Below are 72,089 nucleotides of genomic sequence, written 5' to 3' on the forward strand. Positions count from 1 at the left end.
TTTTTCACCCCTCTACTCCCATTTCCATTCTTTTCCTTTTCCTTCTCATCCCCTCTCCTTCCCTATTCTCCCCCCAACTGTTGCTCCATTCTCCCTTTTCTCTCCCCTTCTATATTTCTCTTTTCCATTTTTCTCTCTTTTCCCTAACCCCCCTTTCCTTTCTCCTCTGTCTTTCTGTCTCTCTTAACTTCTCTTCTCCTTTTCTATTCTCCCCCAACTGTTTGGCCTTACTCTCCCCATCCTCCCTTTTCTCTCCCCTTTAATATTTCTCCTCTCCATGTTTCTCTCTATTCCATAACCCACTTTTCCTTCTCCTCTCTCCTGTGTCTCATGCCATCTCCTTTCCTATTCTCCGCCCAACTGTTTGGCCTTACTCTCCCCCATCCTCCCCTTTCTCTCCCCTTCTCTATTTCTCCTCTCCATTTTTCTCTATATTCCCTAACCCCCCTTCCTTTCTCCCCTCTCTTTCTGTCTCTCATCCCCTCTCTTCTCCTTTTCTATTCTCCCCAACTGTTTGGCCTTACTCTCCCCCCATACTCCCTCTTCTCTCCCCTTCTATATTTCACCCCTCTACTCCCATTTCCCTTCTTCTTTCCTTTCTGCCCTTCATTCATCCTTTACCCTGTGCCTTTTCTCTTGCTCTCTGTCTTCTGCACCCAATATTATTCTACACACCTCCTTAGTTTTGCCCCCCACGTGCATAACTTCCTTAGGAGAAACAGTCATGATGGGGTACAGGGGGTGCTACTGTCAAAAGTCATGGATATTTTTTATAAAATCTGAACAAAATGGATCTGAGCAGGAGAGTAAAATAAAGTTACTTAGGAGTTAAATCCAATGGCATCTCTATGTTCCCTGTAGAAGTCAAGAGATCGACAATCAGTATTGTTTAAATGGGGTGTCAAACGAAATCAGCATCAATTCAATCTCAGGTCTGTTGTATTGATGCTTCTGCAAGTGGTTAAGGGTGAATTTCTTCACATCTCGATTTGGAACAAAACTAGTCCCATGTATTTTAAAACCATCTATCACCATTTTTAGATTGTAAGCTTTTTTGGTAAGGCTCCTCTCTAGTGTGTAGGTTATTGGTTCTTTTTTGTATGTGATATGTTGTGCTGAATATATACACCCATTTATTGTACAGAGCTGCAGACTATTGGGTTTTATTAATGTGTTATTATTATTTAATAATAATAATAATGGTAAGGAATGTCTGCCTAAACCATGCAAAGGTGAAATTCAGTGCTCTGGCTGTTGCACAATTACTCCTGAGCTCCTCTGCCAAGTGATCCTAATCCCTAGGATTTGTCCTCAGGTTTTACAATTGTACAATTTCTGGCAGGGCTTTATATCTTGCAACAATCACAATGGGTTCAATTTCTTTCATTATTATGATCATCCTTTATTTATAGAGCTCAGGCGTCTGAAGAGAGATTGTTTCTTATTCCCTGCACCAGTGGAGCTTACGATCTAATATCATTGTCAGATGCACACAAAGTGATGACTGGATGAATAGGAGAGGGCCGGAATAGAACAATAAGCAATAAAAAGTAACAATAAAATGACATTTTTTTAGCGGCCGTGGTTAATGTCAGTGCTGTGTTGCTTACACTCTCATACAAATGTCAATTTTGCTGACGGCCCAGTCTGCAGCGGTTCTGCTTTCGTTGATGAAACCGAATGTGCAGGGCTGGTCAGATGAAATACAAGCACTGGAAGCAGGTCTGGGTGACTTGGGAACTCTGGGGTGTTCTGGTTAGAAAAGTAAACCTGAAAAGTCCAATGTAATGATTCCCGGGCGCCATCTAGTGGCTGAAGCCGGCAGCTTAAAGGGGTTGTTCATCTTTGACTTGAATTAACTTTTAGTATGATGTAGAGACAATTTGCATTAGGTTTTAATTTTTTATTATTTGTGGCTTTTGAGTTGTTCAGCAGCTCTTCAGCAATGTGGTTACTAGCGTCCAAATTACCCTAGCAACCACACATTGATTTAAATATATATAGAAAGTTGAGTAAGGGTCAGGGCACACAGGCAGATTCGGGGAGACTAGTTGCCCGATGACAAATTTCCCGTTGACTAGTCTCCCCGAACTGCCTCTTCTGACTTCCCGCCGGCTAAAATGTAAATCGACGGCGGGATGGCACCCAGAGCGATTTGTTTTGCCTCACGAGGAAACTTCGGGCGACTTTGAAGTGCTGGGAGCAGTTCGGGGAGATTTGTCGCTGGGCGACTAATCTCCCTGAATCTGCCTGTGTGCCCTGACCCTTACTCAACTTTCTTTTTGTTTTAAAGATGGGGTCAGTGACCCCCATTTGAAAGCTAGAAAGCATCAAAAGAAAAAAAGGCGTATAATTAAAAACTATAAAAAATAAATAATGATGACCAATTGAAAAGATTCTTAGAACTGGCCATTCTATAACATAGTAAAAGACAACTTAAACTGTGAAGTACCCGGGGCAGCAGGTGTTGCATAAGACAAGGGTTCTGGGACCTAAGAAGGTTACTGCAGAAGAAAATACTTTGTAACAGGCAGGACTCCAACTCTGGTAGAGGATAAGGCTGGTGGGAACATAAGGATTTCGGGAAAACTGCAGCACCGTGTGTCTTTAACTGCTTCCCTGCTCAAGATTTATAGCAACACGTAGCAGGTAACTTGCAACAGATTCTTGTGTTTTCTATGTAGACAGTTTGTTGCCCTTGTGGTTTGTCCCATAGAAAACAATGATACCGGTTTTTCACCTGCAACAATTAGAGTAGATAACGTAGCCGCAATAAAGCTGATCTGCCCATCAGCTGGGTTGATTGTACCAATCGGCTCATTCATTCCACAGATGAATCAACTGGACCTGACCAGTTTTACATGCACTTTGCAGAACTGGACCTTTTAGGGTAGGACTTCACGGATGATTGCCACACGATCCGACGCGTTGCGCAAAAACACAGGCGTCACGTCGGATGCAACAGAAATAAGGTAAGTAATGGAAATGTCGGATGAAGTCACATGAAGCATGCAGCGTCTGCATCCGACAGTCGTGTCGCATCGGATCAGCGATGCAACTCCATCCGACAATGCATTCACTTACCTTATTTCCGTCGTATCCGATTTTGACGCCTGCGTTTTTGCGTCGGATCGCTCCAAAATCGTCCGTAGAGTTCCTCCCTTACAAGTTGATCTTTGATCAGCCCGACTGCAGCTGTTGTTTATTCGGGTCTCATTAACCCTTGTCGGTACAAATAGGTAGAATAACATGGAGCCTGTGAACTCAGTGCTTGAACCGGTGGCAGAAGAATGGAAGCAAATCCCGTTCATATGAGCCCCACATGCTGTACTTGCCTTTTATAAGAACATTACCTTTTTACTTAAAGTTACGTAACCTCAAACTGAAACCATTGCTCATTGTGATTCAGAATAACTTTCCTTATGCTGAATGGCTGATTATAGTAATATAGTATAGTAGTAGAATGCTGAATGGGTGATCAGTAAAGGGGTTGTTGACCTTTAAATTAACCTTTAGTATGATGTAGAGAGGGTTATTCTGAGACAATTTGCAATTGGTTTTCATTTTTTTTTTATTTGTGGTTTTTGAGTGATTTAGCTTTTTATTCAGCAGCTCTCCAGTTTGTAATTTCAGCACTCTGGTTACTAGGTTTCAATTCCCCTAGCAACCATGCATTGATTTGAATGAGAAACTGGAATATGAATAGGAGAGGCCTGAATAGAAAGACGAGGAATAAAAAGTAATAGCAATAACAATACATTTGTATTTTAGATGGGGGTCAGTGCCCCTCCATTTGAAAAAGAAAGTAAATAATTCAAAAGCTATAAAAAATAAATAATGAAGACCAAATGAAATGTTGCTTAGAATTAACCATTCTATAACATACTTTAAGTTGACTTAAAGGTGAACTACCCCTTAAACATGGACATAACTGCAGGGCTGGACTGATTTCTCTGCAGTCTGCAGCAGGCATGCTTATTGCCATTTAGCACACAGGAAAGTATATGTATCCCGTTTTTAACTTTAACATAAAAAGCAGTGTATTCTGCATCAGAATAATAATACTAATTATACATTCTGTTTAATATGTCATTGTATTAATCTTCTTATTCTGCATACTATTTTTTATCATATTGATTTTTATGGTTTATTGTGAAACCCAAATAAAATATTTCAAACCAAAAAGAATAATACCCAGCCCTGTAGCATTAACTTCTATGGCACATAAACCTTATTTTCTGCTTGATGATTTCTGACAGCCCCTAAGCGTAGCTTCTCAGCAGAAGCAGCCCAGAGCACACTGAGCATGTGCAGTGCCACAGACACACAAGTGATGTCTAACAAGATGGCGCAAAATATGAAAGCCGAGATCATTACTCTTCTAAGGCTGCTGAGCCTCTAGGCTGGTACTGTAAAATCAGTATATAACATACTATATAGGTTTGGGACCTGTCATCCAGAATGCTTGGGACCTGGAGTCTTCCAGATCAGGGATCTTTCTGTACTTTGGATCTTCATACCTTAAGTCTGCTAGAAAATCATTTAAACATGAAATAAACCCAATATGATGGTTTTGCTCCCAATTGGGATCAAGTACAGGTATGGAACCTGTTTTCCAGAATGCTCGAGACCTGGGTTTTTCTGGATAATGGATCTTTCTGTAATTTAGATCTTCATACCTTAAGGCTACTAGAACATCATGTAAACATTAAATAAACCCAATAGGCTGGTTTTGCTTCCAATAAGGATTAATTATATCTTAGTTGGGATCAAGTACAAGCTACTGTTTTATTATTACACAGAAAAAGGAAATCATTTTTAAACATTTGGATAAAATGGAGTCCACGGGTGACTGTCTTACCGTAATTCGGAGCTTTAAGAATAGCAAGTTTCCGGATAACGGATTACAGGTTTCCGGGTAACGGATCCCATACCTGTACAAATTACAGTTTTTTTTATTACAGAAAAAAAGAAAATCATTTTTAAAATGATAAAATTTGGATAAAATGGTATCTATGGGAGTAAACAAGTGATGGGTGAATTTGTCCCGTTTCGATTCGCCGTGAAATTCGCAAAACAACGGAAAATTTGTGAAATGTGAATTTTGCCACCGGCATCAATTTGCGGGCATCAAATTCCAACGCTGGTGACAATTTGCCGCTCACCTATTTTATCCAATTGCATAAAGTTAATGGGCCTGCATTAAATTGTCACCGGCGTTGATTTTCATGCCCGCGAATTTTTAGCGAGTTTAGCGAATTTTGCAGGAAATTTGTGAATTTTCGGCGAAGTGAAATAGGACAAATTTGCCCATGACTAGTTTTCTCCCATAGATGTCATTTTCCCAAAAAACTTTGACAATGGCGAATATTCACGGGCGAATCTTCACGGCAGATTCGCAAATTTATTCCAAACGTGGATATGCATTGCGAATACGCGTCTGACGAATAAATTCACCCATCATTAGAGACAACCTTCCTGTATTTCAAATAATGGGTTTCCAGATAACTGATCCAATACCTGTACTAATTAATAAGAACCAAAACACCAAACTGCATAAAGTCATTTTTAATTTCCTGCTGCGAATCCCTTTTCCGATCGTCCGACAGGCTGGATATGTTACAGCACAGGACAATAAATAAGCAAAATTCATATCAGCATCCAATATATATATATATATATAAATATACACATCATCATCATCATCATCGTCACCTACACAATACAGAGCAGAAAGCAGAATTTGTATCCAAGTCGCAATGACTTTCAGTCCGTTATTATATGGAGAAAATGTTTCATGCCTCCGGTTTATTATTGGAACGAATCGAGGGCGAATGCCAAGGGCTTCTGTATTACAGAAATAACATCCCACCTTCCCTTTCCACAATCAGAACCAAAAGTCCACAATAAACAACATCGCTTTCCATACGTGAATTTGGACAATGTCACCCCCCTCCCAATCATTTCCTTTTTTCTGATTTATTAAATGGACATAAAACACACGGAGCGGAAGATGGAAACAGTCCCGTGACTTGTTATTGAAGAACGCGGCGGCCATCGAGACGTAACAGACGAATCAATAAAAGCAGAGTTTTATCTTACTGTAATAAGCCCTGTTACAAAGGAAGGCTTTGTTTAAATTGATTTAAGGACAGCAGGAAATTGGCACGAATATTGACCAAATTTTAAAATATATATTAAAAAAAAAATTTGACCCATGCTCTAAGTCTGGGAGGTTGATTTTGGCAGCTCACAATGCAGTTTTAAATAATTTATTGCGAATTAAGTAGAGACAAATAAAGAGACAATTTCACATAAATAGTGCAGAGCCGGTTCCCTTAGTGCCCAAAGAGGGAAGGGTAGCACATAAAATCTCATTTATATACAGAGAGTGGTATAGTTCTGCTACTTCCCTGCTGCAACTGACAGACACAAGCCAATGACTCATGCCGTCTATCCCCTGCCAATGACTAGACACACCGGGGAGATACATGAGTCATCCGGTTGCACCAGGGATACATTTTACAGCGGAGGGAGCACAGTAACGAACATTCATTTCTTAAAACAAAGGCAAGTTATGGAAACGATGTTATTAATGATTTAGCATCGATGTGCAGATGCAAAGGGTTAGGCTATAAAATGAATTTCCAGATTTATATCCAATTCGCAGCCAATTTGATTTGGATTTAATACCCAGTGAAGCTTCAATAAACATTTAAAGCAAACAAAGTTTGCCTTTAGCCTGAAGAAATAGAAAGCAATGGGTGCACAGTTTACTAAGGGTTTAATAACCCATTGCAACCAATCAGCACTGAGGATTTGCTGGGTAGCTGAAGGCAAACCTCTGATTGGTCGCTGTAGATCGAGAGACCCGAGCAAAGCCAATGGAATTACTATCTTCTCTCATATTCCAGCCTTGATGACTAGAAATTGATTTTAAAATGAATAATTAGTAGGTTGCATTCTAAGACAACATGGTGGTTGCCATTAAGCTCTTTAAAGGCCAAATAGCCTCGTCAGTCTACTGACAAACTCACTGTAATATGGAAAGTAAAAACCCGGACAGGACAAAGTATAAATGTTGGATTCGGGTGCCATGCCTGAAAGTGTCCCACTATAAAAGGATGAACATGAATTGGCTTTTCAAGTTAGACAGCCTATGATTAAGGTGCTCCAGGCCATGAAACACATGTGCCCTTTTATGTTAATCGAGTAAAAACGTATGTACTTCTATCCTGTGGTCTGTTCATTGGAATTCTTGGAGCTCCAGTCCAGTGCTCGGCTCTCCTTGGCTGAAGGTAGGGTTGCCACCTTTTCTGGAAAAAAAACACTGGCCTTCCTTCATATTAATCTTTTTTCCATATTAATAACATTGGGATCAGCCATCATTTTTACGGCCAGGCCAGGCCTAGCTGAAGGCTTTGTGCTTGTCACCAAAGCTGGCCGTTTCTGCTGGAGAGTTGGCCTGCTTTCATAAGGAGTTTGTTTTCTAGGTGTGTTTTACCGACAAGCTTACATCTGACAGATATGAGAGGATTTTCCTTTTACGGCTGCTGCTATAAGGAGTCCACGATCCCCTGCACTGAGCTGGGCAGTTTATTGTCCTGGAGCCACTGGGCTTTACCAGACTGTCCATAGCCAGGGTTGGATTTCCAGTTCATGCACTCCTAGGCTGGCTACTCAAGAACCCTCACCACCACCACTCACATACTTGATCAGCCACATATCCACCACCTTGCTTTATTCATTCACATGGACCCCCTCTTGACTGTCCAATCCAACTGCTCCTACCATTGTTGATTCAGTTGGGCAGCAGGCCACCCATAATATCATCTAATATCTCTAGTTCCTTCTAAACAACCATTGTCAATGATAAATTAGCTGATGGAGCTCCATATTTATTAAGTCTAAAAAAATTTCACCCAACCCATAATCGTGACTCTCTAACTTTCAGTGTATCATCTCCACAGCCTGGGGGCAGATTTAAGTATGCACCGTCTCTACTCTTAATCCCATTAAAACCCCATAGTTACAAAGGAAAATCAAGCCACTGACATCTACAAACCTCTCCTCATTCTAACTGCTCATTGGTTGCTATGGGTTACTAGACCAAGTTTAACAGTTGGCATTGATTTACATATAGATTCAATAAAATGACAAATTCTTTAAAGCCAACATACACCAACAAGAAAGTTTGGATCATTCATATCACTATAAGATCAATTCTTACTCCTGGCCCTTTATTGCTGAATAATCAGACGACAGCACGGCCATGTTGTCTACTGCCCAGTAAAAGCTGCTATCCCTAAACACTTGTGAGATCTATATCGGTTTAATCAAGTGGCATATTGATCGCCAAAGTAATAAATTAAATTACTGCACATTAATATCATTGATAAACAACAAAAAAAGTTATTATTTGCTGAATTGCTGTAAACATAATGTTCCCTTCTTCACATTTAAGCTCTGGTGGCCTATGGAAACCCCAGGGAAATTTGGCTCTATAAGGCCTCCATGTATTTCAGTGGACCATGGTCTTTAACTTGTGAGATTTCAAAGGGGTTACGGGGGGATGGGGGGCTGTCAAATGTAATAAACCTGGTTAAGCGTTTATCTTGTTCTATTTTTCACAAATAATCCCCTTCTCAGACACAAAGTATCACAGGGAGAATGGACACCAGAAACAGCAAGGTAATGCTAACAAGTCATGCCTCCAATGCATCGACGGGCCATAGAGTCTGGAGACTTTGAATGAGCTCCACAGACAAATCCCCTGGAACCTCTTGTTTCTTCTGAGTAGGAATGATTGTTCATCACTGATTGACCTTCTGCTCCAATGCCCCATATCCCTTTTGTTCAGAAAAGCAGCATAGAATATCGGCTAACGGCACAATCCACATGACGGTCCAACAAGGTTGGCAAATTATTCTTGACATTTTCAGTGTCCGTCCATTAGAGTTTCGGAAAGTTAAGAGTCTAGGATGTCAGCTTGGAGTAATTTGGAGGAGAGAATTTCCTTCTCAGGTACTTGAGGACGTAGAGGGGCAGACAACTCACCAACGTAATGGAGGTCACTTTCCAGAGGAACGACAAAGTAGCAATGAAGTAGACATCTATGAGCAACAAAATGAAACGTTTAGTTGAAGACACTTTGTGTACATTTTGATCAGGGGAAATCTATAGCTATATATAGAAACATTGGGGTAACAGTCACACTGCTATAGTTCTAAGGGTACCCAGGGCACAAATAAGCACTCACCCCAAATCTCACCCTAACTGGCCTTCGGGCGGGGCCCCCTTAGCTCATAACAAGGTTACAGATATATAGAAACATTGGGGTAACAGTCACCCTGCTATAGTTCCAGGGGTACCGAGGGCACAAATAAGCACTCACCCCAAATCTCCCCCTAACTGGCCTTCAGGCTGGGCCCCCTTAGCTCATAACAAGGTTACAGATATATAGAAACATTGGGGTAACAGTTGTCTGCAATGTAAACACCTAAATATAACAAACTTTTAAATGACATATATAAATATGGAATTTACCCCGTTTCTGTCATTGAAGACAACACTATAATGAATATATCAGTATATATATATATACTATATATATATAAAGTGGAAAGGCCACAGGCTATGGGAAGTACTGGTAAGTATATGTAGGGAGGATGGCCTTTTCCCATTGCCTTTGATGTCAGGAAGAGAGAGAACATCCCCTTTTCCCTAGCAGGATACACAGTATGAATTGTGTTGGGTCCCTTCCTCTGGGCTGAAAACCTATCTATCCTGACAGCCTCTCAGTATCAAAGGGCTAGAATGATGAAGGGGTGACAGTTGAATGAAGATAAAAAGTTATTGTACAAAAAATATATACAGGAGATTTCCTCAATGAAGAAGAGTAGATATATTCCTTTTCTATTTAACCAAGAATTATATGAGAAAGGTTAAAGGAAATCTATTCTACATTGAACCATTTGTATTGAAGAAAATGTATTTTTCCCTGTGCAGCAGACTGTCCATATACCACGGCAGCAATGTGTATTAAATATAAATAACATACTTTGATAGCTGAGACTAGGCTTTTATTAGGACATCAGTAATTAGCGGGAAGAAGAACAGAATATGCTTATCGACACCCCTTAAGATTTCCATTCAACCAGAAACCATGAAATTTTAACGCATCAGAACATCCAATGCACTTATGTGTCAATTAAAATAAATTTTTCACCATCCTAAAACGGGTCCCTGGCTGACATCTTGGTCCTGGTGTCCACAATGCCCACTTACCTATGAATTCATGTAAGAAGACCAAAGAGGCCACGTAGCAGGACAGGCTGAGGAGCTCGGCAACGATCACTAACCAGTGCCACGTCTGGATGGTCAGGGCCACCATGAGAAGCTCGGTCAGAATTAGAGATGTGAAGGAAATTGCCACTATGTGGACAAACTCTGACTCGAATAGAAGTAATGCCCCGTACATGATGATACTTCCTGCAAAGAAATAGATGCAGTACTGTAAATAGCCAATGGTGTGTTCTTCTATCAATCATCATACTCAACACATTACTGTATAGAAGGAAAAGTCTCTTGGGTATCTATAGCAGGACGTCCAGCTGTAGACTAAACATTACCCTCCAGGTGATTTATATGGTCCCAGGCCTGAAAGCTCCATAGGTTTCCCTATACAATATAATTTTATTAAAATCTATTCAATGAACAGAAGGCTTGGTGGCCCTCTACAGTAGATGTTTCCAAAGGATAGAGAATTGTCAGATTTAGAGTATTTAATGGACTATATATGTGCTTCTCAACCATGCTTGCTTTACCATTAATTAGCATCTAGATCCCTAATGAAGGATGTCAACAAGTCAACTGGAAGTGCCATAGAACTTAGACCTAAATGCCAGCTATAGTAGGACCGTCCCAACTGCCAACTGTGGGCCAAACATTACCCTCCATGTGATTTATATGGTCCCAGGCCTGATGGCTCTAAAGGTTTCACTGTGCAATATAATTGTATTATAATTTATTCCATGAACATAAGGTTTGGTGGCCCTCTACAGTAGATGTTTCCAAAGGATAGAGAAACATCCGATTTAGTGTATTCAATGGACTACTTCCCATATGTACTACTCAATCATGATCGCTTCACCACTAATTAGCATTTGGATCACTAATGGAGGATGTCAACAAGTCAACTGGAAGTGCCATAGCCCTTAGACATAAATGCCAGCTTACCTTGATAGATACTGATCAAAACCCAAATGAGAAACGTTTTATATGACAAAGGTCGGCCCTGGAAAAGAGTTCGAAAAAAAAAAAGAAATGTCAACAATAGGAATCACAGGTTCGGTTCTCTTATTTGCAGACTGTGGCCTTGGACGACTATGTGTATTACTGAAATCATTTCAGTATTTGTTTGTTTACATGTTTACAGACTGTTAAGTCCAGGGGTTGAGAATATATATTAGTACAAGAGAGGAACACACTTACTTTGAGCAGGTCCTTATAGAGTTCCGGATACAACATTGCGACTTCTGATTTCACATCTTTATCCAAGACCAGAGAAAAAACTGGGAACATTGTATAGATTGTAGAATATCTACGGGAATGCAAACGATATAGTCTTAAATGTCACAGAGCGCAAGTGACAAAATACTTTTTTGAAACCTTTTTGGTAATGAAAGAAACGGAAGATACAACAAGCCTAAAGTCAACCGAGTCAGAGATCAACATAACCATCTACATGAAAAAAAAATCCAGTGCTCATAGAAGTATCTGCTCTAGGTCCTCATCCCAAAAACTGGGGATACTCGATACTGAGCTGGCTGCTCTCTTCGCTAGTGGTGACCTACCATAGCTCACAGATCTTTTGTAATACACTTTGACAGGCACCATGAACTCATTAGGAATAAAGGACTACAGTCAATTTATAAACTTGATTGTGTTGACTGTGCACTGAATGATTCACTTTGAAGTGAACTTTAAATATGTTATAGAATGGCCAATTCTAAGCAACTTTTAAATTGGTCTTCATTATTAATTTTTATAGTATTTGCCTACTTCTTGTAATAACTTACCCCAGTAGGGGTGGTGGAGTTCGACGGGGACACCCGCAGCACTCCATGCGGGGACGCCCGCAAGGATCTTCTGCGCCTAGGGCGAGCGCGCCGCTTCCGTCCGTATGACGTCAGCGCGCAATGGCACAAATTTGTATTTAAAGGGACAGTTTGTAATTGTATATTGCCTGTGATAGGATTGATATCCTGGTGCTTCCTTGCCTTGTGTTTCTGTTCCTGAGCCTAGATCTTGTTTGTTAATCCGTGTTTGACCCTGCCTGTATATTGACTACTCTGAATTCTGAATATTGACCCAGCCTGAACTTTGACCACTCTTTGCCTGATCCCTTGTGCCTGTTTGATAACCGGTTTTGACCCTTGCCTGCCTGACGATTCTGTTATCTGCCTGCCTCGACCCAGCCTGTCTGACCATCCGCTTGCCTTGACCTTTGTACTGTGACCTTCGGCCTAAAGACTCTGCTAAACAGCCGTGCCCCTTTGCCAGCCAGAACATCTCGCTTTGCACCCCTCGTTAAGTCCAGATGGCACCCAAGTAAGCTGAGGGCTCCTCCCGAAGCCCAACGGTGGTCACACTACTGGTGAAGCCGAGCCGAGACCAGGGTGCTTGGCACTTGTTCTGGTATTGGGTGCTGGCCGTGACACTTCTTCTGACTCTTTCCAGCTTCCAAATGGGGGTCACTGACCCCATAAAACAAAAAAAAAATGCTCTGTACAGCTAAACATGTATTGTTATTGCTACTTTTTATTATTCATGGTTCTATTCAGACTTTCTCCTATTCCTATTCTAGTCTTTTATTCAAATAAATCCATGGTTGCTAGGGTCATTTGGAGGATAGCAACCAGATTACAAGATGGTGAGCTGCAGAATAAAAAGCGAAATAACTAAAAAAAAAAACACAAATAATAAAAAATAAAAAAAAATGCAAATTGTCTCCAAATATCACTCGCTATATCATACTAAAAGTTAACTTGAAGGTTACGTTTTGGGTTTTATTTCTAGTAATGGGGATAGTCATGGCTATAAACTTTAAAAACAGAATGTTGACTCAGGGATGAATCATAAGATTGGTATCAAGTCATGTTGGATTTCAGCCCCAACTTTAACCACTTTTTGGACAAAATAAGCCAAGGTATCCACCTTAAAGGGAGTTGTTCATCTTTGAGTTAAATTTTAAGTATGATGTAGAGAGTGATATTCTGAGACAATCTGCAGTTGGTTTTATTTTTTTTTCATTATTTGCGGTTTTTGAATTATTTAGCTTTTTATTCAGCAGCTCTTCAGTTTGCAATTTCAGCCATCTGGTTGCTAGGGTCCAAATTACCCGAGCAACAAAGCATTGGCTTGAATAGAGAGTGGATTATGAATTGAAGAGACCTGAATAGAAAGAGGAGTAATAAAAAATAATAATACATTGGTAGCCTTAAAGAGCATTTGTTTCTTAGATGGGGTCAGTGACACCCATTTGTAAGCTGGAAAGAGTCAGAAGAAAAAGGCAAATAATTAACTTTTTTTTTTTTAAATTTTAAATTTTTAAAATTTTTAAAAAACTATAAAAATAAATAAATAATGAAGACCAGTTGAAATTTTGCTTAGAATTGGCCATTCTATAACATACTTAATTACAGAAAGGTGAACCACCTCTTTCATTCTCCCTTTTGTGTGCGTCCACAGCAACAGAACCTAAATTAACTTAGCTACTCTGTCAAGAACCAACGTGGTCAAGTGCAAGATTGAGAAGCTACTCTCTACAGTCAAGTTCTAGGTCTAGTTCTAGACTACCAACAGAATCATGGTAGGTAGATAGATCTGAACTCACAGGACACCAAGTCATTCCTGGCGACCATGTCTAACACATTGAAAAGAAATAATAGTCCCAATTTCAGGCAATAGACTAGTTCTTCTTGAGTCAGTTCCCACAGTGCAGGAATCATGCCTAACTCAGACAGAGGAGTTGTTGGCCACGCACCAATTCTCCATCCGTTTTGCATCACACAAGGCCCCCAGGAGGCCACAGATTTACAGAACTGCGCTGTGACCGCATTAAGTTGGGTGGCCTTACTCTGAACCAAGCTAACATAAAGGGTCGGCGAGGAAGGGTGGAATAAAGGAATATGAAAATAGTATGTAATTAATCTTCTCACTGCTTCCTTAATGCTTCCCTGTAAAACAAATGAAAATAGCAGAATGGGGATATGGGAATTCTTTGCACTTAGGTTTCCACAAACTTCTCACAAAGTCTTTGAAGCCGGAAAAAAAGGCCAATGTTATCTTTGCCCTTTAAGGATCCTACAAAGAGAAGTAACGAAAGTAACAGTTGGCCTTTACATAGTTACATAGTTACATAGTTAAATTGGGTTGAAAAAAGACAAAGTCCATCAAGTTCAACCCCTCCAAATGAAAACCCAGCATCCCTACACACACCCCTCCTTTAGGCTGATTTCCAGGTCAGTGCCCTGACTGTGAGAATAAGGACCAACTGCCTGCCCGTAATCTGCAGGCTGCACCTGCTCCATTCACACCATTTTGTTTCTTGGCTTATAGGCTTAAAGGAGAAGGAAATTCCTCGTGCACTTGGGGAATAAAGAGGAAGATGGAAGTGGATCACTCCGTGGTGCTCACTGGTATAACCCCGGGCCGGTGCAGTTTTCTGCTGATAGGAGCACCAGCCCGGGGTTTCAGGTAAGTCAATACAATCACTTGGAGGTGCCTAACATTTGGCACCCCAAGTGTAAGAAGACTTCTTCCTTCTCCTTTATGGTACATGGGACAACTACTGCTATTTCTTAAAGCCTAAAAATACATTGTTAACCCCCCCTAAACTGTACCCTGTCTTCCTTCCTATTGCATTCAATGAGAATCACATTTAAGGGGTCGTTCATCTTTAATTTAACTTTCAGTATCTTATAAATACGAAGCAACTTTCCAATTGGCCTTCGTTATTTATATTTTATAGTTAGTAAATGATCTGCCTTCGCTTCTAACACTTTCCAGCTTCCATATGGGGGTCTCTGACCCCATCTAAAAAACAAATGCTCTGTAAGCCTACAATTATATTGTTATTGCTACTTTTTATTCCTCATCTTTCTATTCAGGCCTCTCCTATTCATATGCCAGTCTCTTATGCAAATCAATGCAGGGTTGCTAGGGTACTTTAGACTCTAGCAACGAGATTGCTGAAATAGCAAACTGAAGCTAAATAACTCAATAACCACAGATAATAAAAAATTTAAATCAATTGCAAATTGCCTTGGAATATCACCCATGTACTAGAAGTTAACTCAAAGGTGACCCACCCCTGCTAATATTGGTGTAGAAGAGATTCTTCTATGAGGAACTGGAAGCAGAATCAATACCACTGGCAAATGGAATCATACTGGAACTCACAGTACACACAAAGGAACCGACAGAAAATTAAAATACTCACCCAATAATAAGGAATCCTTGGTACAATGGAACGGAGGCAAAGTAAAATACCGACGAGAAGACAGCCTGAGAAAAATAACACATGAACCATTATTTCATCACTCATGTATTATATAGTGAATAAAGTACCCCCTTTTGTAAAATATAGGGATATTATAAGTTACCGAGGAGTTTCATGACCATTATTATAATACACAAATTTCAATGAGTCATGTGACAGAAATGACATCAGAACTCACCGTTTATAACTGATGACATCAGAACTCACCGTTTATAAGAATATAATTTACAGGATATTCATGGCTTTTGTGTATTATAAAGGGATAATGTACCCCCTATTGTAAATGATAAAGATATTAGAAGTAACTGAGGGGTTCTGTGACCATATAAAGGCACAAGGCTGCAGGCTGAGTTATACAGGGAACTCTGAGTATCACTCATGTATTATAAGAGATAATGTACCCCCTACTGTAAATGATAAGGATATTAGAAGTCACTGAGGGGTTCTGTGACCATATAAAGGCACAAGGCTGCAGGCTGAGTTATACAGAGAACTCTGAGTATCACTCATGTATTATAAGGGATAATGTACCCCCTACTGTAAATGATAAGGATATTAGAAGTCACTGAGGGGTTGTTCTGTGGCCATATAAAGGCACAAGGCTGCAGGCTGAGTTATACAGAGAACTCTGAGTATCACTCATGTATTATAAGGGATAATGTACCCCCTACTGTAAATGATAAGGATATTAGAAGTCACTGAGGGGTTGTTCTGTGGCCATATAAAGGCACAAGGCTGCAGGCTGAGTTATACAGAGAACTCTGAGTATCACTCATGTATTATAAGGGATAATGTACCCCCTACTGTAAATGATAAGGATATTAGAAGTCACTGAGGGGTTGTTCTGTGGCCATATAAAGGCACAAGGCTGCAGGCTGAGTTATACAGGGAACTCTGAGTATCACTCATGTATTATAAGGGATAATGTACCCCCTACTGTAAATGATAAGGATATTAGAAGTCACTGAGGGGTTCTGTGACCATATAAAGGCACAAGGCTGCAGGCTGAGTTATACAGGGAACTCTGAGTATCACTCATGTATTATAAGGGATAATGTACCCCCTACTGTAAATAATAAGGATATTAGAAGTCACTGAGGGGTTCTGTGACCATATAAAGGCACAAGGCTGCAGGCTGAGTTATACAGAGAACTCTGAGTATCACTCATGTATTATAAGGGATAATGTACCCCCTACTGTAAATGATAAGGATATTAGAAGTCACTGAGGGGTTGTTCTGTGGCCATATAAAGGCACAAGGCTGCAGGCTGAGTTATACAGGGAACTCTGAGTATCACTCATTTATTATAAGGAATAATGTACCCCTACTGTAAATGATAAGGATATTAGAAGTAATTGAGGGGTTCTGTGACCATATAAAGGCACAAGGCTGCAGGCTGAGTTATACAGGTTGTAGGACCCTGAGGTACCTTATAATACATTTAATTTTAAGCTACTGTACATAAATTCTTATTTTGTGAATACTATTTCCTATGGTGAAACCAATGACACATGCATCGAAGTGGCAAAATTAGTTTTCTTAATTAATTAACCTCTATCCACCATGAGATCTCTTATTCCAGTCCTAAAAATCCTGACAGAGCATAAGCTTTAGGCAGGAAAAGAAGCAGACGGTTGCCTGTGCTGTATATAGGACAGCAGTGAGTTTAAATGAGGTGACGGGGCCTGGCGTAGTACAACAATGACCCGGGGTTACTGTTTACCCTCCAGAGAGGAAATATAAGATGGAAGTGTAAAGTATTGTATAGTACCAGTAATTCTGGATATCCTGCGTTGAATAATATGTCATAATTCATGGGCTGGAAAATTTCGCATTCGGCTTTTCAAACAAGACATTCAAAGCAGAGTAGAACAATTACACAAAGGATGAAATTTCTAAGTGTAAAGATGATGTATGGGGCAGCAGTTATATAACGGAATAGAGACCCTAATATGTTTGGCTACATGTTTAAAGTGACCCTGCTTAAAGGGGTGCTTCACCTTTGAGTTAACTGTTAGTATGATGTAGGGAATGATATTCTGAAACAATTTGTAATTAGTTTTCTTTTTTTGTTATTTATGGTTTTTGAGATATTTTTGAGTTAGCTTTTTATTCAGCAGCTCTCCAGTTTGCAATTTCAGCAGTCAGGTTGCTAGGGCCCAAATTAGCCTAGCAACCATGCACTGGTTTGAAATATGAATAGGAGAGTAGAAATAGGAATATTAAAAAGTAGCATCAACAATACAGTTGTAGCTTTACAAATCATTTGCTTTTAGATGGGGTCGGTGATCCTTATTTTATACTTAAAAAAAAACAAATAATAAGGACCAATTGAAAAGTTGCTTAGAACTGGCCATTCTATAACATACAGAAAGTAAATTTAACGGTGAACCACCGCTTTAAAGGGAGAATTCACCTATTTAATATCTGTAAACCTTAGCACTATTGCATTTGGTACTTTTTAATTTTTAAATTATCTATCATTTAAGTCAGACCTAGAATTTAAGAAGTATAAAATAAAGTATTTTTATCTGCCTGACTATCATGAGTTTCTGTAACTCAAAACAAGGCTTTTAGTCAGTTATGAATCCTACTATTTAACACTAGGAAGGAAAAAAGATCTTACGCCATAAAGGACATCACTGATAGAACTACATTGCCCTCTACTGGCACTTAATAATCTCTATGTGGGTCAAAGAGCAGTATATCTATTTGCCAGATTTAGAATTTGGTTTTATTTTACTGGCAAATAGTAATAATATTAAGGCTCAAGAAATGTTAATTTCTAAGGCCTAGATATAAAGAATACCCAATTCTACTAAATTTAAAACAAAGCCTTTTTAAAAAAACAAAAAAACAGCTCTACATGGAGCATATTTTGAATGTGCAGCACCGGTGGGTTTGTTTAGCTCGTACGGCATTGTTTGAAGAAGAAAGTTATTTCCTTCTATTAAACTCTATGAGTCACCGCATAAAGCTTCTGTCACCACTTCAATTGTGCCGTTTCCTTCTGTTTACAAACTTGGCCATTTGGAGAATATTTGCAAAGTGCTTACACCCACAAAATGTCCTCATTTCTATTCTTTTTCTTGATCTTAAATGTCCCCACAAGAGAAAAAAAAGGAGGATAATCACATAGGTTGGCCCTTAAATCACTAGACTGTGACTCAGGGAATGACTGGGTTTCATTACGCATAACAGTAAGAGGAGACAGATTGATGTGTGCCCAGAACATTCAAATCTTTGTATATTTGTATTGATACATAAGGGAAGGAGGTGCCATATTGTTTCCCTTAGACAGTACAGTATGAGGGTATAGCTTATTGTGTGCCCAGAACATTCCTTCTCTGTATATTTGCATTTATACATATGGGAAGGAGGTGCCATATTGTTTCCCTTAGACAGTACAGTATGAGGGTATAGCTTATTGTGTGCCCAGAACATTCCTTCTCTGTATATTTGTATTTATACATATGGGAAGGAGGTGCCATATTGATTCCCTTAGACAGTACAGTATGAGGGTATAGCTTATTGTGTGCCCAGAACATTCCTTCTCTGTATATTTGTATTTTTACATATGGGAAGGAGGTGCCATATTGTTCCCTTAGACAGTACAGTATGAGGGTATAGCTTATTGTGTGCCCAGAACATTCCTTCTCTGTATATTTGTATTTACACATATGGGAAGGAGGTGCCATATTGGATTCCATTAGACAGTACAGTATGAGGGTATAGCTTATTGTGTGCCCAGAACATTCCTTCTCTGTATATTTGTATTTATACATATGGGAAGGAGGTGCCATATTGATTCCATTAGACAGTACAGTATGAGGGTATAGCTTATTGTGTGCCCAGAACATTCCTTCTCTGTATATTTGTATTTACACATATGGGAAGGAGGTGCCATATTGGATTCCATTAGACAGTACAGTATGAGGGTATAGCTTATTGTGTGCCCAGAACATTCCTTCTCTGTATATTTGTATTTATACATATGGGAAGGAGGTGCCATATTGATTCCATTAGACAGTACAGTATGAGGGTATAGCTTATTGTGTGCCCAGAACATTCCTTCTCTGTATATTTGTATTTACACATATGGGAAGGAGGTGCCATATTGGATTCCATTAGACAGTACAGTATGAGGGTATAACTTATTGTGTGCCCAGAACATTCCTTCTCTGTATATTTGTATTTATACATATGGGAAGGAGGTGCCATATTGTTTCCCTTAGACAGTACAGTATGAGGGTATAACTTATTGTGTGCCCAGAACATTCCTTCTCTGTATTTTTGTATTTACACATATGGGAGGTAGCTGCCATACCTGCATGGTGCTGATGCACAGGCTCCTGTGAATGACAAACTGGCTCAGTGCTGCTGATCTCTTGTAGCTGTTGCGTCCGTGCACCATGAGCAGCCTGCCCAAATGCTTAAACTGCGTGACAGAGAAGTCGGCAGCTAGAGATGCCTGCTTCCCTTCCTGAAACCCAAAGTAAACATATTCTGTTGAGAGGGTGAATATTCTGAGAGCTCCCATTGCTTCCTTCATACATACTATAATCCAAAAATCTTTAGTTTGGCAAAAAATTTTAAATTCTCACCTTTCCTTCAACTCCAACTCCACAGTCGGCCTCTTGGATCATGCTCACGTCATTACCTCCATCTCCTGCAATTCAGACAGAATAGGCCCTTAGTAATTACTTTCTATTTTCACTTGTGCTGCTGGGGGTCATTACGCTTATACTGTATAGGAGAGGCCTAATTGTGATCATTCACTAAAAACAGTTTTCCTAATTTCAGTCTACCAAGAATGAGGTCTTTCCTATCCATGAAACAGCCATTGGGATTGGCAGTTGCCTTTCTTACCAACAGCACATGTGAGTTTTCCTGTCCTTTCCTGTAACAGCCGAACAATTTGAGCCTTTTGGGTGGGGGCGCAGCGACAGCACACAACGGCGGGACACTGACACGCAAGCTCCATAAACTCGTACTCGTAATACTTTAGACACACCTAAAGTAACAGGTAACAAAGATCATGTTACAAGGCATAAACTCTGATTTGCAGAAGGTTTTATATGCCAACTCACAATCATAAATAAATATTTTTCATGGTAGAGTCTGAATTACTGGTCCCCCAAACACTGATAAAGATGATCTGTTAAAGGTCCCTAGGGCCAGAGTGCATAAATGAAAAAATCCTTATTAGTAGAGAAGCCATAGATTATACACGAGTCCTCACAGGTGGAGCCTATTTTAAAAGATCCATAGTGACATCATGGAGACGTATATACTAGCCCCACCCCTGCAAAGATCTTGTGGTTCCCTTTATATTCTATCAATATCTCTGGCCTCTAAATACCTCTAAGGAATCTCCAGATATAACTAAGGCGCAGTCGTGCTTTCTCCGAAATGCATTTAGTTCCAGATGGGCTTCTCCCCGATTTGTTACCTGTTTAAAAAAAAAAAGTATATGTTTTAACAGTAGAAAACAACAATAAAAATACACAACCAGTATATTATTTTGTTGTATTGTGGAATATTGGTATTTTTAGCTGCAGTCTAAACTGCTTAGATAGTTTGGGCAGTATGGATTTCATATGACCATGTAAGTTTTTCTATAGAATATATCTCAGACAATTACTCACAGGTCGGAAAATATGAATATCCTGGTTCCTTGTCACCAGATGTGCATTCTTTGCCGTACAAGTAGCGGTCTCTAGTTTGTCTCCAGTTAACATCCAGACCTGATTAGAGACAAAACACAAGCACCCTTGTGAAACAGCACTAACACACATGGTGAAAGCTTTGCCGCAAAGCAACACTGAACTGTTGAAGCTGAGCTGGTGCAGAGATTTACAAGGAGGAAATGAGGATGGAAGGAATATCAGGGAAGGATCAGGAAGAGGGGAGAAGAGGGCGTGGAGAGCAGAGAAGGAGTTATAGGAGAAAAAAACACAGAAAATGGACAAGGAGCAAAAAAAAAAAAAAAAAAAGACAGGGAGATCAGTGAAGGAAAAGTGGGTAGGGGACATGGGCATATAGACCAGGGATGGAAGAGGAGGAAGAGAAAGACAACATGGAGATCAGTGAAAGAGCTTGGGGAAGTAGACATGTAGACCATGGAAGAAGCGCCAAAAAGGGAAAAGGGCATGGATATCAAAGAAAGAGTGAAAAGAGGAGAGAGGGCAGGAAGAAATGGAGGTGAAGGGACAGAGATTTTTGAAGGAGCAGGAAGAAAGGCTACAGGTCAGTGAAGGGGTAGGGAAAAAGGTGTGTAGATCAAGGATGGAGCAGATGGGTGGGACATCAGTGATCAGTGGAGTAGAAGAGGCAGGGGAACAGGCAATGAAATATTAGGTTAGTAGTAGGTAGGAGGGGAATTTGGCATAAAGATCAGTGAAGAAGTGCGGTGGAGGAGAAGAAGACAAACTGAGGGAAGGAGCCAGCAAAGAAAGGAGCAAAGAGAGCATAGAAATCAAGGAAGGAAGTGAAGAATGCATATAAAGCCTAGTTTTTTGGAAGTGTTCAGGCCAGGTCATGTCACAAACCAAAGTATACATTTTTACAGTTCAACACAATCCTATTGGCACGTAACACAACTTTCCAGAAATTTCGGCTTTGTCTTAATAATACAATTAAATGCGACGTGACATGGTCATCACCCCAACCCATGATCATTGGCTGGCTTTGGTATGTCAGTGTTCTAGTTCAGAAACAGCTGTGGCACCACAAGTTGAAGATTACCGCTGAGGCGTATGAGATGATACTGTTACACTTTGCAATATAACAGATCATCGTACCTTCATGCCGGCATTCCTCAGTATCTCAAGGGTTGGCCGCACGTCCGCTTGCAATTGGTCTTCCACTCCGGTTAGACACAGTAGCTCCATCTCCATCTCCAAGCTCTCTATCACTGTTGCAACTTTGAGAGAACGGTCATGGACACTCAACTTTGCCTGAACATACCGGGCCTGGGAAAAGTTAGGGCAAAGATTAATCAGCTGTTCTCCAACTTCTATTGCTACTGTCTTCACAAAAGGTTCGGAACTCAATATTCTAAACCACTCATAGGTTCCTGTGGTCTAGTTTAACTCTAAGGCCTGCGATCCCCAATGGGAGTACTGGCCAAACTGGAACTGATTGGTATTTATAAGAAATATCTCCAATGTGTACATTACATGTTCCAAGGACATCTGCTGCTGAATAGAAATACTGTTGTAACCTTACAATACAATACAACTTATTACCTGTCTGTCTGATGACCAGACACAGTCCCCCATATTTAGGACCCTTATTTTTAACCTTCCTTAAAAAAGGTGAAATAAGGTTCATAGGACTTGAATTTATACTTGATGTTTGCCTGCGGGCTCCTTTTTAAAGACTGCACAGGCAGACTTCTGTGGCTCAACCTCAATAACCAGAATTCATTTTGCAATTAAAACTTCGATGGTATATAAAATATAAAATGTTAGGACTATTTGCTCTATAACCAATCGACAATTCTGTTGAAATTACTTGACTTTTAAATAAATACTATTATTTGGTGGAAAAAAACAAAACTTTTGGAAACTCACCTCAAAATCTTGATATTGCTCCTCAGTCAATGACTTTTTGGCCACGACGAGAACCCTTAAACCTTCTCGAGCCATATTCCCACACTGGAACCCAAAAAAGGGCGAGGGGTGGTTAATTTGAAGGTGGGTGTTTGATGAAAACAACAGCTTATTCCTTTCTGGCTAATGCACCTGAAAGGTTCCAGTGGGTGCTGACCTGCTTCTTGTCCCACTAGACTTGCCTCGTCCCCCCTCTCGTTCCCAAGGTTCTAACCTTCAAGGTCAAGTTTCACTCATTCACCAGCATTGGTCACTGCCCTAAAGATGGACATACAATGATCCCTTGTCCATATCGGTTGGTCTGTTGGTGGCCAGATCTTAATCCTTTTTCCCCTGAGCCCCAATGAAGATCCACACTTGCGGTCAAATCACCCACGATCCCCTTGTTCAACTTGAAGCCCATACGCACCGATTTCTAGTGAACTGTTGAGTGCGTTGCCAATTTTTCAAAGAGACCCTATATCTAAAAGTCTATTACATGCTCTGCTCGGGCTCTTCTATGCACGGAACTTACTGGTACAGGTATGGGATCTGTTATTCGGAAACCCATTATCCAGAAACTCCAAATTACAGAAAGGTCATCTCCCATGGAATCCATTTTATCAAAATAATCCAAATTCTTTCCTTTTTTTTCTGTAAGCAGTAGCTTGTACTTGATCCACACAATTAGTCCTTACGGGGAAGCAAAACCAGCCTTTTGGGTGTATTTCATGTTTACATGATTTTCTAATAGACTTAAGGTATGAAGATCCAAATTACAGAAAGATCAGTTATCGGGAAAACCCCAGGTCCCGAGCACTCTGGATAACAGGTCCCATACCTGTATTTGAAGGCCAGGATACAGACAGAATGTGTCTCCTTGATATACACAAGGATAACATGCATGAGAAACAGCCAATCAGAGACTGTAAGTACACATGTGGCTTGCCAGTACCAGTACTCACAGGTCTAATACGATAATTTCCATCCCACTGGTCCTTTAAGATGAGCAGTATAAGAAGGGCCTCTAGTATTTTAGTATTTCAGATGTCAGAGCTGCAACAGTCAGTACAAACATGTTACTCACCTCTTCCTCTAGCCAGTCGTTATACTGTACAATGCCCGCCATCACCACATCGGCTCCTTTCATGTAGAAAGTAATCTCCCCTGTAGAATCCTCCTGATAAAATAACAGAGCACATGGAATATGTTCATTTATACCATAACGCTATAATGAGGAGCTCCTAATTCCCCCATATCAGCTGGTAATGAGATAAGATATAGGAAGAATCCACTTACACAGTAGAATGGAGCTACAGAAACAGCTGCTAAGCAGTTGAATCTTCGGCATTGTCTCTTAAGGATGTGGTTCACCTTTCAGATAACTTTTAATATATATAAGATGGCCAAGTCTAAGCAACTTTTCAATTGGCCTTCATTTTTGTTTTGAATATTTTTTGAATTATTTGCCTTTTTTGAACTCTTTCCAGCTTTTAAATGGGATTCACTGATCCCATCTAACAAGCAAATGCTTTGTAAGGCTACAAGATTATGGTTAATGCAATTTTTTGTTTATATCTTATTCAAGTCAGTGCATAGTTGCTAGGGTAATTTGGACCCTAGCAACCAGATCACTGAATTTGCAAACTGAAGAGCTGCCAAATAAAAAACTAAATAAATAAAAACCCGCAAATAATAAAAAATGATAACCAATTGTAAATTGTCTCAGAATATCAGTCTCTACGTCATACTAAAAGTTAATTTAAAGGAGAACTAAACCCTAAAAATGAATAGGGCTCAAAATGCCATGTTTTATATAGTGAACTTATTGCACCAGCCTAAAGTTTCAGCATCTCAATAGCAGCAATGATCCAGGACTTGTCACAGGGGGTCACCATCTTGGAAAGTGTCTGTGACACTCACATGCTCGGTGGGCTTTGAGCAGCTGTTGAGACGCTAAGCTTAGGGGTCGTCGCAAATTATCCAGCAGAAAATGAGCTTCCCCTGTAATATAAGCTGATGCTACAGGTTTTCTGATTATTAAATTCTGATGCTAATTGCACTGGTTTCTGTGCTGCCATGTAGTAATTATCTGTATTAATTACTAATCAGCCTTATATTGTGACATTTCTATTCTATGTGTACTGTATATTGTGAGTGGGTCCCTAAGCTCAGTAAGTGACAGCAGCACAGAGCATGTGCAGTGAATCAGCAGAAAAGAAGATGGGGAGCTACTGGGGCATCTTTGAAGACACAGAAAGGGCTGTGGTTGCCTGGGGCTGGTACAGAAGCACAAAAATTAATGTACAATATTTCTAGCTACTTCTTTAGTTTAACATTCCTTGTCCTTTAAAGGTGAACAACCCCTTAAATCTAATCACTGGTTGGATGATCAGTTACATAACACCCATCTACAGCCCCTTTCACCCTTGGAAATCAAGTAGATCAGAGACCACAGTTCTGTGATACTTTGCTGATATCCATGGTCCACAAAAGGTTAAAAATAGCAGCCGTACAAAGGTGGGGCTATTCTGCCCTTTAATTAACGAATTGATTCAGTGCAATCAACCGAATCATTTGTTGTTAATATAAAAGGTGTTGGAAAGGCCCCAGCGCAGGAAACAGTGAGCAATTTCAGCTTCCCGTGTTATAATGTTAGCCTTGGCAACCGCACGCTCCCGCGTCCAACATAAATACTTCTATCAACTGTCTCTTTGCCTGACTCACTTCCTCCCCGCGGGTTCAGGGCGAGGTTAGAACTTTCTCATGTTCTGTTGCAGATGGTCCTGCTGCACACAAGCGCCCTGAAGATGGTTAACCACAAGTGTGCAGATAAGTGCAATACAGGGACCCAGGAAATGTGTTTAAAGGGGAAGTACACCCAGTTAATGAAAGAGAATGTCACTCCAACTATCTGGGACGGTTTGCAATGGAAAGTAGCATCTGCTTATAGTCTCTGCGCTGCTGGTTCTGACTCCTGACACAATGTGGCAGAAGCCAGCTTATTAAAAAATACCTGGAGCTGAACTACAACGTCTGAATCAACTATTTTGGATTCGGCCGAACCCCCGAATCCTTCGCGAATGATTCGTCTGAATACAAAACCAAATCCGAATCCTAATTTGCATATGCAAATTAGGGGTGGGAATGGGAAAACATTTTTTATTTCTTTATTTTGTGACAAAAAAATCAAGCAATTTTCCTCCCGCTATTAATTTGCATATGCAAAGTAGGATTCGGATTCGGTTCGACCAGGCAGAAGGAATCTGCTGAATCAGAATCCTGGCCAAATCCTGGATTCGGTGCATCCCTAGTTTCAAGAATCAGAATTAAAGAACAGAAAAGTGAAACAGACCCATAACTTTAAAACCATGGAAACGTGTAATTTGTTCACATAGCAAAGCTATTTGGGTAGCGCTCTCCACCAATTTTAGCTAATCTTACTATACATACTGTCCCACCCCTGACACCATCTTGCCTTAAAAGAACAATAATACCAAAAAGTGTATTAAAGGGATACTATCATGGAAAAACATGTTTTTTTGCAAAACGCATCAGTTAATAGTGCTGCTCCAGCAGAATTCTGCAATGAAATCCATTTCTCAAAAGAGCAAACAGATTTTTTAATATTCAATTTTGAAATCTGACATGGGGCTAGACATTTTGTCAGTTTCCCAGCTTCCCCAGTCATGTGACTTATGCCTGCACTTTAGGATGGAACTACTTTCTGGCAGGCTGATATTTCTCCTACTTAATGTAACTGAATCAGTCTCAGTGGGACTTGGCTTTTACTATTAAGCACTGTTCTTAGATCTTCCAGAGAGCTGCTTTCTTGTGTTAGGGAGTGGTTATTCCATTACCTTCCCTTTGTTCTGTTGTTAGGCTGCTGGGGGGGGGGAAGTAGGGGGGGAGTGTGGTATCACTCCAACTTGCAGTACAGCAGTAAAGAGTGATTGAAGTTTATCAGAGCACAAGTCACATGACTGGGGGCAGCTGGGAAATTGAAAATATGTCTAGCCCCATGTCAGATTTCAAAATTGAATATAACAAAATCTGTTTGCTCTTTTGAAAAATGGATTTCAGTGCAGAATTCTGCTGGAGCAGCACTATTAACTGATGCATTCTGAAAAAAACATGTTTTCCCATGACAGTATCCCTTTAAAGTAATAAAAATATAAAGTACTGATTGCTCTGCACTCGCACAACTGGTGTGTTTGTGGCAGAAACTCTACAATAGTTTATATAAACAAACTGTTGTGCAGCCATTCAAAGCTGAAAAGGGAGAAAAGGCACAGGATACTCAATAGACAACAGATAAGCCTTGAAGTATACAATTGGATTCTTCAGAACTTATCTGTGATCCATTGTGTATCCTGTGTTTGAATGGCTGCTGCCGTGGCTACACAGCAGCTTGTTTATATGAACTATAATAGGTTTTCTGAAGCAAACACACCAGTTTTACCATTGCAGGGCAACAATACATTATACTGTCATTCTTTTAAAACACTTTCATTTAATAACATTACTGTTCCTTTAATATACACATTATCCAACCATTAAAGCCTTGGCATTGCACTAGCTTGCCTTCCTATACATGGAATTACTTCCCATAATATTATCCTGCCTTACAGTTAGAGGCTTTCCCTGACACAGGTCTGCCTTAATACACAGTATTTTACAGTTAACGCTCCTTGCCCTTTACTTGAGACTTGTGAACACAGAATCTATTTACAAGTAGTGTCACCGTCAGTCACATGTATTAAATAAAGGGTCAGAAAGACTTACCCTCACAATAATGCCCATGCGTTTGCTTTCATAAGTAAATGGAAAGATCTGCAGGATCGTGAAATTCAGTATTTGCCCACTGGGTGTCCTCAGCTGCATAGAGGATTGATCTCGACCAACCAATGACAGTCCCACACTTTCAGTCCACTGTACCAGGGACACCTACCATGTAGAAGGGGGGGGAGGTCATATCAGCAGTTTCCAAGGTCAAGATAAGGAATAAATAAGTTGTATGTTAACTAAACAAATAGCATTTGTTGCATCTTTCATTATGAATTATTTGACTCTGCAGGTTAGATGTACAACCTCTGGAACAGGTCTATGGAGTAAATAACAGGGTAATACCTATGCTGCCATAGATTTGTGGTATCTCTCTATACAGACTATGAGTTAACTTAGGGGGCTGTTCCTGCTGAATTGTGCTTAGTACAGGAGAATACCTACACTGCCATAGTTTTATGGTATCTCTCTGTACAGACTATAAGCAAACTTAGGGGGCCGTTCCTGTTGAATTGTGCTTAGTACAGGGGAATACCTATGCTTCCATAGTTTTATGGGATCTCTCTGTACAAACTATGAGCCAACTTAGAGGCTGTTCCTGCTGAATTGTGCATAGGACAGGGAAATACCTTTTGCTGGTATTGTTTTATGACATTTCTCTGTACATACTTTGACCAAACTTAGGGGACTGTTCCTGCTGAATTCTGCTTAGTACAGGGGAATACCTATGCTGCCATAATTTTATGGGATCTCTCTGTACAGGCTATGAGCAAACTTAGGGGACTGTTCCTGCTGAATTCTGCTTAGTACAGGGGAATACCTATGCTGCCATAGTTTTATGGGATCTCTCTGTACAGGCTATGAGCAAACTTAGGGGACTGTTCCTGTGCTTAGTACAGGGGAATACCTATGTACAGACTTTGAGCAAACTTCACCAAAAGAAGAACGAACAACTAAGCATTTTACTAAATTTAATCCCTATTCTAATTTCCTCCCTAATGTATGGTTTCTAAGCATGAATTGGCCAAATGAATGCCACATGGCTTTAGCCAATACATAAAAATGCAGGAAACATTTCCAAAAGCCTCAATAAATGTCTCACCTAATTTTTAATACACTCCTCTTGTACATAGCCTATTGGAGGAGAATTCCCATTAAAGCATTTGCCTTTCTTTGAATTGAAGCTAATTAAAAACACATTTTTTTTTGGAAATCCGCGGTGTGCCCCATTTCCCAAAGATCTATTTTTTTCATTAAAGTAATAATGAGAATTAAAGTTAATGATTCCTGACTTTTGACCTTTCTGAAGAATAGAGCGTTATACCATTAGGCATGTATCGGAAAACACAAAGGCCACTAGAGGGCATTGTTACTAAACACGGTTACATTTGCAAAATGTTATCTTTTATAACTGACATTGCTCCAGTACCATAAGAAAATAATTTCCCCCTACTATATATATATATATATATATATATATATATATATATATATATATATATATATATATATATATATATATATATATATATATATATATATATATATATATATATATATATATATATATATATATATATATATATATATATATATACATACACATATACAAACTCCAACGGTTTAAGCACTCCCACGCAGTAGTATCTATCAACCCAGGTCCTAGTCCTTGCCGTTAGTATACAAGTCCTCACAAGTAGGAATGCACATTGGGATTTTAGTAAAATCTTCACTTTTTATTAAGTCATATATTAAAAGAAAACAGGTCAACGTTTCAGTCCCCTGCTTGGACGTCTTGATAAAGGTCCAAGCAGGGGACCGAAACGTTGACCTGTTTCTTTAAATATATGACTTAATAAAAAGTGAAGATTTTACTAAAATCCCAGTGTGCATTCCTACTTGTGAGGCATTATATATATATATATATATATATATATATATATATATATATATATATATATATATATATATATATATATATATATATCCTTATGAGGTGCACACAGAGTCTTGGACATACAAAGGAATTAGCACATAATACATTGGGATAATAGTCTCTGAGAAGGGAGTGTGACTGTGGGATAGCAGGTATAGTAGGGGATGGTGCCTATAGTAACAGTGGGATAATAGTTTCTGGGAAGGGAGTGTGTCTGTGGGATAGCAGGTATAGTAGGGAGAGATGGTGCCTATAGTAACAGTGGATAATAGTCTCTGGGAAGGGAGTGTGACTGTGAGATAGCAGGTATAGTAGGGAGAGATGGTGCCTATAGTAACAGTGGGATAATAGTCTCTGGGAAGGGAGTGTGACTGTGGGATAGCAGGTATAGTAGGGGATAGTGCCTATAGTAACAGTGGGATAATAGTTTCTGGGAAGGGAGTGTGACTGTGGGATAGCAGGTATAGTAGGGAGAGATGGTGCCTATAGTAACAGTGGGATAATAGTCTCTGGGAAGGGAGTGTGACTGTGGGATAGCAGGTATAGTAGGGGATGGTGCCTATAGTAACAGTGGGATAATAGTTTCTGGGAAGGGAGTTTGACTGTGGGATAGCAGGTATAGTAGGGAGAGATGGTGCCTATAGTAACAGTGGATAATATTCTCTGGGAAGGGAGTGTGACTGTGGGATAGCAGGTATAGTAGGGGATGGTGCCTATAGTAACAGTGGGATAATAGTTTCTGGGAAGGGAGTGTGACTGAGGGATAGCAGGTATTGTAGGGAGAGATGGTGCCTATAGTAACAGTGGATAATAGTCTCTGGGAAGGGAGTGTGACTGTGGGATAGCAGGTATAGTAGGGAGAGATGGTGCCTATAGTAACAGTGGGATAATAGTCTCTGGGAAGGGAGTGTGACTGTGGGATAGCAGGTATAGTAGGGGATGGTGCCTATAGTAACAGTGGGATAATAGTTTCTGGGAAGGGAATTTGACTGTGGGATAGCAGGTATAGTAGGGAGAGATGGTGCCTATAGTAACAGTGGATAATATTCTCTGGGAAGGGAGTGTGACTGTGGGATAGCAGGTATAGTAGGGGATGGTGCCTATAGTAACAGTGGGATAATAGTTTCTGGGAAGGGAGTGTGACTGAGGGATAGCAGGTATAGTAGGGAGAGATGGTGCCTATAGTAGCAGTGGAATAATTGTCTCTGGGAAGGGAGTGTGACTGTGGGATAGCAGGTATAGTAGGAGAGATGGTGTCTATAGTAACAGTGGGATAATAGTCTCTGGGAAGGGAGTGTGACTGTGGGATAACAGGTATAGTAGGGAGAGATGGTGCCTATAGTAACAGTGGGATAATAGTCTCTGGGAAGGGAGTGTGACTGTGGGATAGCAGGTATAGTAGGGAGAGATGGTGCCTATAGTAACAGTGGATAATAGTCTCTGGGAAGGGAGAGTGACTGTGGGATAGCAGGTATAGTAGGGAGAGATGGTGGCTATAGTGATAGTGGTATAATAGTTTCTGGGAAGGGACTATGGCTGTGGGACAGTAGGGAGAAGTAGTGCCTTTACTAATAGTAGCAGTAGTAGTTGCGATATGGGAAAAGACTGTGGCATAGGAAAATGCTGGCTGCAAATACAGTTATATTTAATAGATACTGAAGTTTATCTCCAATCTTGCTGTATCCATTTAATCCACCACCCCCTGCTATTTACTGTAGGGCCGGACAGCTTTGGCTTGGGGCTGTAACTGATATCTCAATAAGAAGGCTTCTGAGACGGGACAAAGTATTCACAGGAAACAAGTTTAGGAAATCCTGCTTTTTGGATTCAGGAAACAAATATTGCACTAACCAGTCAAAATTTGAAAGTAAGAAGAGACAAAATAAATAAAATGTCCCACTTAATTTGTAGACTTGCCTTCCGGGTTATGGTAATACAGCATTTCTGAAGCCCTTTATCTCTATTTACATCTTCAAGTACCATTGAATAAACCTATGTAATTACCTTATTAAGGGAAAAAAGATGTTTTTGGAGATTTTTTTCAAATTCAAGTCTGGTTTTAGTATTCTGTACAAACAAACTGAATTTCTGGATCGGGCATAGATTTGTGATGGTCGTTTTCAGTGTAAAGGTCTATAACATGTTGGGTTAAATGTGTTCAAGAAGTTCCTTAATTACTCTCACATTGCCTGAAAATGCATTTGCTTGGGTTTTTGGATACCATGGATTTGCATTATGGCTACCAATAAATTTTTGGTCTACTTCTTTCAAGCCAGCCATTATACTCAGGGAATGCCCTTAGTGATTCAAAATGTGCAACTAAAGCAATACTAGGTCCATGCATAGGTGTAGTAATGCTGATATTTCAGTTGGATACCCATGTGACTAAAACCATTAACATCTCTGTTCTCCTTGAGGGCTACAAGGGGGTATGGCAGATAACCCCAAGCAGCCAGTGGTTCTTCAAGAAGACAAAGAACCTAGCTACTGTGGCAGCAGTTGACCCTGGACCCACTGATTTACCCCTGCTTGGTCTACCCTAAAGCCTTCCCTGTTTATCTGGATCATACCATATTACCTCATCAGGGCTGGAGGCCTGATACACCCTACATGAATCTTCAAATTGCCTTTCTGCCTCAGCTTGGTCAGTCACTCCGTTGGACTCGTAAGAGGGTGTCACGTTATGACAAAGAGCGATGGCTTTCACTGCCTCGTACACACGACTGCTCATGGTTTTCCGTACTTTGGTGGACATGCCTTTTTGGGAAGGAGGGTCCTGTGCCGGCTGGAAGATTACAAACAAATATTTTCATCCACAAAAATACTTTTCCTCCATGAAAATAATCATATATAGTTAATATTTACTACAGTGTCATGCTTTGTCAACAGCATATAGCCCAATAATTTGGACACAATGCCCATTGAACGTGTGATAGAAAGAAAACAAAGCAATGCAAGAACATGCTAGAATTTTAGACATGAGTAAGAAAGACCAGGACGGACTGTTAATAAATTATGACACATAAACCATTAAGCACAAGCAGTGTTCAACTGTTCGCTAAGGAGCCAGCAGAGAACCTTATACCCCAGGACCACCCTTGCAGCAATTAAATATAGACAGAGTCAAATGGTATAGGTTTTATATCAGCTTATGTTAGAAATAAGGATGGGTTTATGGGAATAGTCCTAGGCTGGGGCCTACGAGGAGATCTTCTGATACTCTGCTAGGACAGTCCGACCTTCAGAATGAGAGCAAAAAAGCATAAGTGTTCAAGGAAGCCAAAGAACAAAATGGCGCCATGAAGAAAATGACCCACCAAAGAAGGAAAGAGGCTAAAGGTGGCCATAGACGTAGAGATCTGCTCGTTTTGCGATGTTGCCTAACGAGTACATCTCTCCCCCATATGCCCACATTGAGGAGGGTGATATCGGGCAGATCCAATCGTGGGCCCTAGGATCCAACGATCGGATCATAATGCATCCGGTACGAGTAGTCGGATTGCAGGACCGCATACACACAGATGCGGCCGTGATCCAACAGGATTTTTTTACCTGCCCAATCGAGATCTGGGCAACTTTTGGCCAGATATTGATCGGGGAAGCCCGTCGGATGGCCCCACACATGGACCAATTAGCTGCCGACTCGGCCTGTCGGCAGCTTTTATCGGCCTGTATATGGGGGCCTTAAGAGGGTGCAAGACTACAGTTAGGAATCATGAAATATAAGACCATGGGACAAAAGTACACAAAATACACAAACACGTGGGCAGAGCACTAAACAAATAGTGAAAACAACGTGAAAGCAAAACAGTGGCAGAAAGAGTGCATGGGTATAAGAGAAGTCATGAATCCATAATCAAGATAAAAACAGATGAGAGAGAGAAAGGAACAGCAAGAGAATACAAGCTTCCAAAAGAACAAGGGTGCTTATTAGCAAGAAAATATAACATAACAAGTCTGAAAGGCCTGTGGGTCAATTGGTTGCATACTGTACTGAGTTGGCCAGTGTATGGCCACATCAAGAAAGCCGAGAGCAATAGGGATGTCGCGGACTGTTCGCCCGCGAACTAATTCGTGCGAACATCGACTGTTCGCGTCCGCCGAATGTTCGCGAACGTCGCGCGACGTTCGCCAATTTGGGTTCGCCTTAGCTGGCGCTTATTTTTGACCTCTCACCCCAGACCAGCAGATACATGGCAGCCAATCAGGAAGCTCTCCCTCCTGGACCACCCCCACACCCCCTGGACCACTCTCCTTCCATATATAAACTGAAGCCCTGCAGCGTTTTTTCATTCTGCCTGTGTGTGCTTGGAAGAGCTAGTGTAGGGAGAGAGCTGTTGAGTGATTCGAGGGACAGTTGATAGTAACTTTGCTGGCTAGTAATCTACTTGATACTGCTCTGTATTGTAGGGACAGAACTCTGCAGGGATTTGAGGGACATTTTAGGTTAGGTAGCTTTGCTGGCTAGTAATCTACCTTCTACTACAGTGCTCTGTATGTAGCTGCTGTGGGCAGCTGTCCTGCTGCTGATCTCTCATCTGCTGACTGCTGCCTGTAACCCAATAGTCCTTGTAAGGACTGCTTTTATTTTCTTTTTTGTTTTTTTACTTTGCTACTATAAGAGCCCAGTGCTATTAGTCTAGCTGTGTTGGGGAGTGGGACTGGTGTGCTGCTCCTAGTAGTTCAGCACCAACCAGAGTAATTTTTTTTTTTAATATACATATATATTATTTTATTTTACTTATCTTACTGTTCTTTAACGTGTCCAGTGCTGTTTGCTGTTCTTCATAGTAGTGCACCAATAGTAGTGCACTTGCAGGCATTGTTTGCCCAGTGTGTTCTTCAAACAACTGCCACCTAGCTGTGTGAGCTTGTTCACATTCTGTCTAAATATCAATAATAATACCGTCTCCAGAAACACCACCTGAGTGACGTTTTCCAAGCAGCAATAATATATTCCGTATCCACTGCTGTAGTGTATACGTTGACCTTGCAGACATTGTTTGCCCAGTGTGTTCTTCAAACAACTGCCGCCTAGCTGTGTGAGATTTTTCACATTCTGTCTAAATATCAATAATAATACCGTCTCCAGAAACACCACCTGAGTGACGTTTTTCAAGCAGCAATAATATATTCCGTATCCACTGCTGTAGTGTATATGTTGACCTTGCAGACATTGTTTGCCCAGTGTGTTCTTCAAACAACTGCCGCCTAGCTGTGTGAGCTTGTTCACATTCTGTCTAAATATCAATAATAATACCGTCTTCAGAAACACCACCTGAGTGACGTTTTCCAAGCAGCAATAATATATTCCGTATCCACTACTGTATACGTTGACCTTGCAGGCATTGTTTGCCCAGTCTTTAACCAAGTGCCACCTAGCTGTGTGAGCTTTTTCACATTCTGTCTCCAGAAACATCACCTGAGTGACGTAGTGTGATTTCTGCCCTTTACAGCACAAAACGCAGCGCTGTGTCAACAATGTATTTTTCAGATACATTTTTGCCCTTGATCCCCCTCTGGCATGCCACTGTCCAGGTCGTTGCACCCTTTAAACAACTTTAAAATCATTTTTCTGGCCAGAAATGTCTTTTCTAGCTTTTAAAATTCGCTTTCCCATTGAAGTTTATGGGGTTCGCGACGTTCGCGAACCGTTCGCATTTTTGACGCAAGTTTGCGAATATGTTCGAACATTTTTTCCGCCGTTCGCTACATCCCTAGAGAGCAATAGTATGCACATCATGAGAAGGAGACAGAGCAATAGAACATTCAATATAACTAGTACCTCCAAGGGCTACAGAAAAAGCAGTTAAGTTCAGGCCCCACACATGGACCAATTAGCTGCCGACTCGGCCTGTCGGCAGCTTTTATCGGCCTGTATATGGGGGCCTTAAGAGGGTGCAAGACTACAGTTAGGAATCATGAAATATAAGACCATGGGACAAAAGTACACAAAATACACAAACACGTGGGCAGAGCACTAAACAAATAGTGAAAACAACGTGAAAGCAAAACAGTGGCAGAAAGAGTGCATGGGTATAAGAGAAGTCATGAATCCATAATCAAGATAAAAACAGATGAGAGAGAGAAAGGAACAGCAAGAGAATACAAGCTTCCAAAAGAACAAGGGTGCTTATTAGCAAGAAAATATAACATAACAAGTCTGAAAGGCCTGTGGGTCAATTGGTTGCATACTGTACTGAGTTGGCCAGTGTATGGCCACATCAAGAAAGCCGAGAGCAATAGGGATGTCGCGGACTGTTCGCCCGCGAACTAATTCGTGCGAACATCGACTGTTCGCGTCCGCCGAATGTTCGCGAACGTCGCGCGACGTTCGCCAATTTGGGTTCGCCTTAGCTGGCGCTTATTTTTGACCTCTCACCCCAGACCAGCAGATACATGGCAGCCAATCAGGAAGCTCTCCCTCCTGGACCACAACCCACACCCCCTGGACCACTCTCCTTCCATATATAAACTGAAGCCCTGCAGCGTTTTTTCATTCTGCCTGTGTGTGCTTGGAAGAGCTAGTGTAGGGAGAGAGCTGTTGAGTGATTCGAGGGACAGTTGATAGTAACTTTGCTGGCTAGTAATCTACTTGATACTGCTCTGTATTGTAGGGACAGAACTCTGCAGGGATTTGAGGGACATTTTAGGTTAGGTAGCTTTGCTGGCTAGTAATCTACCTTCTACTACAGTGCTCTGTATGTAGCTGCTGTGGGCAGCTGTCCTGCTGCTGATCTCTCATCTGCTGACTGCTGCCTGTAACCCAATAGTCCTTGTAAGGACTGCTTTTATTTTCTTTTTGTTTTTTTACTTTGCTACTATAAGAGCCCAGTGCTATTAGTCTAGCTGTGTTGGGGAGTGGGACTGGTGTGCTGCTCCTAGTAGTTCAGCACCAACCAGAGTAATTTTTTTTTTTTAATATACATATATATTATTTTATTTTACTTATCTTACTGTTCTTTAACGTGTCCAGTGCTGTTTGCTGTTCTTCATAGTAGTGCACCAATAGTAGTGCACTTGCAGGCATTGTTTGCCCAGTGTGTTCTTCAAACAACTGCCACCTAGCTGTGTGAGCTTGTTCACATTCTGTCTAAATATCAATAATAATACCGTCTCCAGAAACACCACCTGAGTGACGTTTTCCAAGCAGCAATAATATATTCCGTATCCACTGCTGTAGTGTATACGTTGACCTTGCAGACATTGTTTGCCCAGTGTGTTCTTCAAACAACTGCCGCCTAGCTGTGTGAGATTTTTCACATTCTGTCTAAATATCAATAATAATACCGTCTCCAGAAACACCACCTGAGTGACGTTTTTCAAGCAGCAATAATATATTCCGTATCCACTGCTGTAGTGTATATGTTGACCTTGCAGACATTGTTTGCCCAGTGTGTTCTTCAAACAACTGCCGCCTAGCTGTGTGAGCTTGTTCACATTCTGTCTAAATATCAATAATAATACCGTCTTCAGAAACACCACCTGAGTGACGTTTTCCAAGCAGCAATAATATATTCCGTATCCACTACTGTATACGTTGACCTTGCAGGCATTGTTTGCCCAGTCTTTAACCAAGTGCCACCTAGCTGTGTGAGCTTTTTCACATTCTGTCTCCAGAAACATCACCTGAGTGACGTAGTGTGATTTCTGCCCTTTACAGCACAAAACGCAGCGCTGTGTCAACAATGTATTTTTCAGATACATTTTTGCCCTTGATCCCCCTCTGGCATGCCACTGTCCAGGTCGTTGCACCCTTTAAACAACTTTAAAATCATTTTTCTGGCCAGAAATGTCTTTTCTAGCTTTTAAAATTCGCTTTCCCATTGAAGTTTATGGGGTTCGCGACGTTCGCGAACCGTTCGCATTTTTGACGCAAGTTTGCGAATATGTTCGAACATTTTTTCCGCCGTTCGCTACATCCCTAGAGAGCAATAGTATGCACATCATGAGAAGGAGACAGAGCAATAGAACATTCAATATAACTAGTACCTCCAAGGGCTACAGAAAAAGCAGTTAAGTTCAGGAGCACAAATACACAACAGCAAGCAAGAGAGCAGAACAAAGGGAGAGCAAGGGGAGACAGTAGAGAGTGTAGGGATGAGAGAGACATTTTACTTTGCAGTCAGTAACAGAAGTTAAGTTCCATATTAAAAAAAAAAAGAAAATACGCCAGGTTATTGGTTCCACTAAAAACACATTTGGCTGAACAAAGGTCCAGCACCCTTCTACTTGGGAATGACTTGACCTTTATGGATATGATTAATGGAAACTCAAAACAGATGCCATTTGGGAAAATACACTACAGCTCCCCATGAAATATGATGGGACTATTTTTGGGACCGGCTTCCAACCCCCTGCGGCGTAATAAGACAATTAGTTAATAAGGCTGGTCACGCAGCGGACACAGGAGTTGTGCTTCCTGCACCGTTAACCTCTGGTGTCAGGGAGAGAAAACCTTTCACTTACAGGTCAGAAGGGCTCAGAATGGAAATAATAACTGGAGCAATGAATCAGAACTACAGTTGCACAGAGGGTCACAAATGCTTCTCATTATACAATAAACAAATAAAGGTCTTAATAGAATTGTCGTCATGCAGGTTGTTGTAGAGGGAGGAACACATTTTACCTGTGTGTATACGCTGAAAATGTGACTCTGCACTTCATCCATAGAGTCTGTGCCATAAGCAACTGTGCCCAGGTGAAGACGCTTGAACACCATCTCATTCTGAGTAAGGGTTCCTTGAAGGACAAAGCAAAATTATTGAAATACTATTTTTTTAATCTTGTTATCTTTTACAGTGGAGACCCAAAAACATCCTCAATTTCCAGTACAAGAACTGTGCATTTGCAGTTCCAAGGATAAGGCTGACCAAGACATATGAAGCCAAAGACAACATCTGCAAGGCCCTCACCTACTATGTTCCTAGACATGTTGGCACCGAGTTCTAATGTATTTAAAAAACCCAAAGCCTACCAGTTTTATCCGTAAGTAAGTAGGAGATGCGCCCCAGCTGCTCCGGAATGGTGCTGGCTCTGACCACAGTGCCCGGAATCTTGGAATCTCTACGGATCAACCAGCTGTAAACGATCTTCCCCATGTCCAGATTTACTCTTAAACTGTAAGGCATCAATATAAATCAGTGGAAACCAAGAGAGCTGAAAAGCAGTAAGTAGTGTTCTGGCTATTATGTTAGACATTCAGTCACTCCAGCTTTCATACTTCACATTTTTGCCTAACTAATTATATTGACAACATTTTTATTTTGCACAGCCTATTTACCTGTTTTTTTTTTACCCTGAACAATTCCTTTAAAGGGGCTATATACCCCCTAGTTACCCTGAACATAGCAAAAACAACATCTATGACTTGACGTCGGTTTGACTTTCCATGAGTTTGGGGCAGCCTCTTACCTGATAGGAATAATACTTGAAAAAAGCAGGAGGAACCGAATGACCTGCAGGTACCAGCGGCCAGCAAAATGCTGGAGAGCCACCATAACAAGCGATACCACAATCAGAGCGCTGAACAGAATTTTGGTGAGACAATTCAACTCCAAATCAAATAGCCCAATCTAAAAGCAGAAAGAAAAAATGCATGGTCCTGGTATAAGTCAAGTACTGTTGCAGTCCTCCCCAGGCCTAGGTAAATTAAAATATTGACTTGGGATGGTTTCCACAGTGATCATGTTAAAGCATAAGGAAAGAACTGTGGAATGATGAATAATATCTAATTACAGCATATACCATGTAAATAGAATTAGAAATTAAAGGGGAAGTAAAGCGCATAAATACAATTTAGCATAGTGAAAGAAACATGTCAGTCTTCATGGACAGTGTTCTTATGTAGGTGGCATCCCAACTGAACTTGAGCGCTTGGGTCCATACCTTGCTCCTTGGGTTTGAGGTATTCATGACACTGCGTTGCTCACGGCCGGTATAAAGAACCACGCCTACGACTGTGCCTGCAATGTAATCAACCATGTAAGATTAAATATATTGTAATTAGTTCATTACATTTGGTGGTGATCCAATACTCTGCTTTCCATGCTTGATAAAGGGGTTTACCCCGAAACGTTGCACTTTCGCAAAATAAACTCAGCAAGGGCTTGTACCTGCTTGAATGAACCTTCGAGTGCCAGTGAAATTCTTCTTTGTTGCTTCTTTCCAGAAGGTCACACAACAGAGATTACAATCTAAATTGTATTCAAATATACAGACTAGGGAGGTCCAGTGCACAGGGCTGTATTAACTATATAGGCAGTTGAGGACACGTAATGCGTACAGACTATATTATGCCTTTAATCAATACATTTTTAATATGCATAATGCCAGCACTCAGATGCAACATGATCTTTTGTATTTTCTGTGATGAGGGAGAAAGGGAATTAATGAATAACAGGGGACGCCCCGCAGTCATGTTGTTTTCTCATTGTGTATAAATGCCTTATGAGCTGACCGAGTGTCAGATCTGCTCCCTCGCCTTGTGTCAGCACAATTTGAAAAATGTAAATTTGTTGCTAATTTTCTCAATGACAGACTCAATTGCTTTCAATTACTGATAAACGAAGGATCAAATTGTTAACATACACTTATAAATGAAGAGGGAAAAAAGTTTGCGGTTACCTGAAGCAATGACAGTGCTCGCCCATAATGTGTTTTCAATACTTAAACTTTCATTTGCTGGGGGGTCACTGTCCTCCTGGAGGAAGAGAAAGAAAGGGAATTCTAGAAGAAATTTGTCCCAAAGTGGTTGGTTCTCTAAGGGCCTCTATGCTTTCAATTTCTTAAAATATTCTTTGTATTTGTTTTGAGTTTGTTAATAACCCAAGTTTCTGTTTCATTCTTGTCTAAACCTCCATTATCTTCTACTGGCTGACCAAAGCCTTAGTTATCTCATTCCAAAGTCCCTTTTAAGGTATAAATCCCTTACAGAGGTCCAGACTTTGAACATTATCTAGTGGTCTGGCATTAGCAGTCAGGAGGAATGGACAATCAGTCAAAATAAAAAATGGAATGCTCCAGGCATAGCTATAGGTTCGTGAGCTGGACAATCCTAACCAATTTTATTTACAAAGGAAATTAGTTAATTGGGCAGGTGATGCAAAATTGTAAACGATGCATGGGCATCAGCAGATAAGGACATGTTTGGGTTGTCGGGCCAAATGACCATAAAGATAAAAATGTGACCAATCCGTAAATGTCCCCTCGTATGGTATCAATCTGTTCAGCCAGTGGGCTGGGTTGGGTCAAGTAGCAGGTTTGAGTGGGTACAAAATGCAGGTTGTGTACAAATTAGAGACACACAGGTCTCTATTGTCTGTGGGGGTGTTAAAAATGTTTAGTAACAATTAGAATTTAATTCTACTAAGCCATCATCCTGTGGGTCAGTTCCCTACAATTGGAGTAAAGTTAATAAAAAGTACTCACTCGTGTGAAAGTTCCAGCAAAATTATGAATGTCAATATTTGGTTCTTCTGCATAAACATAAGACCGGATTTGTAAAAGGTCCTGCAAAATAATAAAATTGTCATTGTAATTTAAATATGATTATCATATTTATTAATCCAATGGAATATTTAAATAAGTGTGGGGGTCACTTTTGTAACGCATTTAATGTATTAAACTTTGACCACATGGAGCATTCAGCAGAAGAAAGGACAAAATATCAATATTATGGCAAGATGGATATGGGTAACAGTAGGGCAACATGAATACATCAGGACTAGATGGGACAATATAGCCACATTATGGCAAGATGGATACATCAAGACTAAATAGGACAAGATAGCAATAGTGGTGCAAGGTGGATATATAGGATAGTATAGCTACAGTAGGTCAACATGGAGATAGTATGGCAAGTTGGCCAGGTCAGGACTAAACTGGACAAGATAGCGACAGTAGAGCAGGATGGATATCATGGGACTAAATAGGACATGATAGCAACAGTAGGGCAAGATGGAGACATCAGGGCTAGATAGGATAAGATAGTGACAGTAAGGCAAAATGGAGACAGTAGGACAAAATAGATACATCATGACTTAATAGAACTGAATCGCTAAGTGGAGCAAGATGGAAACATCAGAACTAGATAGAACAAAATAGCAACAGTAGGTTAAGATGGCAATAGTAGTGCAAGATGGCAACAGTAGCACTTTATATCAACCTACTACCCTTCAGCTGTTGTTTAAGTACAAACCCTAGCACCCATTTTGTCCTTAGCTTGGATACTCCTACTTTTTTAAATAATGGTGGCCCAGTTTAAATTAATAGACTCTTTAGTGAACAGTGACAGGGTCAGAGAGAGCTGGAAGAGGGTTTCTGAGAACATGAGCAATCTGAAGGGCCCACAGTGATGAGATGATTGCTGACAGATGAGGTTATGTTGACAAGTGATTCAGACAACACTCATTGGCAAACTTGACACTGAATTAATGGATTAGTACTTAAGAAAACAAATGAAGGAACTCTGAATGATGTACAGCGAATGGCAGCTTTTTTTCATGAATATATTAGAATGTATATACAATTTATAGTCACTTTTATATTATGCTATAACATGTGCTGGATGATGTCAAAAGAAAACTTTTCTCCATTGACAGATGGAGACTTAGGGAAATCTCAAGGTGAACTTACAGCAGCTGTGGGCAACCTCTGTGTACAGGTTACAGGTAAACGCAACTTCCAGTCCGTCTCTCCGTCCAACTGGTCCGTGCGAAGAAAGCAGGACCCTGGAAAGCATCACATTGCATCATTATCAATGTTAGTAGTGTGACTCTTTTATGTTTCAAGCTTTTGTGGGAATATGTCACTATCATGTCAAACACCCTCCTAACTTCCCTAACCCGAGTACCCTAATCCAAATAAAATCGGTAAGAAAAAAAGTTAAAACAGTTTTTGACATGGGATGTTGGAAGAACAATTAGAAATATTTTGGAGGATTCCGAGCCTCTTGCTCCAGTCTAAGGGTGTAACTATAGAGGAAGCAGACCCTGAGGCTGCAGGGGGGACCAGGAGGTATAGGGGCCCCATGATGCCCTACAGTTCCAATAAATATTGGTAAAACAAGTCAACCTCTAAAAACTTTGGGAGACTGAAAAATAATTTGCTGTAGGGCCCAGTAATATCTAGTTACGCCACTGCTCCAGTCAATAAATTTACTTTAAAGATCCTCGCCGCATTTTGCATCATATCCTCAGGGTTCTTCCTATCTATTTTACAGCCTTTTATTAATATGGCATTGTGCAAATTCTCAGCAATGTATCTTGAGTTATGTAAAATTTGCCTGAAGACTGTACAGACAACTTAATCCTGTAATAATCCTCCCCCTCCAAAACAATTGCTAGGAGCAATTGGAAACAGATTTTACCATTCTTTTCTGAAGTCCTCAGGAAGATCATGTCAGCAGGAATTCTCTGATTCTGGATGATAAAGAGATCATTATTAGATACATGCCCTCCAGTCAGACCTACCTACATCAAACTCATTCACATCTGGTCTGCATGGATTAGCTGCTCATTTTTAAAAACAAAAACAAAAAAAAAAAACAACCTTTTTCAATAATTAATCAAGTAAATAAATTTTTGTATTTCCTCCTTAAAGATAATCACAAACTCATATTGCAATGTGATTGAGTTGATTTGATTGAGTTGACAGTAAATATTAGAAATATTTTATAGCCCACAAATACATAAATCCATTCAAACAGAAAATGGCAAAATAAAATCAGCTTGACACAAAAGATATGCAGAGAAAATGTAAAATTATATAAAAATGTCCGGAATGATTATATTCCCTACATTAATGATAAAACAAACCTTTTCAACAATAATGAGATCTCCAACTTGAATATTCGAACTTCTGACTTTTACCGTACCTAAAACGTATAAAAATTTATATATATTATATATTTATTTGATAATTTACAAACGTATGCAGTTGTTTTTTGTTCATGATTTATCAATTTCATCAAAATTAAAAAGGAAAATATAAAAAAATTAAAGACTGAAAAGTGTCATCCCAACTGAAAAAAAACAATATACACTGTTTACAATAACATCTGTGTTAGAATCGTATTGCTTTCACACAACCTCTGCAATTTATTAAAATTAATTTAAAAAGACAGGAACTGCTCTCTACTAGAGACATCCCAAAGCCACCCCCAATTTTTCCATCATGTGAATCACTATGCTATTTGCATTGCAGATTTAATGTGGAGGACTGAAATTAAATACATTGTGAGGGAAATGGCTTCAACAAATTGCACAGCCCTCATGGAAGAACCATTTAAAAAAAAGTATATTAAAGGGGACCCGTCACCCAAAAAAATTATTCAAAATCCTATTTTATCACATTAGTCAAGCAAAATGAACTTTAATTACAATGTATAAATTATTTGAATATTGTTTCCTTCAGTCTGGGAATTCAAAATGATTGAAAGCAGGCAGCAGCCATTTTGTGGACACTGTTGTTAACGAAAGCCTTGTATCATCTCAGAATCTTGTTTGTGCACCAGAATGATGTCCATTCCCATGCCCTGGCTACACAATTAAATGGTAAAGAGAACAGGGGAATGTAGGGAGAGCTGTGACATCTAGGAAGTGCTGAATGGAAAGTGAAAGTAATTGTCTGCCCCTCCTCTATGCCCATGGCATAGAGGAGGGGCAGACAATATTTGATTGGCAGCTGAGATTTTTAAAAGAGTTTACAACAGCTATGAATGCTTTAATAAAAAATAGAAATTGGATTTCATGTTTAATTTGAAATGGACTTTTATTATACAGATTTTTGAGTCTGGGTGACAGGTCCACTTTAAAGAAAAGAAATAAGATTGAATTGAAATTGAAAAGTTTGAAATGATTAATGATCATTATGGAGGCTATGTAGAGCAGGAGGCTCATCTTGCCTAAGGCCATAATTATAACAATAATAATAAACAACAACCAAGCTGGTATGGTCTTAAGACCGCTAGGTGTTAACAATTAGATTGCCCTTTTTTCTGGTGACAAATCAATTAACATAATTTCTAGTAATACTATCTGTGTAACATCGGTGGTGACCAGATGTATCTCTACAATTGTTTAACCGTGTTAAGGACAAGATCCCTAATTAGTCCACCTGTTTCAACCACCAAAAAAAAAAGTCTGCTTCCTTTTCTACTCTTTTCAGCGCTGTTGGCAAGACGAGGGTGATCCAAGCCCCCACCAAAACAACAGTCTATATAGGGAAGCTAACAAGCCTGTTCTTAAAATATATATAAAGGGAAAATAGCCTGACCTCTGTTTGTGAGCTTGCTGTAGATCTGCGAGTTTACTTCCTTGTCACGTACAAAACATCGGATCTCCTCCACCGCTTCCCGAATGATGGTGACAAACAAGACAAATCCCTGGAGACGACATGAGAATGAATTGAGACTAGAACCATAAAGACCAGTCACCCTGATTCGAAATTCTGATGCAACCAAGACCCACCTTCCCTTAGTTATGTGTAAGAAGATTCTATTTATTAACGTATATAAAAAGAGGGTGCCCAGAAAAATTTAATAAGGTCTGGGATCTCTGGACAGATGATGATCCCGAGGTAGGGACACCTTGAACAGGATACACTTGGTACTTTTGCAGGTTACTCTGAGTATAAACCGCTTAATATGTGTTGGTTTCCTCTCTCTTTATCTGGCACTGGTTCCCCTACTCAGGACCTGGGGGGAAAATGTGGGAAAGAATGACACCATGCTTTTTGTTATAATTTATGTTATTTTATTATGTATAGTTTATTATGTTTGAATTAAATAACTACAGAACATGTATAAGCAATCTTTGGCATAATGTACAACTGTTCCGACAATGTATGTATAACAATGCTTTCGTTTGCTAAATAAAAGAATTGTTAAAAAAATAAAATAAAAAAAGATTCTATTTATTGATGTTTTCAAGACGCTATTTTGCTAGAACTAGCTGAACAATTTTCATTCATACAGTGGGTGGGTCCCTTAACGCTTAAGGTGGCCATGTACTGACAGATCTGCTTGTATGATGAGGTTGCCAAACAAGCAGATTTAGCCAAAATTAGCTGATTCACATGCACGTGTGTGTAACTACAGAGGAAGCAGGCCCGGGAGGTATAGGGGCCCCATGACGCCCCAATTCATATACAACTTCAATAAATATTGGTAAAACGGGTCATCCTCTAGACATTTTGGGGGCCTGAAAAATAATTTGCTGTGGGGCCCAGGCAGGGTCGGACTGGCCCGGAGGGACACCGGGAAAAAACCCGGTGGGCCACGACCCTCATGGGCTCCCACCGGCCAGACCCCCTCTCCCCATATTTAGGCAACTGCGCATGCACAGCAAGTGACACTGTTTGCGCACGGCGATGTTTGCACATGTGCTCCCAGTGGTTCCTTCGTGCGTCACAGTAGGGGAGTGGTGGGGTAGCAGAGGGGGGCCCTGGACAGCAGTCCCGCCCCCAAAGTCCGACCCTGGGCCCAAGCATGTTTCCAGCTGTAATGCCGCCTGAGGCAGCGTTCGCAATTCCGACCCCCGCCCAGTGCACTTACCGTACGATCACCGATGCAGGTCTACCCATGGTAACTTCTGGGGAGCTGCTGCCTGAGGCAAGGCACTCACCTTGCCTTATGGCAGAAACACCCCTGGTGGGGCCATGTAATATCTAGTTACCCCACTGATCAACACACTGGTGAGACAAATGAGGAGCACCCAACATATCCCATTTTAGTGCCACGAATGGTAATCACTGCAGGTAAAATGCTTTAATTGCTTCATTGTGCAAAAATACCTTCTTATCAAAGTGTTTCCTATTTGTGTCTAGGAAATACAGTAGAACCCCCATTTTACATTTTTAAGGGGACCAGAAAAAAATGGTGTAAAATCCAGGAAAATGTAAAATCAGCGAAGATATATTATGCATAATATTTACAGTAGGTGGGACCACAACACAACAATGTAATCAGGGGATGTAAAATTGAGGTTCAACTGTAATATTATCTGGGTTTGTTGCTGCTCATGGGTTATTTTCCTTGAAAACAAAAAATAAGATAATAAACCTACATAAAATAATATTCTTTTTCCTTACCAGGGGGACCCAAAAAGTATAAAGAGGGCCGAGGCGCATTTCTGGTACAAACTGGGTACAGGCCAGAACGAGGAAATAGAGGTTGAAAAAGTATTTGAACTGGTTGTAAAGGATCTGAAAAAGAAAAGAAATGTATTAAACTGAGACATAAGAAGTGTATTCCCCCGGATGTGTATCAACTATTAAATGCAATATGGGTCATTTTGGTGCTATATGAATAAAGCATAATAATACCCTGCTGCCAATATATGTACAATTCTCTTGTGCCCAGGGAATTCTCTCCATGTTCATAATTCCACTTACAGTGCACGGCTCAAATACAAATCCCAGTATTAGCGAAAACCGAGATACAACGTGATTCTGTTCTAAATGAAAATACTTTGTCTGGTTATTAAAAAAGATCAATATGTAAACTAAGGTTTTTTTTTTTTTTTGAAAATACAAAGACATTAAAGGGTAAATTTAAATTTATGGCCAATAGTTGTGGCTCTTTGGCACACTTCATGCCCCAGGCACAAAGGATTGGCCTGACATATTGTATACACAACAAATCTATATGGCCAAATTGCATGTAACAGCTGTGTAAATCTTCCTAAAGGAATACCCAGCATGTAACCACAGATGGCTATTTAGCTGCAGGGGAATTCATTATTTGACATCAGGAACTTGCTGTGGGGTCAGAGGCAACAGGATAACAGGGGGATAAAGAGTGACCTCCTGTTGTACCGGGTATTTATAGTTACATTTAGGGATTATTACCACAAAAGTCAGTGTCAACCCCACAAAAACAGGTAACTGGGTGGGTATAAGAGCAGATAGCTTCTATGTATGACATTTAATGTGGGATATTATTTATATATTTCAGTGGGAACTGCCATTTGTTCCCTGTATACAGTAGAAGCTAAAGTAACGTGTTCTAAACAGTTGTGGTGCCGGCTTCCTTACAGGAACAGGAAATGACATCACATGACAGTGCTTCCAGTGACACACACATTGGCAGCCTCCAAACTGAAGCAGCCATTGAGCAAATTGTGATGAATGCCCCTTACCCCTGGCAGGAATGTGAAAAAGTTGTATTTTTGATTGTTGATGACGTTTTTGGGGTATCTCTGTTCCCTTTTCTCTGGGTGCCCGAGCCAGACGGTCCTTGGCTTCAGCTCCCGACGACCGCAGCATCCCACACAAGGGCAACATCTGTGGAGAGTAGCCATAAAGGGTATACATGAGTTTCTTCTTTTATTATTTGTTTGAACTAAAGGGCTCCTAAACCTGACAGGAACAGGCTAGCAATGATTTAATGCGCATATCTGTCAAGCCCTCATGTAATAAAAGGTGCTAAGTTTGCCTTGTGTAGGGAACCTGTCTAGTGCAATCCTTCTTTCTGTAATGGAAATGAGAGCAGAACAGACAGTAACCCTTCCAACACTTTCCTCTTGTCTCTGTCCTTATATATTAGGCACCTATCTAGTGCTACCAATCCCTATTTCTGTAGGGAAATGAGAGCAGAGCAGACAGTAACCCTTCCAACACTTTCCCCTTGTCTCTATCCTTATATATTAGGCACCTATCTAGTGCTACCAATCCCTATTTCTGTAGGGAAATGAGAGCAGAGCAGACAGTAACACTTCCAACACTTTCCTCTTGTCTCTGTCCTTATATATTAGGTACCTATCTAGTGCTACCAATCCCTATTTCTGTAGGGAAATGAGAGCAGAGCAGACAGTAACCCTTCCAACACTTTCCTCTTGTCTCTGTCCTTATATATTAGGCACCTATCTAGTGCTACCAATCCCTATTTCTGTGGAGAAAATAAAAGTAGAGCAGGCAGTAACCCTTCCAACACTTTCCCCTTACATATTAGGCACCTGTCTATTGCTAACAATTCCTATTTCTGTAGGGGAAGTGAGAGCAGAGCAGACAGTAACCCTTCCAACACTTTCCTCTTGTATCTCCTTATATATTAGGCACCTATCTAGTGTTACCAATCCCTATTTCTGTTGGGGAAATGAGAGCAGAGCAGACAGTAACCCTTCCAACACTTTCCTCTTGTCTCTCTCCTTATATATTAGGTACCTATCTAGTGCTACCAATCCCTATTTCTGTAGGGAAATGAGAGAGAGCAGATAGTAACCCTTCCAACACTTTCCTCTTGTCTCTGTCCTTATATATTAGGCACCTGTCTAGCGCTAACAATTCCTATTTCTGTAGGGAAATGAGAGCAGAGCAGGCAGTGTCCCTTCCAACACTTTCCTCTTGTCTTTGACTAGTGCTACCAATCCCCATTTCTGGAGGGAAAATAAGAGCAGGCAGTAACCATCCCAACACATTCACCTTGTCTTTTGTCAAATCAGGCACCCCAAGTGGCATAGCTCATCATGCCCCCATCCCCTGCTGCTTCCTCTTCCTGTGCGTATGCACATCGTGACGCGTCGGGTCCAGAGTACTGGGACCGGAGATTAGCGTGCGGGAGAGCTAGCAAATCTCCCAAAGTCACCAGTGCTGGTAACTAATTACAATGTGTATGCCACCCCATAAATTCTGCCGCCCTAGGCCTTTTGCCACAAATCCGGGCCTGGTCTCGGTGTCTCTCTCTCTCTCTCTCTCTCTCTCTCTCTCTCTCTCTCTCTCTCTCTCTCTCTCTCTCTCTCTCTCTCTATATATATAATGTAGTACTATATAAATTATATTATATATATATATATATATATATATATATATATAAATAATTTATATAGTACTACATTATTTCTATAGGGGAAATGAAAGCATAGTAGACTGTCTTTTCAATAGGTTAGGGACTGCAGTCGCCCACAAAGGTTGCGGCACACTTGCGTTAATATTTCGGTCATGTAACTCCAGCCGTGAGCATTTGGAACATAATGGGTTGGGCTGCACAGAATCTTCTTCTTCCGTGGCCTTGATTATTTACATTGTGAGTTGGCAGACGACGCGTCCGAACACTAAAATCAACAATGTGTCAGTCCCCAAGTCTTTTCATTTGAAAAGCTTTTTATTTTGAGTGTTCAGAAAGCATAACTTCAGGATAAGTAAGCAAACGACATCCTTGTTCTTATAGGGTTTCCTGACAGGAATTTAGTGAATTCAAAAATCCATATGATGTACATTTAGTCTGGGAATATGAGGGGTAGTTGCTATATTGTTTCCCTTAGATAGTACAGTATGAGGGTATAGCTTATTGTGTGCCCAGAACATTCCTTCTCTGTATATTTGTATTTATACATATGGGAAGGAGGTGCCATATTGTTTCCCTTAGATAGTACAGTATGAGGGTATAGCTTATTGTGTGCCCAGAACATTCCTTCTCTGTATATTTGTATTTATACATATGGGAAGGAGGTGCCATATTGTTTCCCTTAAGACAGTACAATATGAGGGTATAGCTTATTGTGTGCCCAGAACATTCCTTCTCTGTATATTTGTATTTATACATATGGGAAGGAGGTGCCATATTGTTTCCCTTAGACAGTACAGTATGAGGGTATAGCTTATTGTGTGCCCAGAGCATTCCTTCTCTGACACTATCTATAGTGGGGTATGGCTCAAAAGGTCAGTGTCCTATATCAGCTCCCACCTGTGTTCATAGTTTAACAAATATGAAATGTAATAACCTGAGTATGAAACCAGTAACGTGGTGGTTGTCAGGCCTTCCAGAACCAGTATGAGTGTTACTGCACAAATTGCTACCTAAAGGCACAGAGGGAAGCAAGAAAATATAGTGTGAGAGTGAGAGGGAAACAAATTCTATATTTCTGTTTTACAATGGGAACACCATTCAGACAGGGAAATCCATGTCCCTGCATAAGTGCACTCCATACAGGTGGCAGTTTTTTAGGGATGCACAGAATCCAGGATTCGGTTTGTGATTCGGCCTTTTTCAGCAGAATCCTTTTGCCCGGCCGAACCAAATCCGAATCCTAATTTGCATAGGCAAATTAGGGGCGGGGAGGGAAATCGCATGACTTTTTGTCACAAAATAAGGAAGTAAAAAATGTTTTCCCCTTCCCACCCCTAATTTGCCTATGCAAATTAGGATTCGGTTCGGTATTCGGCCGAATCTTTCACGAAGGATTCAGGGGTTCGGCATCAGTGCATCCCTAGTTATTTTATACCCTAGTTATTTCTAATAAAAGCAGCTATCCACCTCTAGGAAATCAGCAAGTTTATTATTTGCAAACTCAATATTTCCGTGCCTGCATCAACCTTCAGGAAAATGGTAAGATAAGGAGTGAGCAGCAGTGAAGTGATTCAGCAGTGAGTGCATCTCTGTAGAGTTCAGCACCGAGGTTCTATGGGAACGCTCTAATGTGGGGTAGTTTAATCCTATCGTAGGGCAAACAAGTATTCAGGGATGTAAATACATCCAGAGGGATGATAAAGCTTCAGCTAAGCGCTTGATATTTAAACTTGTTCTGATTACCTTACTTGTGCTAATTAACTTAACTGCTCTACTCCCTGGGCCTAGGACAGAATATCTTCTATGGACTCGTATTCAATCCTCATGGCAGCTCAACAGATGTTATTAAACTGCAACTTCCAGCATTCCCCAATGGCCTGCCATTTTTAGTTATTGCCAGAGTGCTATACTCCTTACTATCTCATAAATACAGTTAATCTAAATAACTCTGCAGTTGGTCCACATATTTAATTTTAAGGTTTTGGAACTATTTGAATTTCTCTTCCCAGCCAAGAATATTCAATATAGTTACCAGGGATCTGCCTTTTCTTCATTCAAAGTTAGTTCCACTACACCCTAGTGATGTACAGACAGTTCTAAACTCCATGAGACCCAAAGGTTTACCTGTAGGTCAGATGGATTGGCTAAAAAATATGGGCCACACACAAGTTCAGGCTGGTTGTGGTCAGAATTTAGTGGCCCTTAATTATGGCAATATCATTGGCAGCATTTGTGAGCATTGAAGAGGATGCTACTATCAGAAACAACTTTCAGTACCATTTTTAATATTTACTGGAAATAGTTTGAGTTAGAGTTGCTTCTATGATGCTATATTGCTCTTTAAAGAGGTGGTTCACCTTTAAATTAACTTTTTGTATGTTATAGAATGGCTAATTCTAAGCGACTTTTCATTTGTATAGTTTTCTTCTCCTTTTAAATCTTTCCAGGTTTCGCGATTTTTTGGCGAAACGAAACGGGTCAAATTCGCCCATCCCTACTCTTCTTTCTATTCAGGCCTCTCCTTTTCATATTCCAGTCTCTTATTCAAATCAATGTATGGTTGCTAGGGTAATTTGGACCCTAGCAACCAGACTGTTGAAATTGCTAACAGGAGAGTTTCTGATCAAAACCTAAATAACTCAAAAACCACAAGTAAAAAAATGAAAATCAATTGCAAACTGTGTTAGGATATCATACTAAAACGTCATTTAAAGGAACAGTAACACCAAAAAGTGAATATGTATTAATGTAATGAAAAGATTGTCCTGTTGCGCTGCATTGGTAGAACTGGTATAAACTATAGTTTATATCAGGGGTCCCCTAACCTTTTTCTACCCGTGAGCCACATTCATATGCAAAAAGAGTTGGGGAGGAACACAAGCATGAAAAAGTTCCTATAGATGACAAAAAAGTTTGTGATTGGCTATTTAGTAGCCCCTATGTAGATGGGCAGCCTACAAGAGGTTCTGTTTGGCAGTACACCTGGTTTGTATACAACCAAAACTTGCCTAAAACCCAGGAATTCAAAAATAAGCACCTGCTTTGAGGCCTCTGAGAGCAACACCCAAGGGGTTGGCGAGCAATATGCTGCTCGTGGTCTACTGGTTGGGGATCACTGGTTTATATAAACAAGCTGATATTTTCACTCCTTTAAAAAAACTTTTTTTTTTGGTGTTACTGTTCCTTTAAAAGATGAACAACCCCTTTAATCATCTGTTCAAAAGGACGATAAATACTATTTATATATATGTATTATAATTATATTTCCTTTTCAAGGGCATGATCTGATCACCTCCCACACAAGTGCCATATTCCCAACAGCCAGCCTCAAGGAGATGTAGCCAGGCCAGAAATTCAGGCTGTACCGGTGCAGAGCTCAGATTACCCGGAGGCAGGCGGAGCCTTTTTGACTCTCTCAGTTCAGTTAAAAGATTTCTGAGGTATGTGGCCTTAGTATATAGCAATTATGACAAAGGACACATGTCCAACAAAAACAGTTATTTATATTTTGTTGTTTAAACTGTTGTTACCCGGTTGAGTGACAGGCAGAGGTGCTGAATTAAAAGAAAATAGTAGAAAAATATAATAATAATAAAATCAACCCAATGAATGCTGGCTGAGAGGTATTGCTAACACTAGCAGCACGGAATATAGGACAACTAACTACAAACGGTCAAAATGGACCTTGCTTTCCCTTGCTCATTGGAGCGTATGGGTTTTCTGTAGTTATAAAATATTGTATAATCCGGATATACAGTAGAACCCCCATTTTAACTTTTTCAGGGGACCAGAAAAAAATGGTGTAAAATCCAGGAAAATGTAAAACCAGGGAAACATATTTTGCATAATATATAAGTGGCACCTTAAAACAACAATGTAAAATGAGGGAAAACACACTTATTTCAGTGGTGTAACTAGATATTGCTGGGCCCCACAGCTAAGCAGTGAACCATAATCAGTAGCTCTTGTGCAACATGTTGCTCTCCAACCCTTTGGATGTTGCTCCCAGTGGCCTCAAAACAGGAGCTTATTTTTGAATTCCAGGCTTGGAGACAAGTTTTAGTTGTATAAAAACCAGGTGCACTGCCAAACAGAGTCTCAATGTAGGTTGACAATCCACATAGGGGTTACCAAATGACCAATTACAGCACTTATTTGGCACCCCAAGAACATTTTTCATGCTGTTTCTCCCCAACTCCTTTTACTTCTGAATGTTGCTCACGGCTTCAAAAGGTTCGGGATCCCTGGTATAGAGGTTGACCAGTTTTAACAGTATTTATTCAAAATATTTAAGAGTTAGGGACTCATGGGGCCCCTATACCTTCTGGGGCCCCTGCAGCTGCAGGGTCTGCTTCCTGTATAGTTATGCCCCTGCTGCAGGACCCCCCCCCCCAATCCACACAAAACCACACCCACTTCCCATTAAGCTCAATCTCTTTTGGGTTGCACAATTCAGTATTGTCCTTTATATATAGGGACAATTGGGAGTATGTTTGTTATGGCTGTAAAGCCAACAGTGTTTTCATTGTGAATCAGCTTGAAGATGCAACTCCCTGTGCATAGCCTACAAAACATCAGCAACTCTCTCCACATCAGCTAAAGATATCTGACCAACTGAATGAGCTGGCGTAGCTACACCTCAGCTGCAATAAGCTACCTGTTCCTGCAATAAACACCTTCTGCAAATACCAGGAAACATCAACAGCGAAGAGCAACCAAACACACCAATCACGTAGTGCCAGTAGCTTGAGTCAATATAAATCGCTACTCAACATTGTTAGGGATATCCCTAAAACTCCTAAAGTCAGGAATATGATGGCTGCTGAGCTTGCTGGTACAGGTATGGGGGGGCAGTATGATGGATGGCTACTGGCACAGGTATGGGGGGCAGTATAATGGATGGCTGCTGGGCTTGCTGGTACAGGTACAGGTGGCAGTAATATAAATGAAAAAATTGTTGTACATATTCTTGCTTTCTTTATTTAAAAACCATCATGGTAAGGAGGGAAATGGTAATGCAGGACAGGGGGGCGCTGATTGAAGCTCTTGCCTATGGTGCCAAACTACCTTGACCCGGCACTGGCAGGGATGTCACGCATATGGGAACAAAGTTAAGTCATATTGAGACATAAAAGAAGAGGAGGTTTGTCGCTGGGGCGACTAATCTCCCCGAATCTGCTCGTGTGGCCAGACCCTTAAAGGGCAAACTGTAATAACTGGAAAAAAAACACAGAAATATTTTGAAACTTTCATAATCTGCCAAATTTTGTAAAATTAAAATGGTAATTAGAGGGTGTCAGTGTCGGACTGGCCCACGGGATACCAGGAAAACTACCGGTGGGCCCAGGTGTCAGGGGGCCCTCATGCTGCTAAACATTTGGCCTATTTTATGGCCTTTCCCTATTTCTATGAGAACAAAGAGGCCAAATACCATAGATGGATTAATAGATTATAGTATGTAAAGAAAAGAGACTAGGAGAATAGAGGTTGAGTGGTCCAAAAACAGGGAGTGGCTAACACTGGTTTCCATTATCGGCCCTCCACCATGTAGATTAGAAAAATCCCGGCCCTCTGTACCATATAAATTGGACAGCACTGTTCTATAACATACTAAAAGTTAACTTAAAGGTGAACCAGCCCTTTAGGTTTTGTTTACCAAATAACTATAAAACAGAAAAATACCCTCACAAAATCACCATGTTTTCCCCATGGAAATCTTTCCCAGATTCCCAGCACCTATATCGTGTGTTCAGTAATATTTCTGTAATAATTACTATGGGGTAACGTAATTAAAGGTACACTATCCACATTTAGGCAACCAATCAGATGTTTGTATTTAGACAGGTGACCAGTAAATGCTGCCTGCTTCTTTACTGCTATTGTTTACTAGACCTGGTCCATGCTTCACAACCTTTATTACATTAAATAAAAAGTAATTGATCATATGCCCTAGAGGGGATATGATCAAATATATGCATGATCACTATTAGCATCTGAATACCTTGAGACATTTGATCAGCTGCAATGACCAACTGCAAGGCCAGGGATGCAATATGGCCTTCTTTTATGCATCATGGCCCTTTTCCAGTCCAAGAATAGCTCTAGCTTCAACGATACAGCTAAGAGCATTCATAAACCTGTGTCACAGCCTGGATAAATTAATCAGTGACGGCATAACAGACCTAGTTATAAGATTCACCTCATATAAAGGGCTTTTTATAGGCCTCACCCATATCTGTATAATGTGCTATGTGGCACAGATTTTAAAAATATTTTCAAAATACAAAAAACCCCATTCCTTCAGAAAACAAACATCCTCATAATTGTTCCATTTGTTTTCCATGATAGTTGCAGGGAGTGGTAATGCATGGGTACTTTTGCAGTAAGCAGTTCACATTGTTCACCCAGAATATACATTCCACACTCTTCCTCTGACATGTTTTATCAACATCTTCATATTTAATTTGTATATGGATTTATAATAGCATCCACTTCGCAGCTCACTGAGGGGTTCTGTGACCATATAAAGGCACAAGGCTGCAGGCTGAGTTATACAGGGAACTCTGAGTATCACTCATGTATTATAAGGGATAATGTACCCCCTACTGTAAATGATAAGGATATTAGAAGTCACTGAGGGGTTCTGTGACCATATAAAGGCACAAGGCTGCAGGCTGAGTTATACAGAGAACTCTGAGTATCACTCATGTATTATAAGGGCTAATGTACCCCCTACTGTAAATTATATTGTGAATAAAGTGCCCTAAAATATAAGGATATTATAAGTTACCAAAAAGTTCCATAACCATATAAAAACATGAGGCAGAAGGCCGAGTGTTTTTATACAGGTCATGGAACTCTGAGGTTACTTCTAATATCCTCATATTTTGCAACAGGGGGCACTTTATTTATCAAAATACACAAGTTTCAGTAAGTCGTGTGACAATGACATCACTAAGCTTTGACTATAACCCATGACATCATTAAGCACCATTTATAAGGATATAATTTACAGGATATTCGTGGCTCTTGTGTATTATATAGTGAATAAAGTACCCTATTGTAAAATATAAGGATATCATAAATCCCAGAGGAGTTCCATGACCATTTAGAGCGCGAGGCAGAGGTGACTTCTACTATCCTCATATTTTCCAACAAGGAGTATTTTATTTATTATAATAGACTTATTTTAACAAGTCATGTGACGAAAATGACATCACTACTCACCGTTTCTAACTGATGACATCACTAGTCACAGTTTATAAGGATATAATTTACAGGATATTCATGCCTTTTGTGTATTATATACAGTTCAGACCACCCAAGCTATTACCACGCCACTCCCAGCAACCCAAGACCCTTCAGGTGCTGTGGGTATTGGGAGTTGCTTGTCAACAACAGCTGAGGGGCTTTCGGTTGGGCACCCCTGGTATATAGGTTGCTGCTGCCATCTTGCCCCGCCACTAGATCTGTTATCCCCCACTCTTCGTACTACTGCTCTGCAGTCCCCTGCATGGCTTTCAAGCATGCTTGACAAAGGGGCGTGACCCCGAAACGTTGCATTCCGCACAAATAAACGAGCAGGTATACCCTGCAATTTGAATGCCTATGTGCTGATCTTTTCTTGTTCTATAGCAGATGTGAGGTTGCCGGAGCCTCTAAGACTGAGCACCAGGCTGAACTGGACAAGGGTGTGCGCTGGTTCTATCTATTTTGGGCCCTTAAAGAGAGCACAGCCTAAGATAAGTGTAAAATGCCGGGGCCATATTCAGCGGCCAGTGAAACGGCTTATGGATCCATGCACCCCACCCCCCAAATTGCCTTCTATCTATAATAGCAATAAGGTTTATGTTATTTTTAAGCTGGAATCCCAGTGCAGCTGCAAAGATCAGGGCGTAGGGTGGGGATACACATCTTTAGCCTTTATAGTCCACCTGCAGCTTATACACTGCCACTGGCTAGAGGGAAAATAAAGGCAGTTCCTCTGTATTGAATGTACAATGCATTCTAAACCCCAGCCCACTCCCATCCACGGGCATCCTAGGGACACAACAAAGCCCCCTTACCCTTGCTTGTGCTTGCTGTCTGCCCGTTTCTTCTGCCTGACAGGCTGTAAGGGGATATTGTCGGTCATCTTGGGAGCTGTAGGGCTGTGGGTGTTGTTGGGAATGTGTGTGTGTGTTGCAGGAGGAAGGTGGAGCTTCCCTTTATTTCCCAGTCTGACAGCCAGGGTAGGCTCTGAGCTCATATAGGATCAGCCAGTCCTACATTCACTCACACACAGCACAATGGCTGCACCTACATTAACTCTTTGTGCTCTAGCTCTGAGTAGCATCAAGGAAACGCAGCACCAGGGCCATGATATAAACAGCTTGACGTGCATAAATCCATGCAAAAAAGGTTTCCAGTTATATATTATATGTGATTCATTTTCTACGTTTTGTGAAACCATTGGATTGAAACAATGATTCATACCTCCCAACTGTCCCGTTTTCAGAGGTATAGTCTCTCTTTTGACAGCTGAACCCTCGTGTGTACTGGAAAGTCCTGATTTTCTCAGCACTGAACAGGCAGAAAAAGAAACAATGTTTCCATAACAGCCACAGCAGCGGATTTCACTTTTGCAAAATTTTGAGATAAGCAAATAAGTAATTGTAACATTATAAGATAACAGGTCCCTTGGGAGAAGTAAAGCTGGCCATAGATGCAAAGACGGCGATCGTTCGAATCCTCTAACGATCGGATTTCCCCATCTCCCGACCTGCCACTAACCATTCAGATCAAATAAAGTAGTGAAAGAACAGATCAGCCGATGTTCTGCCCCTGACAGCAATCGTACGAAAGTTATGTCCGACAAAAGCTAGTGACAGTCTCCCTCTGAAAATCGTACGATAGCCAATACATGCAGAGATATTACCCGCAGCCGACAGAAATCTATTAAAGGGCAACTAAAGTCTAAAATAGAATAATGTTAGAAATGCTGTATTTTGTATACTAAATATAAACATGAACTTACTGCACCAGCAGCCTAATAAGACAAATGATTTGTGCTTTCAAAGTTGGCGCAGGGGGCTGTCATCTTGTAACTTTGGTAGACATTTCTGCAATATCAAGACTCGCACATGCTCAGTGTGGTCTGGGCTTCAGTTGGGAGGTTAAGCTTAGGGATGGTCATAAATTATCAAAACAGCACAAGTCAAATAATATCTGCCATAGAAGCCAATACAGCAAGACTGATGATTAATCAGAATATAAAGACTGCACTGAGTCTCTGGATACAAATCTCTACAAGAATCCAACAATGCTGCTCAAGTTCTGGGAAGTAAGGTGGGGTGCCATTTAAAAGTATGATCGTTTACCTGCACAGCAGTTGGGGACCGTCTGACAATTCCTATCCACAGCAGTAAAAGAAGGGGGAATATCACTGCATACAGTCAGGTTTATTATAGAAACAGTAGACATTTTTTAATTAAAGTATATTGAGATAGATTTATTTTTCATTAAAGAAAGTAAAAATGGGATTTTATATTTTTGCCTTTACATCCCCTTTAACCTGTCCGATCAACCAAACGACTGATCTCCGCCAGACGAAAAATGTCGGGACTCTCCACACACAGTTCGAAAATTGTACGAATCCTCGGTCTTTGCGTCTATGGCCAGCTTTAGACTCACAGCTTAAAGGGCAATTCACCTTCATTCAGTGTCGGACTGGGACACCAGGGGCCCACCCAAAAACCTGAGACCAGGGGCCCACCAAAGAATCAGTGGCCCACTCTGAGTACTGAGTATTCTTCTTCTTCTCCTCACTCAACCTCTATTCCTCTAGACTCTATTCTTTACACACTATAATCTATTCTTACATAGTTCTCAAAGAAATAGGGAATGGGCATGAAATAGGCCAAATATTTAGCAGCACAAGGGCCCATAGACACCTGGGCCCAGCGGGAGTTTTTTTTAACCTGCCACATTTTGTAAAATTAACATGGTAATTAGGGGGTGTGGCCATACAAAAAATGGGCGGGGTCAAATTGCAGCACCAACTTTTTTGTCCCTCTTGTTATATCCAAAATGATGGGAGGTATGCTGTACTGTTAGATTGGGCAGCAGGAAGTAAGTGGTGCCTAGGAAAAATGCCAAATAATTTTATTAACATAATAAGAATTTTAAGATATACAGTGATGCATAAATTCTCCTCAAGGCCAGTAAATATTTTAATGGTAGAATAGAACATGATGGATGATAAAATAAATTATATAGATTATAATATAAAGTGACAAAGAGCAAGAGTAACAGATTGACCAGTCTGCGCTGCTTATTTGTTTTTATGTTTTATGTGATACGGTATCTTTTATACATTATTGTACTGTACTGTATTTTTTCATATATATCATATCACATACACTGGGGATTGTATACATCAGGGGTCCGCAACCGCCGGGCCACGGCCCAGAAATGGGCCGCCGAGCCTAGTGCGCAAAAACGTGGTGCGCCGAATTGGATGCTGGCACGCTGAAACTGGACGCCGGCGCATCCAAACTTGTTGCCGACCCCCGCTCCAAAAAAGGTTGGGGACCCCTGGTATACATGGCATAAGTGTGGTGTTTATAAAAAATGGCCTGTAGATGTCAATGTGCTCAAGACTTATACTGTGCATACTTCCTGTCAGCTTAACAGTGAAAGTTACTGTTGTGTAATGCCTGCATGAGCCTGCTAATAAAGCACTGTTATACTCATCCTCGGCTACGCAAAACAAATGGTGACAAGGATGCAGCTACCTCTGCAGCAGCTTGCAGCTTTTCTTCCAAACCCTGGTGAGCCTACCATACTTTTTACTGCTTGGATCCGTATGTTTGAAAATTACATTATTGCTGCTGACCAAGGGGAGATTTCTGCTGCTAGAAAGCTTTACTTATTCCCTGCCTGGGAGCAGAGGGACAGCGTATATTCTATACATTACCATTACCTGATGAGACTTATGAAACTGCTCTTACTGCTATAAAGAACTTTTTTGTGCCAAGAGTAAATGTGGTCGCTGAAAAATATAAATTCCGCCAACATGGACAACATAATCGAGAATAATGGAGAATCCACAGAACAATTTGTAGCAGCTTTGAGAGAGCTGGTTGTTACCTGTGAGTTTGAGACTCTAACAGATGAAATGCTAAGAGACCAAATAGTGGAAAAAACAAACTTAGAGAGAGACTGCTCCTAGAGCAGGATTTAACCCTTGCAAAGGCTATTACAGTTTCTAGCCAAATTGAAACAGCAGTGGCAGAGGCTAAAACTCTCAGTCAGGGAACTGCTGGGAATGTACAGATTGTGAATTCAACAATGTGGCCTAATAATGCACAGTCTCAGGCAAAATACAGTGCTAAGGAAAGGGATTCACTGCAAAACCGTGCAGCAAATACAAATGGAAAATATTGTTTTCGCTGTGGTTCAACACAACACATACCTCCCAACTGTCCCTTTTTCGGAGGGACAGTCCCTCTTTTGACAGCTCAACCCCCAGTCCCTCATTTGTACTGGAAAGTCCCTCTTTTCTATGCACTGAACAGCCAGAAAAAGAAACAAAGTTTCTCACTTAATTGGCTTTTAGCAGAGAGCCCAGAACAGCTAACAGGTGCAAATAAGATACTTTGTAACAATTTTGAGACACAAAAACACAGTTTAGATAAGGAGAAATATTTTCAAACTTTCATAACCTGCCAAATTTTGTAAAACAAACATGGTAATTAGGGGGTGTGGCCACATAAAGGGGTGTGGTCAAAAATTGCTGCGCTACTTGTGGGAAAAAAATTTTTGTCCCTCTTTTTACTTCCAAAATGTTGGGAGGTATGCACAACACACTGCAAATCATGTTACATGTCCTGCAAAAGCTGTATGGTGCCGCAGCTGAAAAAGTGCAACTGCAAAAAGGTAGGACATTTTGCAAAGATCTGCCAGTGCTGCGATTTCATCCGACAGTCGGATCAATGTAGTTGTAACATGCGATTTCTCCTTCACTTCCATTTTCAGTAAACCATCCGACACGTAGCATGCGTTTAGTCAAAACGCATCATCGTTATACTGTACTCATCCTCGGCTACCCAAAACATAACAATAAGTGACATATATTACGAATGCATGTGATATCAGTGTGCACTTTTTATAATTGACATGGTTGACTGTAAGCACAGAATCACTTTATTGCACTGGTCACTTTACAACACTTTTCAGCACTTTGCACTTGCTTTACTGCAGTAGTCACTTTATGGCACTGATGTCACTTCCTATTGATTTGGTTCGCTGTGGGTATATCTATGTTACCGGCACCCAGGCAGTTGCTGTTTTTTGGGCTCTGAGTGCACCAGTCCAGGCAGCTATAGTCAGGCGATCCCGCTGGTGGCCAATAAAAGTGCAACCAAGTTTGGGAGTTTTACTTTGAAAGCAGCTAGTAAGTTGCAGATAAAACTTAGTCCCTTTGTAAAATGTATAATGAAGCAATAGAATTCTTAATGAATCAGAGGAAAATTGAGTGTAGGACTGGCCAGATACGGGATGATTTTGATGCAGTTGGCCAGCTTAAATATATTTAATATACAGACAAACAATCCCTGTTTTGTTTAAAGGGTAAGGCATTTTCAGTAGCAGTATGCACAAAATGTCTCAATGTCTTAAATATATTGATAATGGGTTGAGTGCAGAGGACTCTTGTATTTTACTATATGTATGTTGTGGTCACAGCCTCATTGCACCCCCGCCTAATGGTTTTAAAAATTAGTGGTGAGCACGTTTCCTTGTTTGTTATATTTATATATATATATTAGGGATGCACCGAATCCACTATTTTGGATTCGGCCGAACCCTTCGCGAAAGATTTGGCCGAATACCGAACCACATCCAAAGCCTTATTTGCGGATACAAATTAGGGATGGGAAGGGGGAAACATTTTTTACTTCCTTGTTTTGTGACAAAAACTCACGTGATTTCCCTCCACGCCCCTAATTTGCATATGTAAATTAAGAAACAGATCCAGTTCGGCCGGGCAGAAGGATTCGGCCGAATCCGAATCCAGCTGAAAAAGGCCGAATCCTGGCCGAATCCCAAACCGAATCCTGGATTCAGTGCATCCCCAATATATCTATATATATATATATATATATATAGTGAATAAAGTACCCCCTCTTGTAAAATATAAGGATATTATAAGTTACCGAGGAGTTTTATGACCATATAAAAACACGAGGCCGAAGGCCGAGTGTTTTTATACAGGTCATGGAACTCCGAGGTAACTTCTAATATCCTCATATTTTGCAACAGGGGGTACTTTATTTATTATAATACACACATTTCAGTGAGTCATGTGACAGAAATTACATCAGAACTCACCGTTTATAACTGATGACATCAGAACTCACCATTTATAAGGATATAATTTACAGGATATTCATGGCTTTTGTGTATTGTATATATATATATAATTGTTCAGGATGGACCAGCACACCAATTTCATCAATCAATAGTTTTATTTTAACATCACTGTGCATCCAACATTTCGGCCCACATTGAGACGTTCATTATGCCTTCATCTTTTCCTATTGCCTCCAATTGATGGCCCTGAAAGTGCAAGCACTGGCATGGGTATATTTCTTTCCAGCATGTCCCTAGGCTGACAATACTTCAGATTCATGTGATAGGTCAACCACACTCCTGTTATTTACTCTTACTGCACTGGTGGTACTGGCCTTCCGTTGATCGGGCAAGGTCCCTTAGCAACAGCAATGAAAGTTTAACGGATCCACACACACACGATTATTTGCAGTTGGGGAGCTTCCCCTTTTATTATGCTACCAACAGAATCAACGTATCAGGATGATGAAGGGAGGTTATCCCCCAGAAACGGGAAGCTCCCCAACTGCAAATAATCGTGTGTGCGGATCCGTTAAACTTTCTTTGCTGTTCCTAGGCTGACAACCCCCACTCACACCCCCTTTCACTGGAGATTTGGCTGGCATTGACACTAGACAATCTCCCACCCAACCCGCGGCATGCCACTTCCAAAAATGTGTCTCCCTAGGCCATGGCTTTTGTGGCTTGCCCACAAATCCAGGCCTGAATACTGGCACAGAAACCACATATTAGAGCATTCTGGGCTGAGAGTGATAAATACTCGTGCTTTCAAGTGGTTTGTACCACAAGCAGGGGTGGTTTTGGGCTCTGGACACATATGGGGCCGAAATACAACTGTTTGCTAATATTGGGAGCAGGGAGGTTTCTTCAGGGGCCTGTGCCCACCAACATGTGCAGGGGGTCACCCAAAATCCTCCACCTGTCTGTTCCCACAGTTCCCCTCTGCCCCCCCTATAATTATTACACCACTGTTCAAGAGGGGTTACAGGTCTTTTCATTTGCAGGGTTAACATTGATCTGAGTGCAAATTCTGTGGAGCAATAGAGTGGGCTGTTACTGTGCAAGTGAAAGAACGAGTAAAAGTTAAAATGTTAAGATAAGGGACAGAATTAGTTAATTGGAGACGTACTGTATTTTTAGATTGTGTTCTCTAAAAGCTGTGATCAAGGAAATATGCCATATAATTCTTCCAGTTTTCAAAGACTGCCATGTTTCTAAACAATGATTCCCTGACTGTACCATGCTATTCCAGGGGGTTAATTCATTGGTGGGATCATTTGGATGGTTTTGCAACCTAAATGCTCAGCTCAGCTGGCAATCACGTGGGCATCAAAAGTGCTTTGTCGTCCCATGTACCTGTCACGGTTCCATGTTTATCAATCAGGAAGCTATTTAATACTATAAGCACGTGGACATGGGCATTATATCTACCACTGACAACCTGTTTTCCCACTGGATGGCATAGGTAGACCTGTGTGCCATGAAGGAAAGAAACAAAGGATGACAACTGCAGAGATGGGGCTGAAAAAACTGTAGACCAAGTGGCTTCTTGGAATAACAAAAGACTATAGATACAACATTAAAGGTCCTGCCTGATACTTAATCGCTATATACAGGTCATCTTTTTTATGATTTATGGGTCAACTCCTAAAAGGATTTTTTGGTAGAGCCCATTAAAGTTTAGGTATGTCAGACAACTATCAAGCAGGCTTTGCATCTTTTGAGGTTTTTGCACTGATTTTGCTCCTGTATCGAATATCTCAGCCATAAAGCAAAGCTGAAATGTTTCAGTCCCATTATATTTTGACCAATGCATCTGCACCTGACCTGTAGGGTGTATTCTGTTTATCTGACTCCAACAAACAAAATCTCTTCTGTAATTTACCCCTATCACAAAATCAACTTTCCCACTTAGTACGTCAATAGGCCAATTTTTGATTGTCCTATTTAACATATTCAGCTTAGAAGAGCTTTTTAATGCACTTTCCTGGGGGTTTCTAATGTCAGGAAAATTGCATGTAGGAAAAATGGTGTTTCCTTTTTTTATGTAGAGTATTTTTTTTCACATGCATGTTCTGTTTGGCCCCATGAAGCATGATTTGCTAACATATAACACATTTACCTGCAATGACAAATGCCTAAGGGCACATGGACAATCTACAAAAGAGTTGTTTGAATTTGCATGCCTAGGGGTTTGGGTGCAACTACTGTGTCCCTTTAATTAATTATTGGTTACTAAGCAGATATTCAGAACAATGTGGGTCAAGAAGGGAGCAAGTAAAGACATAAAGCATGCAAATTGGTGGAAATCTCCAGGCATATCAACTCACAACCATTCTCAAATTGGTCTGTACTAATTATAATCCTAAAACTAATTCATTTTCCCAATTCACTTTATACATGGGAGCTAAACCCGGTCTTTGCCTGCGGTGGATATCTTTTGTATTCCATCACAGGGGAATGTAGCGTAGCCCCTTCATTCCAGATAGGCCTGTACTCATTCAGGAGCCTAATGGCTGCACTCCATGGAGTGATCTGTCGCCATGCGATGAAGTGAATGGGAAATCGCAGATAAAAACGACATATATCAGCATGCAGCATTTTCATCCAACAGTCGGATTTATGTAGTTTTTACCTGCGATTTCTCATTCTCTTCCTTTATCTTCTAGACATCCAACACGTCGCATGCATGTCATCGCAAGACGGATCGCTTTGTGGAGTTCAGTCCTTAGGCTCCTTGGTGTTGGACAACAGCGCACTGAGTAGTTTAGTCCTAAGTGCAAGCGAACACAAGGGGTAATGCAACTTAATGTATTCCCCCTGCATTCAGCACTTGCGTGCACCTGAATGAATGAAAGTGCTGTCAAAATGCCTGTGAAAGAACTCTAAAACAGCCAACTAAAGCTGGCCATACACAGGCTGATAAAAGCTGCCAACAGACTGAGTCGGCAGCTCATTGGTCCATGTGTGGGCCCTTCCAACAGGCTTCCCCGATCGATATCTGGCCAAGAGTCAGCCAGAATGCATCTTTTATTGATGCGGTCCAGCGATCAGACCTCCAGTATTGCTTTAATTAGGGCACACGATCGGATCAGACCAATATCGGATATTGAAGATGGGCATATTTTGCCAAACGAGCGGATCTTTGTGTATGATCATTTAAGTGCATAAAATAATTTACATGTTATAAAAGCAAGGATTACTATGTTTAGCTACTAGTACATTCAAAGGCAAGGTCTTGGTAGAATAAATGGGTGAGATTTTTATCACTTCTCCATCAGAACAAAGGCTGTCACACAGAGCTGAAACTCTGCCTGCTGAAAAATGCATTTCGGGCCAAAATCCATTGTGTGTCTCTATGGATCGAGGTACAATGGACCCAGGTACATGCAAGGTAAAGAGCCATATCCAGCTAAGGGGCGGATTTTTGGATCGTTTTACCCAGTTTCAGCCCAGTGTGGCATTAGGGGTAACAATTGTTGAGACTGGTCTGTCCCAAACAGAAAACCTGCCTGGTGTCTCTATGGCAGGGCAACAGCAGATGTGGAAGGGAGAGTGGCTGCAAAAAATTCTTTCTGTTCACTTGCAGATCAGTTCTATTGTCCAGTATCTAGGTTTTTTTTGGTCCATGTACAGCCATTTAACAATTTCAAACAGGCCTGGGATTGTGGAAAGGCCACCAAGGCCCGGGCCTAGGGAGGCAGGATTTTAGGGGGCGGCATGCTGACAAACCACACGCACATTGGTTAAATAATACTGGAGATGTGCAGGAGATGCAATCATTTTTTAAACTTCCTGTGCTCCGCTCCTGATGATGAAAATTTGCACAAAAAAAAAGGGGGAGGAAACGGGCGACGAACGGCTGTGGGCCTAGGGGTGCCTGCTATATAAATCCTGCCCTGATTTCAACCAACGAACAACTATCTTAAATCTCTCAGAAATTGGTGGTTTAAGGGTAAGGACACACTGGCAGATTAGTCGCCCCGGCAACAAATCGCCTCTACTTCGGGGCGACAATCTCCCCAAACTGCCTTCCCCTATGTTCCCGCTGGCTATAATGAAAAATCACCTCACGAGGAAGGCCGGGGCAAATAATCTCCCCAAATCTGCCCATGTGTCCTAACCCTTAGAGACGATATGTAAGCCCAATTGATTGGGTAGCAATTGCACTTTAAGGAAGGAGTGCCACATTTATAAAAGGGAAAGACTCCGCAAAGAAAACTGCCATATTTTAACCAAAATGAACATTTGCCACAATTTCCTAAAAAGAAAGTACAGGTATGGGCCCAGTTATCCGGAATGCTCAGGACCTGGGGTTTCCAGATAATGGATCTTTCCGTAACTTGGATTTCTAAAAATTTGGATTTAGATAAAATGGAGTCTATGGAAGACAGCCTTTCTGTAATTCGGAGCTTTTTGGAGGGTCCCATACCTGTACAAGAAGTTTTGGTGCAAATTTCAATTGGTACACATTTGCATCTTTCACCAGGTAACATTACACCAACATGAAACTAATTTATCAAGGGGGTCCAATGCATATTTTAACAAGGTTGTCACCAATCTTCACAACTGTAGGGGGGGAAATACACTGGTGGATTCATGTATTTGCTGCAGGAAAGCTCCTGTACTTTAAGTTAACAGTAGAGTAACTACAACTTTAGCAAGCCATTGACACAAACTTTGGTGGATTTAAATGAGGAGAATATATACCCCTAGGGACCTCAACTGAGTCTCTTACTACGATCTGTTTAGGCAACTCAGTCAGCACCAGCAGAACCAACTTTTAGAAACGCTCAATGGGTGTTTATGACAATCACACATGAACACTGAGGGGCACATTTACTTTGCTCGACTGAAGGATTAGAATAAAAAATACTTTAAATTTCGAAGTTTTTTTTTGGCTACTTCGGCTCGAACGATTCAAACTAAATTTCGTTCGAATATTCGATAGTCGAAGTAATGTCTCTATAAAAAAAACTTCGACCCCCTACTTCGCCATCTAAAACCTACCGAAGCTCAATGTTAACATATGGGGAAGGTCACCATAGGCTTTGCAATCTTTTTTTTGGTCGAAGAAAAATCGTTCGATTGATTAAAATCCTTCGAATCGAACGATTTGTAGGATTTAATCGTAAGATCGATTTTTCGTTCGATCTATTTGCGGTAAATCCTTCGACATTCAAAGTATTTACATTCGGCAGTCGAAGATTGAGGGTTAATTAACCCTTGATATTCGACCCTATGTAAATCTGCCCCTGAAAGTTATAGATTTGAGCGATCGTTGCAAGCGAGTCAAGTGTAGCCAGATTATTCATGGTTACACAAACTGCTTTGAATGGAACAATTCTTTTTAATCAAATATAGAATGTAATCTATTTTCAAATAATGGAGGTTAGACATTATGGCAGTAGGCCAGTCTTAAGACCCCCATTCCTTGAAGCTATTTAGGATACAAATATTTACAACAACTTGGGAGATCCGACAGTTGCGGATCTGGACCAAATCTGATCCAGTTATTTGGCCTGTGACATATCTGGATAGTCCCATACATGGCCCAGTTTGGTCAAGAGTCAGCAGCCAATTGACCAGCTTTAGTTATTATTTACAAAAACAATTGTGGGTCAGATTATTGCCTTTTATTATAAATTATGTTTACATCTAAAACTAAAATATAAGCGTTCAGATTTAGGAACATTTTGCATTCATATAAGCTATTTCAGTTCATCCAAAGCTGCAACAAAATCTGACCCACTCTGAAAAATATACACTGCGTGTAAACCTGACTTTGCTCATGCTAAAATAAAGGCCTTCTTCTATACTTGGGGAGAGAAGTAGTGTAGAAAACCCAAGTGTCAATACAATTTACAATAGCGTAAGAGAAGAGTAAATTGTGAGAAAGTCATCCCAAAAATTTATTCTCTGAAGCAAAAAAAACTCAACCCCCCTCCCCAAACACTTAATACATTCAGTAGATGCTCAAGAAAAAAAAAAAATGTACAGGTTCCTAAAAAGGCATACATTCACATTGCAGAAACATGGTATTGGAATGCCGTCTTTCTTCCAACATTTTACACTGTAAACAGGAAAAATTTGTTCAAAATTTCCAAGTCCATCAAGAAAGGCACAAAATGGCAACAACATGAAGCAATTATTTAGGTGCAACTACAAGGTATATATATATTTTTGGTAGGTTTGCAATTTGGTTAAGCAGTTTGTGGGGTTCTTTTGGCCTTTCATAAACAAAGTTACAACTCTTCATTTTCAAATGCAAAAAAAGTACTTTCCCCTGTTTTTTATATACAAGAAATAAATTTACGTCCCACACAGTAGTCGAAGACTTGTAACTTCATCTAATATGAAAATAAAAATTAACAGTGCTGTAAGTCCTTCCAATACCAGTTTACAGTAGAATTTTTAGGGAAAAAAAAAGTTAAAAAGTTATGAGGTAGATAAATTCACTAGGCTTTTCTGAAATGTGATTGCGTTCATGTATGAAACCAGGATATAACTTAATACTGCTTGGTTTCCAAGTGACAGCGAAGCAACAGTCTTCCATTTAATAAATGTCCTAATGCAAAAAAAAAAAAAAAAAAAAAAAAAAATATGGAGAATAGGGAAAAGATGAAAAATAATAAATAAGCGACAAAGCCACTGTCTTTTTCACCAGGAGTGTAAAATGAGAAATGCAGCAAAAGATTTTGGAAGTAAAAATGTACATTCAAAGAGTACTGACGCAATTGCAGACAGTTTTACAAAGTAAACATTTGACCTTTAGAAACATGATGCCAGTTTTTCAGCCACGTTTTTTTTTGGGTTTTTTTTTTTTTATTGTCCAGTATGGCCTGTGTCATCACGGAGAATTTTCATGTTTTGGTTTAGAAGTTATGATTGTTTTCTGAGCAAAAAAAAGATTACAAAAAAAAAAAAAAAAAAAGACTGCTGAAAAACAATTCATGACTAACAGCAAAACCATGGATGTCCATAATGCATAAGTCTTTCTGCTCGATTTTAGTTCACAGTTATATTTCCTTCCATAAAGTGTGGAAACTGGTGTTTTGTTACGCTCTCAGCAGTAGAATCCCCAATTTCTGTCATAGTCTGGCCAACACCTGCTGGAGAAACGTCGATATTGGCAACAGTAGCTGTACTGATAACAGGAGCACCGCCATTGCCAACAGGCAACGTAGGGAGGGCACTGTTTTGTATAACAGATATCTCATTAGTCTTCAAAGCCAAGCCATTACTAAGCGCGGTGGCATACTGGTTCCACATGGCGGGGTCAATGCTGACTGTAGGAGGCACAATGAACTTTGGAAAAATCTCAGCCACTTTCTTGGCATCAGCTCCCAATGCAGGAATTTGGTTATCCACAGAGAGTCTTCTCCCTCTCCGAGCAGAATTATTCCACATGTGCGTTCCAACATGGACCTGTAAAAGATAGAGGATTAAAGGTTGCCCACAAGTTTCATGCTATTTCCATGACATAAGTCAAATTAATATTGTTGGGGTTACTGGTCTACCAAGATTCATTAGACACCATAACCAAAAAACATTGTAATTTTTCAAAGAAATTTATATGTATCCTTAAAACCACTTACCTTAAGGTTTCCCTTTGTGGTGAATGCCCTGCCACAAATCGTACAAGCAAATGGCTTCTCTCCGGTGTGTGTCCTTTCATGGATCTGTAAGGCACTTGCAGAGGAAAAATTCTTCCCGCACGCGTTACAAAGATGTTGCTTTGCTGACCGTCGCTGAGGGACAATAAGAGGGGTCAGTCCTGGAGATAGGTTTGAAGGCCCGAGAAAGTGGGCTGCTCCTGCCATGCGGTCAGAGGGTACTTCCATTTTAATGAGTGCTGGTGGGGCACCTACATACATATTAGGTGACCTGCCTGTAAAGATATAGCAATGTTAGCATTGAGGCTAGAAGGGAAAGAAGTCTGATATCAATGTTGACTAACCAATCTGGGCAAGTAAAGGTATCCAAATCTGGTGCATAGCTATATTATGTAAACGTCAAGGGGAACAGGTTGTAGAGCATGTTCAACAGTTGATTTTACGCAAAGTCTAATATTTGGCTTTTATAAAAGGGACCAGTAAAAGCTACCTGCTGAATTGGTTACGAAACTTGAGGCCAACTCTGCAAGCTATTATAGAACTGCAGAGTTTTAGATGGCAGCAAATTCCCCTGAACTTGTTGTAATCTACAAATATATAGTCCCAACCTATTTTTAATAAAAGTGTGCCAAGCTTTGAATGGTATGTTCATGTGGAGAAGCCAGACTTAGAAGTATTACATTTTAGAGCTAGTGCCATCGGCTAGCGCCACAGAAATCCCAATGGGCATAATGAAATAAAAGGGTTTTGTTTCAAGGTAGTAGCCATCTTCACTTAGGCACATCAGGTTTTATTTACAGGTTAGTGGTTTTCTAGGCGTTACTAGACCTTGACAAAGTGCCCCTTTTATAACATTACCATGAAAGGATTAAGCAGAGGAAGAGTTTTGGGAGCAGGTTGCAATAGCGGAGAATAAACAGGCTTAGAAAGTAAGCTTTTCTGCTCATATTACTAGTGGTCCAAGACCAACCTGCAAATACTTAAAGTGCTCCAGAAAAACTTGCATAACACTAACCTACTCAGCCAGTTAACTTTACCCACAAGTGCTCCGGCTTTCCTTCCCATGCAGGGTTATACTACACTGCACCTTGAAAAGGATACTGACCAAGCCAGAGTCTTGATAGTAAAAGGAGAACATTATAAACAGGGAAAAAAGGTTTATTCCATTTTCTTCCTGAAAACACAAGAACTATCCCAACAGGCTCAAGACAAACAAAGCCTGACTTTAAGGCCACAGAGGAGCAATATTTTAAGGGTAATGGTTTTCCCCGTTCTTGAAGTAAAATTTTCCTTACAGCTCTGACATGAAGAACTGTCAAGGATGTTAAAAAAACAATACATTTTGTACCATGCAGTATAGTGCAGATTGATAATACGAAATTATGAAACCATGATTAACCACCAATAGGATAT

The 72,089-nt window shown here is 40.5% G+C and overlaps 2 protein-coding genes across 4 annotated transcripts in view; both read right to left on the reverse strand.

Annotated features, from left to right (window-relative positions):
- Positions 1-5,553: 5,553 nt before the first annotated feature.
- Positions 5,554-57,951, reverse strand: LOC108700899 (probable phospholipid-transporting ATPase IIA). Its single transcript, XM_018234937.2, has 28 exons — positions 57,735-57,951; positions 48,023-48,167; positions 46,974-47,087; positions 45,159-45,267; positions 43,700-43,758; positions 43,252-43,303; positions 42,519-42,613; positions 41,313-41,393; positions 40,509-40,584; positions 39,771-39,847; positions 39,297-39,457; positions 38,860-39,002; positions 38,512-38,624; positions 32,461-32,667; positions 27,947-28,108; positions 24,249-24,341; positions 23,144-23,227; positions 22,370-22,540; positions 21,215-21,313; positions 20,929-21,018; positions 20,436-20,580; positions 20,171-20,235; positions 19,894-20,049; positions 15,506-15,570; positions 11,494-11,602; positions 11,239-11,296; positions 10,288-10,491; positions 5,554-9,113 (listed from the first exon to the last, which is right to left on the reverse strand). Exons 1-28 carry the CDS (start codon positions 57,914-57,916, stop codon positions 8,977-8,979), a joined length of 3,252 nt encoding a protein of 1,083 aa, XP_018090426.1. The 5' UTR covers positions 57,917-57,951; the 3' UTR covers positions 5,554-8,976.
- Positions 57,952-68,948: 10,997 nt separating this feature from the next.
- Positions 68,949-72,089, reverse strand: part of sall4.L (spalt-like transcription factor 4 L homeolog) — an 11,628-nt gene continuing 8,487 nt past the window's right edge. For all 3 annotated transcript variants that reach the window (XM_018234174.2, XM_018234175.2, XM_018234173.2), the window contains exons 3-4: positions 70,659-70,951; positions 68,949-70,488 (exon numbers count right to left, since the gene is read on the reverse strand). In XM_018234174.2, coding sequence (XP_018089663.1) covers positions 70,069-70,488; positions 70,659-70,951 — 713 coding nt within the window. In that variant the 3' untranslated portion in view covers positions 68,949-70,068. The remainder of the gene's footprint in view (positions 70,489-70,658; positions 70,952-72,089) is intronic.

This window comes from Xenopus laevis, chromosome 9_10L, assembly GCF_017654675.1.
Source record: "Xenopus laevis strain J_2021 chromosome 9_10L, Xenopus_laevis_v10.1, whole genome shotgun sequence".
Taxonomy (NCBI): Eukaryota; Metazoa; Chordata; class Amphibia; order Anura; family Pipidae; genus Xenopus; species Xenopus laevis.

Coding starts and splice junctions, on each gene's coding strand:
- LOC108700899 (XM_018234937.2), bottom strand. CDS start 57,916: ATGAGCTCAGAGCCTACCCTGGCTGTCAGACTGGGAAATAAAGGGAAG. Junction 39,458..39,770: donor CCTCAAACCCAAGGAGCAAG/GTATGGACCCAA, acceptor TTCTGCTTTTAG/ATTGGGCTATTTGATTTGGA. Junction 21,019..21,214: donor ATATTCATATTTTCCGACCT/GTGAGTAATTGT, acceptor TTTTTTAAACAG/GTAACAAATCGGGGAGAAGC.